Genomic DNA, 67,681 nt, shown 5'->3' on the forward strand with positions numbered 1-67,681 from the left:
GCATAGCTGTGATAGTTTATTTTGTTGTTCTTTATAATCTGTGCCAGTGGGAGCATGTAAATGTTAAACAGAAGGGGTCCCAAGATGGAACCTTGGGGAACTCCACATGTGATACTTGTCTGCTCAGATGTGAAGTTACCTATTGATACAAAGTATTTCCTGTTTTCTACGTATGTTTTGAACCAGTTTAGTACAGTTCCTGAAAGACCTGCCCAGTTCTCCAGTCGTTTGAGTAATATGTTGTGGTCAACTGTATCAAATGCTGCACTGAGATCCAGTAAAACTAGCATCCAACATAACATCGAAAAGGCACTTGTGTAATAAAGACAGTGCCATCATCGTTGCAGCAGATAAGGGTAGGTGCACAGTTTTGTTAAACCATACTGAGTATCATGAGAAACTTTTGCCACTGCGTAGTGACAACAATAGTTGAACCCCTGAAGCAAGACCAGGTGGTGGCTACAAGAAAAGGGTGATACATTGTCTGGAGCAGGTACAGGACAATGCTACTGACCAGAACTCATACCAGATTAAACCCAGGAGGCGCTATGCAAGGTCAATATGATTTACCTAAGATTCATAAACACCTGTGTACCAACTTTGTTAAAATACATGCAGTATTTGTGTATTGGTGTTCTTGGTTCTGCAACTGAACACAGTTCACTTTACTTACTTAGCACTATACCATAACAACAGTTGCCTCTATGTGCTTTATATTGTATGGTCTTTACTAGAGATGGACCGATCCAATATTACATATCGGTATCGGTCCGATACTGACCTAAATGACTGGATCGGATATCAGAAAGAAATAAAAAATGTAATCCGATCCATTAAATATCAAAAAAGCACCTCACAAAACTGGCAACACGGCGTAACTCGGCTCATAACCGTAGCACATCGCAGCAGTGTGCTCACGTGATAGAGCGGCTGTGTGTATTTGGAGCTTCGCTACCAAACCAGCATTTCATCTCCGAGGAAGTTATCCCAGAGAGAAGTAAAGCAAGTGTGTAAGTTCATCTCTGAATGTTTGTAAAGCATTCCCACGTTAAGCTTAACAACCGATATATGGAGCGACTGCCTCTCTCTCCCTCTCCTGCTGCTACTTCAATCATGAAACTGATCAATGATCAGCTGGTCGTCTCTCTTCTTTGTTTTTGGCCCACGTTGCACCAGAAAGAGGAAACCAGCGGCTGAACAACAGCAGCGCGTTTAAGCTTGATCAGCTGTTGTTAGAATGTATTTAATATTACTTTCTACACCAGGAGCTTTTTCTACGCAGCTGACGACTGGTAACTGTGCAGGGGCGGATCTAGCAAAGTTTAGCCAGGGGGGCCGATAGGGCATTAACAGGGAAAAGGGGGCACAAAGACATACTTTTCTTTCTTATTCTCATTTAAAATGTCGAGCTTTTAATAAATAATTATCCGAATCTCACACCCAAAGTTTTAATTTGATGTAAAATGTATAGAAGTCCGTTACTGTATATAGTAACTGTTAAGTCTAATATACCCTAGTAAGCTATACTACTTTTTCCTTTGGGAAGATACTATCTGTGCAGTCTGCAGTTCTGTTGAAGAAAGATGTTGAATCTATTTAATTATTCTTGAAAAATAATTTATTTCTCTGCATTTTTTTTTTCTCCACTGCATCAAATTAAGGTTGATTACATCGATTAAGCATCATGAGGTGGAGGGTGGGCGGTGGTTCCCTTTTTTTTTTTTTGCTGGGAGTTTGCAACCCTATTAGTTAGGTTGCTTAATATTTCTGCTAAGTACTCTTTAAAATACCAGAATAGGGAGGATGGAGCAGGTTTAAGTTTATTAGATTGATCAGTTTTGCTGAACTATGAAATATTTTGTTGTATTTATTACATACAGGTATAACAGAATAGCTTTAGTGTTGTTGTTTATTTAAACTTGAGTATGAACTTATACAAAAAGCAGCAAGATATTAAAAAAAACAGTTTTATTGATTAAAAAAACACTATATCGGATTCATGTCGGTATTGGCAGATATCAAAATTTATGATATCGGTATCGGACATAAAAAAATCTCTAGTCTTTACCCTACAAAGAGAAAAGGGAGACCTGAGTAAAAATCCAATCTGAGTGAGTACTACAATTTACAGAATCACACATACTCAGTGGACAAGCATCAAATAAACCACAGAGGATACAAAAGATGACAGGCTAGTTTCTCAGCCTTAGCCTTCTTAGTTTCTTTCTTTAATCTTGCCATCGTTACTGGGGAATATTAATTTCCATGTATTATATGTTGGGGAAACTAAACAACCTCTGGCTAAGGGGATGGCACGACACAGAAGAGCTTCCTCATCAGGCCAGAACTCTGCAGTTTATGTACACCAACAGGCCAGTGGACACTCTTTCAGTGGTGAAGATGTGCAATTCCTGGACAAGGAGGAACGCTGGTTTGAGCGCGGAGTCAAAAAGGCCATTTATGTGGAAAGGGAGTAAACATCTCTGAACTAAAGGTACATCTTTCATCATCTCACAATTTTGTGATTGCAGCCATTCCCCAACTCTCTGTGATTGGTACTCTAGGTTATTGATCAATGGTCGTGACAATTTAGCCCAACAGCAGTAATGAGATGAACTCATGCCACATTGTTAGTTTTGGTCATTATCCAAATGAGATATTCTAACATTGAGGAAACCTGCAGTCAGCCTGCGCTGAAGTCACTCGGATGAGTAACGAAACATTTCTCCTAATGCAAAGAAAATGTGCTTTCTGGCATCACTAAATAGAAAACACACTCAAAGCCTGGACCTCAATATTATTGAATGTGTGTGGGATTATCTTGACAAAGAATGGAACAAAAAACAGCCAACATCAAAGGAGAGTTTTAAAATGTTCTTCAAGAAGCCTGGAGAAGTATACCTGACAACTTCAAAAAATTACAAGAACACTGTCTTGTCTCAGAGAGTTCAGGTTATGTTGAAGAACAAAGGTGGTCATACCAAATACTGACTTTCAAGCTTGTTAGAATTACATACGCATGGGGCGATCGTGGCTCAAGAGTTGGGAGTTTGCCTTGTAATCGGGAGGTTGCCGGTTCGAGCCCCGGCTCCGACAGTCTCGGTCGTTGTGTCCTTGGGCGAGACACTACTTGGTGGTGGTCAGAGGCCTCTGTCAGTGCGCCCCAGGGCAGCTGTGGCTACAACGTAGCTTACCATCACCAGTGTGAATGACTGGATGTGTAAAGCGCTGTACAAATACAGGCCATTTACATAAACTGTGTTCTTGCCTTACATAGCCTGTAGCCTACTGTATTCCCATGTATGTTTACACATTTCAAGAAATTGCTGCACTTGTTTCCAAGTTTCCTAACAAAGTATAAAACCTTTTGCATTGTTCTGTAGTTGTAGTCAAGTCATTTGACATGACCCAACATCGGACACTGATTCTGTCAAGGCCAATAGGCAGGATGAACTCAAGCACAGGACTCTGGAGATCAAAGTTGAGTCCATTTGGATATATATCTAAAATAACAAGGCGCAAAAAGGGAAAATAGTGCTCCAGGCGTCCAAAGAGACTATTTTATTATTCTCTTAACATGCATGAGTGACCTGTTTAGGGTTAGGTGTCTACCTGGAGAAATTTCAGCTCCATAAACTTTATAGTATGTACAGGAAATATAAAGAAGAAATGTGAGGAGGAAGATGCGCAGGAGAGAATGTGAGACAAAAAGACATGATGGAAAAAAAAGTCGAGGTAAGAGTAACATGAAGGGAAGGTGACAAAGGAGAAAATAAAGAGGGGCATGAAAAGACTCAACCGAACAAGAGAAAAGATTCCAGAACATCAGCTCGCCTCCATTCCTCAGCTTCCTCACTCTCTCCGTTATCAGATGAGTCTCGCCTACCCTGTCATGGCTGACTGATCGAGGCAGCCCATCACAATTGCCACCAGCCCGCTTCCATGATGTAAATAACCTCCCTGCTGGTTCAAGGTGGTACGTCACTCCAGCTCCATTAGTGTATTTTATTATCACATGAAAGGGGGATAGAAGTGGGGGTCTGTAAGGAGGACATAGAGTAGAACTGGGGGTGTTGGGGTATGGGTAAGGAGAGAGGATGTCTACCACACTGAGAATGAGGCAGGAAAAATGGAGATGACCAAGAGCGATTAGGAAAGATAGAGGAAGAGTGAGAGAGAAATAATGCCGAATGACAGAGAGAAGCAATCTAAAGGAGACAGATGGGCTTGAAAACAGAAAAGGAGGGACGCGGCTGACATGGGAAGGTGTGTCCATCTGTATGTGTGTGCGTGCTGGCCTTGACTGCGTTGTCACTGTGACAGTGAATAATGGGAAAGCATGGCTTCCTCCAGACGTGATCAAATATTTTTACATCAGTCTTCACTTACCAATAAAATCTATCTCACAGATTTTTTTGGTTAAATCAGCTGCTGAACCACCAGGTATATATTTATGTATCTAAAACATTAAAGGCTTTTACAGCTTCCACTTCCACTAAGATAACCAAACGTGTGGATTTCATATGTTTTGCAGCTGCGTTGTTACATTGCTTGTCTAAATTATAATGTACCTCCTCCACATATATTCTTGTATTTGATATGATAATGATCATTTGTTGTCAGTGTGTATACGGTTCAGAGAACACTGGCTCACCCCCTGCTCGTATTTTTCCTGAAAAGCTTCAACAAGGCCAGTCTGTGAAATAAAGGCAATGAAACAAGGTTGGAGCACAGCGATAATGCAGCTGATAGCGTCACTCATGCTTCACCTCTCTGTCACTGTCTCACTTGCCCCATAATCTGGTCCCCATCCTTCCCCACCACCAGAACCTCCTCTGAATTTCAAAGGGAAAAAAATTGCCTTCAGTGGTCAGATCTATCTGATCCTATCGCTTTTCTCACTGGCTTTAATGTAAGCAGATTCTCAATCAGCCAGGATGAATCCAATCAAGGAGAAGGGGGGAGGCGCAACAATCTAGGCTACTTTTTTCCAGTGACTGCTGCAGGCCAGGAGATTAGAGGACAGAAGGAGCGAGGGGAGGGGGGTTAAAAGACAGAGTTCCTATGTGGAAGAAGAAGGCTTTCATTCAGGGACACAACACTAAATCACACACATTCATCACCTTCACCTCCATTTATCTAACCTCCTTTTGACCCCTTTTTAGATATGGAAATGCTAATTTCCTATTTCTATTTCTACCACATGGACACCAACTAGAATGGGAAGAGGCACAGTCTTCGCCAAATCAACATAACTACTGGTTGATTTATCCTCAAACTTTCCTCCCTCCTTCCCTCCGCCACCGACGCCCGGTGACGGCTCTCCTTCCTCTCATCTCTCATTTCTAAAGCTTAACTTCATTGTCTCAAGCCCCTCTCTGCTTTCATCTTAAGACAAAGATTTATGTAAATCTTTGGGCCAGCGTTAATGCGGAGCGCCGTGTGTGAAATAGCATCCCTAAATCGTGGCATTGTTGTTGAAAATGACAAGGCAGGCCCGTTAATCCTACAATGCGATCATCCAAATGTGTCATAATGCTGTGTGTAGGCAGGCAAATCTGAATATCAAAAAGACACAGTGCACCTCTTATACTGCGCCTTCAGGACTTGCAGCGCTAACTCCCTCTTTTTCCTTCTCTGCCATTTTTTCTTCAAGAAGTCACCCTGCCGATCACTTTCCTAGCATTCAGAACAGAACAAGGACTCAAATATATAAGATGTTACAGAGCATAAATCCTCATCACATTTAGCTGGTTTTCCCACATATGGAGATTTGATTCAGTCAGATAATGACACACTATCTGGGTAATCACCTAAGTGGCTGTGATTGTGAGCTGAAATAAATCGATAGCTTCTCCTTTGTCACTAAGATTTATTTATTTCAGAGACAGCGATGTAAGGCTTTGTGTCGGAACAATGCACAGATACAATAAGAAACAAATGACTGCAGCAACACGCTGAGTCAAGTCACTGCACGTATAAAGCACGTAGCTAACAATTAGCTAACTTCTCTTCCTAGGTTTGCAACGTGAAGATGAGGCAGCGGTGCTTCTTCCTCTTATTTGTGAATCTGGGAAAAGTCTCGAGGGCAGAAACTGACAGTGAAAGTGTGGCACAGATAGCCGTGTTTTTGGAAAGAGCCGTGAAATAGGCACGACAACCGATTGGACAAGGGATGAGGCCGCTGAATGATAATGTTAATAATTAGCAGACACATTGAGAGAATCCTCCTCGATTGGCTATTAAACCTCTGCCATAAGTAAGCAGATGGCCCCAGGTTCTCTGCCCCTTTCCTCGCACCTTCTCATCTGACCCTTCTTTTTCAGTCTCCGCCACACCTCTCTACTTCCATGCTTCATTCCTCTGCCATCCAATCAGGGAGGAGCCCTCGGGGGGATTTTGTCAGGGAGAATAGCACCGTTGATCTTAAAGGCTTAAGACCCTACTGTACCTGTCAACAGTGTGGCTTTGGTGCTGACGACCAGCAGCTTAAGTCATTTGAAGTTGCTTTTTTATAACGAGAAGGGAGGAGGCGCTGCGTGTGCTGACAGCCAGTCAGGGTCTTGAAATAATTCCATCCCTCGGAATAACCAGAGGTGTCTGTCTGCCTTAATCCCCCCCCACTGCTCACACACTTTTAGGTAGTTCTAAAAGCAGGTTAAGGGGTTGATAATAGCAGAGAGGGGAGCAGCCTGGTCTGTAGTTTTGTAGTCCAGCAGAACACTCGTTAACTCAAATTAAAACAATAGTGTATCCCAGTTGTTAGGATTTGTGATAACATAATATCCTCTTAACATTCACCAGACCCATCTAGGGCTAGAGTTAAGGCTTGGTTAAGATCCTCCACATTTATTTATTGTATTTTCATTGTAAATGGAAAAAACTGTCAAATTAGAATAAATGTAACATTTTCTACTTTGTGTTCCTATGTGGCTACATCAAAGCCAAATGTAACCATGCCAATGACCTGCTAGATGTTAAGAGAGCCGATATACTACGATGCAAGGAACAATTGAAAAACAGTAAACATGTGTGTGTGTGTGTGTGTGTGTGTGTGTGTGTTAGTCACATTTTGTCAAAAAAGTTTCTGCTTTTCTTTCCGACCAGATGTTCCAGAGACAAACTATTCACATCAAACACAGATATCTCCGTAATCTCCACTCGATCATCTTCGATTAATTTTATGTCAATTAAACCATTAATTAAATCACGATTGTTCAATGTTTGCTTGGGAGGCCTTGGAATTTAGGCATTATTTTGCCTGCAATGCATGCCTGTGTTAAAATGAATGATTAGATTTTTAATCTCTTTCCTCAGCAAGCCTTCACTCCTTCCTTTTCTCCGTTTCTTCCCCTCTTATTGGGTCTCATTACTTTGCTTTCACTGTCTTTCTCTTGGCTGGGATAATCCCCCCTGTAGGGGACTTCAAAGTGCAGGCCGGCCAGGGAAAAGCCTTAATTACCCATTTGCCTTGAAACTCAAGCCAAATCACAACTCGCTTGGGTCTGTCCAACGCCGCATTCCTACCTCCCTCGGTCTAATTGTGGGTCTGGATTTCTTTTTCACCCTCTTCTCTGCTGTGGAATTGGAAAGAAGAAATTAAATCAAAATAAGAGGGAAAATGTAAAAATTTTGAAGCAGGTGATGAGAGAATTAATGACCTCATTTTAGGGACTGATTTTCCCCGTGTGTTGCCTTTCTAAGAAGACGGAGAGGCTGATGCACACATGTATTATCTTAGCAGCTATCGTGTAGATTTTTGTATTTTCATTGTAAACGCTGCCACTCACAGTCGCAGGAGTGCAGGGCTTTGAGAGACGGAAACAACAAAACGATCTCCTCTTGTCTGGTTTGCGCTTCTTTTATTAGAAAAACAACACTTCCTCTGTGTCTTTGAATGCAATTTAATTACTCTGACTTGTCATTTGTTCACTGTTATATCTGAAACATATTGAGCCTCTGTGATTGATTACAGGGTTCAACATTTTAAGAGGTAGCAGTGCCACCTCTTGTGTGGCAGCAAGAGAAAATATGGTTATTGTCAAATTCGATGAATAAACTGGATGTTATATTTTCACTGAAGGTGTACTTGTAGTAATTAAAATGGGGATTGAAGTATGCTCCCACGTTCAGTGATTCTGTTTATATTATCATATTATCAATAAGGTATATATTTTGTCCACTTTCTTGATAAATAAATGTAGTGCTTAAAATGTTGTATGTATGTATAGTTTATCTGTGAAGGCCTGTGTGTACTGTTTCCACTGTAGTTTTAACTACAGATGCAAAAAATTACACTTGACAACAAAACCAGACAAAATCACAATATACGATTTTTACTTATTGATTATCTTGGTCCAAAAAAATAAATCAGAGCGCCTCTGCTTTCAGTTGGTGTGTGTGTGTGTGTGTGTGTGTGTGTGTGTTTTGTCAAATTAAACTGAAAAGAGACTGAAATGAGATGAGAGTCTATAACTGTACAGTTATTTATGATATCATCATTTTTCATTATTTACATAATTTTCAGTTCATTTTTAAATATGTTATTATTCATTTAAAATACTATTTTATATGCTGTGTTCGTCCAGTGTAACCATGTCGACAGAGTAATAAAGTACATTGTTTAACACTTGATTAAATTAGGTAAAATATTAAAGTTATTTATGAGTTGCACTGACATTATTTTTTATCATGTTGTATAATTACATTTTAAATATTCAATAATGACTCCGTGTGGAAAATAGCAAACAAACAAACTTTGATGAGTTGACTGGTTTCAGTGGTCTTGATTAAAAAAGCAGAAGCAGACAGAGGAAGTCTGAAAGTCACGTTTACTGTAATCAGCCAATGGCATCCACAGGCCGGACCTCAGCGATGTAACAGCAGCCTTTGAGTTTGTGTATTTAAATAAAGGAACTTTGAAAACAGCATTACAACCCTACTCCAAATAAGCCCCTCCCCTCTGCTTTCAAACATTATTACATACCAACAGTGACAGCGTCTCACTTCATTCTGCGTTGTATTTTCAGAACTATATTTATCAGTGTGTTTCAGCACAAACATGTGGAAAGCTGCCAGTATGGCATTTTTGATTGATTGTGAATACAGGAAATGTGTGCTATCACATCCAAGCGTTTGCTTTAGCGCTGTGCTCGCTGGCTGTGTTCCTGGGATTGTGGTTTCTGTGGTCCACTGCTGCAGTGCTAATTGTGCGTAGTTGTAATTTACACTCAATGTTTTCAGAGCTTTAGTAAATTAGTTAAGAATGCATGAGAGGCTGATGACTTCATTGTGTTGTTCTGTTGGTGTTTTTGTTATTTGTTTGACTTTTTCCTGTGGTCACTTTGTGTTTAACCAGCTCAAAGAACAAACTGAGACAAACAACCAAAGGATAAAGAAACGTAACAGCTTGTATTTGTGCTCTGTTCTCATGCCGAGAAATATCAACGTGGGAGGCGTGTGCCTGAAAACTGACATGGAGGTCACAAAGGTCAAACAGAACAGCCACGTCCACCCTCTTCCCCAAAACACAGGGAATTCACTGCCAGTGCCAGTTAGAAATCACAAAAAGTCAAAGAAAATGAAAAACAGCGTCATCATAAAAAACTATGTACAACCAATGGAGCAGTAAACAAAACATCAGTGTGTGTTTTTGTCGCAAAAAGGCTGCTTAACAACCTTTATTTGATCCCATTCTGTACAACATGATTCATTACAACAGTACAAATTCATCAGGTTCTGTTTGTCCCACACAGCGAGAGGAGAAACAGGCTGTGACAGCCCGTCGTTGGATTGGGATGTGTCATTAAACGAACCGGCCCCTCTGCATCCCCATATAAGATCAACACATCTTGAGGTACTCACAGTACCCTATTCACAAAGGATGCACATAGTCTACAAGGTTTTTTTTTTCAGTTTGTTTTTTTTAAAAGACAAGCTCCGTAGGAATGACAGCAAGTGCCTACACATGTATTTCAAACCATCCATGAAGAATACTCCGTTCCAGAAGAAGAAAAATAGATACAAGTCAGGATTCTCAGTGTGTTTTTTCCTGAAAAAAATGGGACCCACCCTCCACCCTCACCACCCTACTGTCAAATCCAAGTGTGTTACAGCTCAGTATTTTTTTAATTCATTTATTTTATAATTTTTTAATTTAATTACACCCAAGGCAGAATAAAAGTTACTAAAATTGAAGACTTTTACAATTACAGTGACAAAAACAGTTTAAGAGACCCACAATTTAAACTGGACTGTAACGTAAAAAGAATAAAAAAAACAACCTTTTTATAGTCTTGTAAAATGCCCAGGCATTCTCCAATATTACAAATACTGGTATACTTTTACAGTAAACAACAAAAATGTAATATATATTCATATATATTTATATACTAAAACCCCATCACCAAAAGAAAAAAGAACACAAGAAAGGAAAAACAATGTACACGTTGCCACTTTGGCATTCAGAGAAAGTTTCAAAGCAAACCTGAAAGAAATGTTTCAAACTCACATACACACACATATTATTTTTACCCTTGTATCAATACTGTAAACTTATTTTAAGACAGAGTGCACTAAATTCTGATCTTCTTAGTTACTGCTTTTCCTGATTTTTGTCCAGTCTCTTCCCTAACTCTTTGTGTGGCTTTTTGTCCTCTTCTTGACTTTTCTGTTGAGGGACAGACTCGTTTCATATAACTCTCTATATAGGTTTGTGCCTTTATATGTACATATGAATACATATATACACACACAGACACATTGATGTTGTGCTGGGTACTCGTCATTGTAAACTCAGCATTGTTACGTTTGTATTAATTTAGATTTTTCTGTTTAACGGTCACATTACACAGTAAAGTTGATACGTTTTAGCTTTCGTTTAATTTGTTACTTCATAACAAATGTTGCATTTGTCAAAGATAATAAATAGGAAGGTCATTGGTCAAGGCACACTCATGTCAATTTGAACGGCAGTACAAAAACTGTCCCAAATAAATTATTATTATTCTTAATTTACAGTGCCAACATTGGGAAAGACAAGCCTAGCAACCTTGGGCACTTTAGTACCAGGTGATCCCAAGCTCCAGGCCCTTTAGTACATTTCTGTACGTGTGCGTCTGTTGTTCAGAGCTGCGAGTTCGTACACTGACAAAAGTGCCATTATGAAGGTGAAAAGGGCTTAAAGAAAACTGATTCATGGTTTTTAAAATAACAACAGGACATGAGGCAAACTGATAAATTAATTTTATTATTTCAGCACTCAACTAACAATCAATAATTTAAATTTCTAGAGAGGTGGCTTCATCAATCAAACTGTACAAGCACTAGAATGCAATAAGTCCAAATTTACTACTAATGCAAGTTCAACAAATTGTCATGTATTTTAGCACAAAATGCATAGGGACCTGGCTATTATTATTATTTTTATTATTTTAGAAATAAAACTTTGAGGTCTTAACATCCACTAGGTTGCCAGTGACCTGTTTAGGCTTCACGTGCACTGTCTCTATGTAATTTTTGCTTATGCAAATCTAAATGTAAATTTCTTAATGACCCTTCCATCACAAGATTGCCATCCATGTGTGCCAAATACATACAGATTCCATACAACGTGGAAGAATTGAACCTAATCATAAGATTAAAGAGGACACTTGTGAGCTGGTGGATGTTAAGGCTAAAACTTTAGCCACGTGAGGGGTAAAACTGTCTCTAACGATTACAACCTATGATGAAATAAATGCTTTGCAAGTTGTTTGCCACGGGGCAACACAGGAGTGAACAGGTAAATAAAGGAAAGTAGTACAGTTTACCCTGAGATGTCCCTGTGTTCTCTCGGTCTCATTGTTCTATTTCTTGCTACGCATACTCGTCATGGCTTCGTGCTCTCTCCTAATAAATAACACAGATCATATGGCTTCATGCAAAAGAGTGCATGGGTGTATGAATGTAGATGAGATGGTATTAACACAAAACAAAGGGAAAGATGTTGTAGCGTTGTCGGAGCTCGGCACTATGTACCAGTCAGCAGCTGCCTTACCTATCATCAGCTTCTTGCGGCTGGTTAGGGTGTTTTCATGAGGAGACGGGTTTACGAACCTTGGGATCCTCTTTCATTTTACATTTATCGTCAAATATGACACTCGGTGCTATATATCCAATTATATTGACATGTTTTACAGTCAGTTCATGCTACAATGCCAAAGGATTGTTGTTCGCGTATCACATAAAATAGACTAATTCTAGCATTCTCAGTTAACACCACTTTCAAATTGAAGATTGATTCAGCTTTTCAAGAAATTACACATTTAGTTTAATATACAATTTCCTACAAGAAGTGGCCAAAAAAAAAGAGAGAAAATGGATTTGTGTCCTCTAAGGAACTCTCAGGATATCACGTGGGTTTAAAAAAAAACAGTAATGAAAAGAAAACAATAAAAAAAATTCTAATAAAAATGTACCTGCACATGCCAAAATACAAAATCCAATAAATACAGAAATTATTGCACAGTTAAAGGCTCCATATATTTTATAACTCAACTGACGGATTGTTTAAAAACGAATGCCACATAAGGCAGTTTAGACAGCTTCAGTTGATCTCTGTTTTCACGCTTTTTTTTTCTCAGTTGGCAGTTTATTTAATCAAAGACACAATTAAAATTAACCCAAAATTAATATCTTATAAAAAAAGTATCCAGCTACCCCTTTTTGTTATTTTGAAGTCAAAGAGTATGGAAACAGGGAATTAGCTTTAGGCCCTCTCTGTTTGTTCAAGTTTGACCTCACTGGTCATCAAATGTTCTCCATGCCACTTTTTCATATGTTTCTCCAGGGTGCTGTACACGCTAAAGGGCATTTGGCAAATGTCACAGCGATAGACCTCCTTACCAAGCTGGCCATGTGTCTTCATGTGGCGTGTGAGCTTGGAGCTCTGGGCACAGGCATAGTTGCACAGCTCACACTTGTAGGGCCTTTCACCAGTGTGACTACGCCGATGCACCGTCAGGTTGCTACAGTTCTTGAACACCTTACCACAGTACTCGCAGGTGTCGCACCTCCTGCTGTCCTTGGAACTAGGTCGACCTGGACCAGGGCCACCACCTAGATGAGGTGTGCTGCCCCCACTGGCGGTGCCGCTGCGGCCAGACAAACCCCCATCTAGTAAGTCACCTGGAGGGGTTGAGAAGCGCAGGCTGCCATTCTCTGAAGAGTGCTCAGAGGAGGTGGCAAAGGGCGATTGTCTGGAGTCACTGAAGCCTAGAAAAGGGTCTTTGATGAAGTGGCGTGAGGCAGCATAGCCAACCAACCACTGGGAGTACACATTCTCAGAAGGAATGTGGGGTACAGGGGGAATGTCCAAGTCCTTTTCTATCTTGATCCTCTTATTTGATGAGTTGGACAGGGTTGGGCTGGTAATGGGGGTGGGCTTACGGGGGAACAGACCTGAGAAAGAATCACCGGAGCCACAGTTCCGGCCATTAATGGTTGTCCTCTCCTGTTGGTGGTCATCTATTTCCCCAGCCACTGAATCCTCATCTCCAGTATCCCGTTGGCCATCCAGGGCTCTCTTAGAGAAGGGCATCCGTTTACGATTGTCAACTATCAAATTATTGTACTGCTGTATAGAATTGAGCCCCCCACCTTCCACTATCTTCTCAAGGCCAAGGGACGACTTCTCCTCTGACAGAGGTTTAGAACCATTCTCCCTGTTCCGGTAGAACTCAGACTCCATGCTGAAATTTGATTCTGGTCGACTCTCATTCTCAAGCTCCTCTTCCTCTTCCTCCTCTTCTTCCTCCTCGTTGCCTTCCCCCTGGAAATCAGCATCACGGTTTTTCATGCCCTCACCTGGCACGTCACTGGTGCCTGGTTCTGGGGAGCTCGTGGTGGATAAGCCATCATCTGAACGCCCCGTCAGGGATCCAGCCTTGTGCATGTGGGTCTTCATGTGGCGCTTCAGCTTGCTTGCCTGAGAGCAAGCGTGGTCACACAACTGGCACTTGTATGGTTTTTCTCCAGTATGGCTGCGCCGATGTACCACCAAGTTGCTCTGAAACTTGAAGGTTTTACCACAGAACTCACAGGACTTGATCTTGTTCTGCGTCTGGGGAGGGGTGGTGCTGTTTGGGGGCATTGGTGGCAATGGAGGAGTGCTCAGAAATGGCGATTTTGGCCCAGGCTGGAAGGGATTAGGGTTTAGTAGTCGATGCATAGGGTTAGGCCTGTTGGGTGATAATGGTGGTGTGGTGCTGTTAGTGTTCCCTGCTAACTCTCGTAACCGCCTGGAGAAGTCCATAGACTGGGACTCCATGGCCATAGGTGTTAGCCGCATCACCCTTTCAAAGGCACTGGGGTGCTGGGAGATGAGGCCCATTTCCTCTGCACTAAGGCGTTCCAGGCGATGGGGGTCCAGGTGATGGCGGGGAGGTGGAGTGACAAATGGAGGCGTACTGGGGAGACGATTCTCTACAAAGCCTGGAGGAGGTTCACGGAGCAGGGGTGCTGTCATCCTCAGTAGGTGGAAAGGGTTGTTATCCCCTAGAAAGTTGGTGAGGGGGGACTGTGGGATGGAGTCGTTGCCAATGGGTGGAGGCATAGTGAGGCGTGGGGTGAGGGTTGCGCTGGAGGGGCTGGACTCCAGGTAAATGCGAATGCCGTGGGTGTTCTGGGCATGCTGCAGCAGGAACCAGGCGCTGGGAAAGGGTTGCTTACAGGTGGTACATGTATAGCTTGAGGGCTCATCTCTTCCACCTGCAACAGACACAGAAACAATAAATTAAATATGTGAGCACAGATTCTTTTCTGTGAGATAGGCTACATTAATGTGACCTCATTCATGATTTTAATTGATTTTAACAATAACTTTTTAAAAACGTGTCCGCGTTGTGTAAAATTTTCTTGGCTGGAAGGCAGTGAGGTGCTGGAGTGTTTTATATTCTGCTTCGGACTGCTACTAGCTGCAAAGACTATGGGTACTCAGCTTGTCACATGAATTCTAATACTAATCATGTTTTGACAAGTGCATTTCCACAGTCACATTAGATCAGCACACACTCAATCCATGTACCAAGAGGTGCTCCCTTAGTCCAGGGACTCTCTCACTAACAACTGCTATTACAGTGTACTATATGTGGCTGCTGTGTGTTTGATAGATAAACCGTTATGTGTGTAAGCAGGCTAGATGATTTTCTCCAAGGATGACAGAAATAAATTGGCTAAAGTCATATTAGTTAGGACAAGAATACTCATAGACAGAAAAATAAAATCATGTGTTTATCTGAATAAACTAATCTAAATCCTCAGTGTTTTATAACGTGGAGCAGAAAACACTACGTTGTGATTTCCTGTAACACTGAGCAGTCCAAGATTTGTTAAACCCTATTTAGGGCTGAACCTTATGTATTGACTGTGTAGCTGGGCAACAACCAAGAGGCAGCGATAGCTGATGATAACACTTTTTCTTAAAATAATTTTATAATAATCATAGTTAATAAATGGTAAATTGATAAAGTAGGTGAAGTTGTATAATTCATTACTTATATTTATTATAAGTGTTAGCAGAATGACAAATCTGTCAGTCATGCAGCAGAAATTAAGTGAAAAAAATAATGACAGAAAACCACAAAAAAGAAACACACACGTTAAAATCAGCAGATTTTCAGAAGAAACCTTGTTTTTTAATTTTTTAACAGATTTGAGTTTCAAATATTAAAGAACCACTGATGTGCCATATAACTAAATCCAAACAGCAAACCTTACACACCAGTATAAACACACACAGAGATAATGGTAATTATACGCTTGTTCTTGTATTCAGTGAAGTGTTGACCTAGTACACTCATTTCAGATACTGGGCAAAACATATGCTGCTCTAATTGTTGCCCTGTTAGCCTTATTTGTGTGTGTGTGTGTGTGTGTGTGTGTGTGTGTGTGTGTGTGTGTGTGTGTGTGTGTGTGTGTGTGTATACATGGCCATGACTCTTTTTGGCAGCCAAAGACACACGCACTAAATCACACAGACGCACACACACATGTATATAAATACTGGTTCTAATGTAGATGTGTTTTTATCAGACGTCACAGAGAAGCTAATATTTTTTCATTTCACATTTCTCCAGTATAAATACAGTTTTCTCTATTTGCCTGTTTAAAAATATATATTTTAGGAATGTATGAAATGTATTATTAGTCTACATTTTTAAAATTTCTGTGAAACACACACAATATTTAATCTTTTTTTTTTATAAAAATCTACAGAAAGAAAATAATGCTTTGTTAGAATTCATCAATTTAATCATTAATTTATTCATTTATATTAAAGAAAAATACTGCTCACCATCTCTTGCTTGCAAAAGATTGTGTGTGTGCATGTGTGTGTGTGTGCGTTAAGTGGCTAGAGGTGGAACAGCTGTTTAGCTCCACAGTCCTGTATAGCCTTTTGACTTAATTATAGCAGACCGCACACACACACACACACAGACACACACACAATAAAAATAACAGCTCCCCGTGTCTCAGCTTTTGTTGGCAAGTTTCTCTCACAGACACACACACATGCACACACACAGACACACACACATGCTGTTTTAGTGCTGAATCTTAAGTGAATCTTAAGACCCTTAACACTCAAAAAAAACCCACCTCCAACCCCACCGTCTCTGTTAGCTTGACCCCCTTCTCTTCTGCTGACAGAAGTCATTGGAATGTGTGTGTGTCTGTGCGTGTGTGTGTGCGTGAGCAAACGAAACAGGGAGCGAGTAATAGAGAACGCGCCATTTCACTCTGGCCGCAGTGGAGGGAGCGGGTCATGGTTTTTGCTTGGGGGAAGTGTGTGTGTGTGTGTGTGTGTGTGTGTGTGTGTGTGTGTGTGCGTGTGTGTGTGTGTGTGTGTGTGTGTGTGTGTGTGCGTGTGTGTGTGTGTGTGTGTGTGTGTGTGTGTGCGCGCGCCCTCCCAGGGGAAAGGAGTCTAACGCAGATGGCAAATAAAGTATGCAGCCTGAGGCGAGAGCACATTATGCTAATTCTAATGTCAGCTGTACTTTAATATACGACTCTATTTAATCACCCCATTATTTCCTATTTCCATATGAAAAAACAGAACGAGCGAGGGAGAGCGAGGGAGCTGCTCATCACTTTATTTGGTAGAATGCAGAGGGCCGTGCTTTATGGAGGGGATGAGAAAACACACTCCCCTCCTCAGCATCTGCACAGATACACTGTGCCTGTGTGTTTGTGTCGAACGCGCACACGCGGCTTGAGTTACGACCCACTGTACGTCTGTTTACAGTAAGTGTGGGCCGCGTGCTTCAGTAAAGGTTATAGTAGTTCATTTTGAGCACCTAGTTTTGTCCTTTATAGAATAGATTATTTTCCATGACAGATAAACTTTAACTTAGCTGAATTATGTTGCCATGTAAAAAAATAACGTTTGCTTACTTTGCTGTTATTTAACTCGACTTTGCTGGTTTTACGTCTCACTGTTCAGTGTCCATCTGCCAAGACAACACTACCTTAATGTGCTCCTGCTGTTCAAATGCCCTCTTCAGCTGCCAGACAAAAGCAAAAACTGTGTGAAAATCCTCTGACTGCTCTCACCGCAGAGATGCGGGGCAACAGCAGCACTGACACATCACAGGACAAAATAGCATCTTTTGTGGCTTAAATAGACTTCCAGATCGAGAGGGTGTGTTTGCTCTGTGATGTGACGAGAACGAGGGATGTTAGTGTTTCCTGTCTGAACTGGCTTTATTTTAGTGATTTGAAATGATTCATGATGAAATAATTACAGCTGCAGTTTGGTATCCAGGCTCCCAGCCTGTCTCTGCAGATATGCTACAAATAAAATTGGGGAGTGATCCCAAATATCCCCCCTGGAAATGATGCAACTCATCGTTCATCAGATTGGACGAGTGATGGTGCAGTTTGAGTCGCCTGCTGAGCTAACTTGCAGCTTTGCTTTATTTGTGATCAGATGTTTAATCACGCGATGTAGGCCAATGTGCCATTTTCTTTCAAAAATGACCAAATGAGGTCAAAAGCAGGAAAGTGTACTATTACATCAGAGCCACTGTTGGCCATTGGCCTTACTGTGCACTAGTGGCAGCTGCATCAAATATGTGACTTGTTTGTTGAAATAAATGAACAATAAACCTTAATGTAAGTTTTAAAATCGACAGATAACAATAGCTCATATATATGCTCTGGGATCACTTCATGTTTCGATCACAGGAAACAGAAATAATTATCTTTAAATGTGTAAACCTCAGAGGTGCTGACAAAACTAAGCAACTTAAACTCTCCATTCAAACCCATCCGTCCATAAACTCTAAGACGAAAGACGCTGTGTAGTCTGGCTCTCTGCCTGTGTTTAGTTTGGCTCACACACACACACACACACACACCTTCAGTATGTATAATGTCACATTATTAGACACAACCCTACGGACACCAAATATCATCGACCCAGTGTGATGAGCAGTAAGGAAGATGAATTTTAATATGATTTATTTCCTCTCAAACAAATACGCAGCGATCGGGTCGTCTGGACTGGAAGGATTCTCCCAGTTGAAACCAGTGATAATGGTGTCTGGTTTGTGTGTGTGTGTGTCCAGCGGCACATATGCAGCAGCCACGTTTTAAGTAATCTCTCTTCTTCATTTCTCTTCCCGGGTTCACTTTCACACAGTATAAAACTCTCATTACTGTCAGATTCCAATTTTCACTATGATTCAATTTGCCGTAATTACTGTTGCTGCCGCTAATAAAAAAAAGGGAAGAGTGGGAATGTCTAGAAAAGCAAAGGTGCAAAGGTCAACTGGCAGTTAGCAGCATTCATTTTCATCTCAGTGTATTCATCTGGGGCGGCTAATGGCCCAATTTTCTCCTCCTCGGTCCTCAATAAATATCGCTGGAATTACAGGTTAAATAGCCAAATTAAATCACAGCTATTACAGTTGAAGGAGGGAGGAAGAGATGTACAATTAAAGCAGACGCACGGATCAACACAAATGTGTGCGATAAATGCAGTGAGTGTCAGCCGAGGCTGTGAGGATTATTGTGTCCTACAAAGATCCTTTTCCTTTATGGCGACACAGAGTCAGACTCGTCTTTCCAGTGTTTTCTATCCTCTCAAGCTGCAGCTATTCCTTTGCTTTTCTTATATAGAGAAAAATATCAAATGAATTTTACTACAACTGCAGTTAAATGTCAGCAATACCAGCTCCAGTCACCCCGCAACTTTATAAGATCAAAGTAAAATTCCTGGATCGGAGCAAATTCCCGCTCCACCCACCCCTGCTTCTCCTAAATTATTTTTATCCTCAGTGGGGTTACATTTCTATCCCCACCCTCTGATTTTTACACTGCAGCACAAACAATACTCAAATCAGAAATTGACTTTAAATTGAATTTCAAATTGAATTTCCGAGCTCACGAGGGCAGACTCGGAGATCACGTTCTGACTTTGCACTGTGCCGTCAAGCATCGCTGTTTCAATGTATGTAGAAACGCAAAGGATTCAGAGCCTGACAGAAAAGTCCTGGAAACATTCCTTATGAGTCTAAACTGCGCGTTGGATAATCTACATCACTCACAAAATGAGATCTGTAGCTTCTAACTTCAGCTTATTGAGCTGCAGTTATGCACCGAGGCTTCTGTCTCACAGCTCACAGGTAGAAACGTCGCTGAAGGTTCCTGAAGAAATTTTATACACACAGTTTGTTGACTTTGCAAGTGATTGAGCAGCCACGCTCAGTGTGAAAAGAGTTTCCCCATCCTCGACTTAATTCACTGCACCACTCAAAGTTGGAGCCTGTGGGCCACGATGCTGTAAAACACATTTCAGAGCTCAAAGTCCAAAAGATTCTGTCCACAGATTTGCAGATGAGGGTGAAAGAGATGATGTTCTGCAGCAAAGCAGAAACAATCAATGCACGCTGTTTCTTTATTCTTTTATTGTGAAAGACCAAATCTAGCCTTTGATGTTCTTGCAAACTGCACCCTGTATATATGGCTTTATAAGTATTTACACACACTGAGTGACTGAAATAACCCGCGGCAGGTTTCACAAAGGTAGAGTAGACTGGTATGCAGCGTCAGGCCAGTCTTCATTTTGCTCATAGATAAAACTAATGCAAATTAGGCAGCTTTACAAAAATAAAGATAAAGTAATTTTAGGCCTAAAAGTTTCCACTCCACTTCACTTCATGCTAACTCAAACACCTAATGTTATTCGTTGCAATAGCAATTTCTGCAATACTCTAAAAAGAAGAACAAAGAAGGCTGATCTGAGGGGAAAAGCTCCCTTCATAAAGTGTGATTCATCATCTTTAGCTAGTTTACTTAAACCATCATCAGGAAAAAACACCGTTTGTTCCATTATAAAGATATCGTCCTCCCGATGTCTTCTTTGCCATCATGTTTGAACGTTCAACACCTAAACATGGGTTTATTCGAGCCACACGCTGCTCAGCAGCAGAAAATGTGCCATTTCAATAAAGGTCCAGACATTTTGATTTCTCTTAAAAGCTTTCCGTTTACGTGTTAACAGGAACAAAATAACACATCGACCAAATCCAACCACGAACTCTGACCCGACAGTTTAGAACAACCTGGTTGATTTTAACTTCACGAGGTTAAGCAGCCGTTTAACACGTTTGTTTTACCTTTGTGAGGCTTTTCCACACCAAAAAGCACGAAAGCTGTGACGAGTCGGGAGCGCAGGGACTCTGTGTGTACATCTGTGTGTGCATGTTCTCCTCTTGGCCTTTTGTCCCACTTGTAAAAAGTTTCCTGACATTTTTTTGCATACTTAAGCTGCGTTATTATTCTTCCATGGTGCCCCCTGACCTCACACACAGAGCTCTCCTCCTGCACGGCCGATTCACTATCATAGCATGGCAGCAAAGCAAATCAGGCACCGTGTTTGTCCACTCTTACACGTGTGGACACTCTACATACCTCACTGTCACAGTAGAGGACACTTTTTTCTCTAAACAAGTGTTTATTTGGTGTGTGTGTCTCCAGCCAATGGGATCGTTTCAAGTTCATCTGGTGCAGAGTTAAAGTGTTCTGCTAGTTTTCAATGACGTGTGCAGAGTGCAGCTTTTTTACGCCGTCCACCATGTGTCCATAACTACAATCACAACAACACCACAGCAGCAGCTGTAATCAAATCACTTTAGCTGTGCAAATATGAGGACCTGTTCTTTTCTCCAGCATCAACCTTTAGTGATTTGTTGGACTGACTCACCTGGTGGCTAAAGACCCAAAGTCTAAGCTCTTCCTGCTGTCAGCCTACACGCTCAGCCGGGTGATTTGATTTGTCCAAAGTGAAACACTAAATGGAAAGTTTAGTGCTTGGTTTGGATTTTGTGCTAATTTCATAATAAGTGATAGCCTTAGTTCATGAACTGGTGATAAAAACGTCATTTTCTTTGGAGACTCTCAGAAACTATTTTCTCAGCTTATTTGTACGAGCTGCTTATAACCAACTGTTTTCAGTAACAACACTTTGGCTACGTCCTCACGTACACGGGTGTTTTTGAAAACTGAGATTTTCCGTTTCCGTTTTTTTTTTAATCCCGTCCACACGTGCAGTTTTGGAAAAATATCTCCGTCCACATGTAAACGCTAAAAACAAAATGTTGGCCAATCAGAAGCCTGGGAGGGAACGGCTAAACAGGGTTTTGTACCCTCACAAAACCTGAAGTACTTCTGAAAAGTTTGTGTTTTTCTGGAAAAGCAGCTAATTTCGTGTTACTTTTCAAATGTTAATAACAAAAGACAGTATTTGGCTGTCTCAGGAACTTAGGAATAAATCAAATGCATACAGGGTACATACATTAAATTTTTTAAAAATTTAATTTATTTAAAACCGACGTTGTGAGAACGTCTGTGAAGTTCACTCTGACTCCAGTAACTGTGTGTATATGTGTGTAAAAACTGCCGATAGATTAACAGCAACAACATTTTCTCTTCTTCTATTGTAGAAATGAATCTCATGTAAACAATAACACACCTTTGACATTACGTGAGTAAATCTCTGTTTTCCTCGTCCACACGTAAACGTAAAAACAGAGTTTTTAAAATCGCAGTTTTCAGTGATCGACAACGCCATGTACGTGTGGACGAAAGGCCCAAACGTAAAAGTGACACGTATGTATATTTGAAGAGGCAAACCATGACTTTTACTGTATCACTGTTTCAAAGACTGTACTCAGCTCTCAATAGCTGGGTTGTTTTTCCCAAATACTACATGAGATTACTGCAGTCACTGCTGTCAGTAGCTGGAGGAGCCGTGTTTTGCTTAAAAAGCAACACCTCAAAAGTCCAACCTGACAGTTGGAACAAAGTGCATCGACATCCAGAATCAACATTATTTAGACACTGCTGCTCTCTGTTCCCTCACTCTGTCTCAGCATGTGCTGAACTTTAGCATTACCCCATCTTCTCTGCACGTTATCCAGCCAACAAAGGATTATGGTTGTGCAAGGTGTGCGCACACAAATGTGTATACAAGCCGTGCACTCATGACAAATCAAGGAGGGGGCTTTGACATTCTTGGGATGTTAAAGGAAGGCTTAGCTCATCACAGCCAAATTAGAATGCATTTAGCTCATTAGGGAAGTGGAGCAGCAGTGAGAGAAAGAAGAGGACAAAGACGAGATGCTCCGTCCCTCTCGCCACATGACAAGTGGTCCTGTAGTCAAAATGAGGGGGTGAGATGCAATCCAAAACAAACTGCTGCAGCAAGCTGTGTGTGTGTGTGTCCCTGTCTCTGTGCCCTGTTAACAAATTAGAGGGATTACCAGAGGAGAGTGCCAGAGCATACCAGCTAATCCCACACACTGGCCCGCACCACTGCACCTGGGGAGCGCGCATGAAGCTGTGTGTGTGTGTGTGAGGAAGAAGCTGTCACCAATAGACTCTACACAAGGCTTCATCCTGCCCAAACACAGCCTCTGAAGCCTGTGGGGGGTGCGCCTAATCCTGGACACACTCATATGCACATGGCATGGAGGAGCACCTGATACCTGTCACTCTTTCAGCGTGTGGACTTTGTGTTTACAGTTGAAAGTAAGCCGGGACCTTACAGGAGCAAGGATGATCTGGCAAGTGGGAGGTGCACTTAGATACGTGGTTAACTGATAGAGTACAGATGTGGCACATAAAAGGTAAATCCACCCCAACTCTCCAGGACAACAGCTGATCCGTCCGTGTCTGTGCTGCTTCTGCTAAACGGAGAAACAAGAACAAACATGTTTGCATTACTTAAAAAAATGCCCAGCGCTCAGGATCGTGGAGAGTCTGGGTTTTGTCTGTGGAGGTGAAGTCATCGACATCTTGTCAGGTGAAGACTTGGTTTGGTTTCTGTAGCCACAATAAAGAAACGCTGCCACGAGCTTGATTCCACTAAGACGGCAGTCCAACACATTTTTGGAACCCCTCTCCATCTCCTCTATGTCTCCCTGTCACCTGTCCCGTCCAAATCCCTCCCCACCCATCCTCCACCTCCTCTTGCACACTGCCAAGTGGGAGTCTCCTGGAACACACAACACACACATATGCTTGCAGCTCCGTCCAAGACTATGATGTAGCGGCGCACCTCCTGTTTGAATAAGACATATTACAGCTTTGCCTGACACCAGCAAGAGAAGAATTTCTCTCTCTGTTGTTCTGGTGCCTTTCTCCCTCATTTCATCACAAACCAGGTTCATGACTTTAACACTGTTCCTGGTGATCAGCTTCACCTTTTCACCCACCACAGCGTGGTAATCTTTAGCAGCTATTTAAACGTCTTCTCCCCTAAAACAGACATATTTGACTTGACCAACTTAATCTGTGGACGCAGAAGCAGAAGTACAATAGGGGGTTAATGGTGGAGGAGTGTAGACTGGGCTTTGAATGTTTTGGTCAGACTCCACTTGTTTATACAGAAACAGCAGTGAGAAGTAGGAGCAGGAAGGAAAGTGGGGCAGGTCGAGAGCAGATCCAGACCAGAAGGGGGTTAGGGGAGGACATGGATGGAGGGATGATGAGACAGGTCTGTGCTGGAGGCCCTTATAAGGGCTACATGACTGGAGAGCTCCTGAAAGGCTGCGTTGTTAACGCTCAAGTATATACCTGCAGGCAGGGGGGCCCATTATATAATGTAGCAGAGTCATACTGATTCATAGCATGCAGTGATTTCAATTTCATCCACCAAGTGAGCACAGAGCCTTCCAGGATACACTTACACCTGCTGGTGGCATGCTCCGAGTGAAATCTTATAACGGAAAAAAGGCTAAAAGGCCAAAATGCGCGTAAGTGAGCTGAAACATAACAACTTTAGTTTGTGGCTGAGATGCCCCCGAGTGGTGACTGGGTGGATCGTAACAGTTTCACATGTCTGTATTCAAAGCACATGAAAACTAGTTTAACTGCAGCTTAGAAAATCGAACAATCACCACGTGACTTACACAGAACCAGTTACGACAGACAGTAAACTGGTCGGCCATCTGTGAACAGCTGACATGGTGTGACTGGTTGTTACCATCAACACTGGTTAAGTGCTAAAGTACAGCAGCTTGTTAGCTCAAGTGTTTTGTAGGAGGAATGCACGACAGCCAAACATGTATTTTAGTAGTTAGTCTTGTACCAAAGCCAGGCCGCATTTACTTTGTTTTTCGTTGCAGGTTAGCATGAAGAGAAGTTTGAACATCAGCTAACTTACAGAAGGAAAAGGAAACTGAGGAAAACTATCACTCAGTGACAAAGATCATCATTACCTTAGAAACTGAATGATTCCTCCTGCCATTCCCAACGCCCACTGACTTTAGCCCCACGTTAACAAACCTTTCATTCATACTAACTCAGACCCTGTTATTCATCCTTCAGTTGGAAGACGATGTGAATCCTGTAGGTGTATGTCTGCATCTATATGTGAGGTTTGTATCAAAGCCCGAGCAGCTGTTTTCTCTCTTACAGACACTATACAGGACAGAGAATCAGAAAACTGCGTGGTTAGAGTTGGTTGGTGTGAGCCATCCTCATTAGACTGAAGTACGGACCATTTCGTTCAAGGCTGCTGGTTCTGCTCTGCTGCGAGTGTTTTTGTGCATGTGAGGGCTTTATCTTGGTTTTGCTAGCACGATCGCATCAGGACTCACTCGGCACATTTCCCACGCCATTGAAGCTCCTCGTTGCAGCCAGTTTAGGAAGTCCACACAGGTTAAGGCCACCTGTCACACGTTATCCACTGACCACCCACAGCTGAAAAAATCCCTCAGACACTGCAGTTTTTGTCAGTGGGGGTCAAATAGCATTTAGATGCCATAGTAGTGTGCTGTGGGGCAGGGGTAGCAAATGCATGGACAAGCCCTTTGACGATTAGACGGGGTGTGAGGGAACACCTGCCAAATTACAATGATCTCACATGCCTTTAATTTGCCAAACATTAAGTGGAGAAAAAGGGGGAATTTAAGGATCCTGCAGGATCACAAACACAGGAGTGCATATGAAGGTGATCCTAAAATTAACGATCCCAGTAACTCCGTGCACGAGAGAGATTTAAGTAACAAGGTGGGCTTTTATTTTGAAGTGCCAGTGCAGAAGGGCCAGAGAGAAACGCTGAAGAAAAGATCTGCCTGTTTCTCATCAGAGGGCTGCTGCCAGTTATTGGCCTACAGCCAGCATTGTTTACTTGGCCGGCCCCCTCAGCCTCGCTCTAAACACCAAATTATCCCAACAATTGGCAATTTTAGTCGAACCCACAGGTAAGAAAGGCCGCTCCTACGGGGGAGATGCTCACATGTGCTCTTGCTGCCTAAATAACAACAAATATTTATGAATGCATTACTCGCGTTCCTGTGAAACGGGACGCGGGCTGTTTTCTCCAAAGAAAAACTCCACGTTATTGATTTATTTACAGATTTATTTATTTTTTAAGGAGCATGAGAGATGGCAGCAGCCGAGATTCTCTCCTCCAGCCCTCTTTTTGTTATCTGTGATGTTGCTCAGAGAAATCAATAGAACAACTGTAGCTAGCAAGCTTTGTTTATCCTTTCCTCTAAGTGAATAATTCAGGGGTGTCAGCAGGGGTGAGGCAAAGCTTTGATACAAACGAAAGGGTTTGCTGTTTCTGGGAGGGGGAACTCTAACTCTCTCTTTGTCCCCCCAAAAGTCTGGAGGAGATGAGACACTGAGAGCAGCTAAAGGGTCCAAAGACTGCGAGAGACCACCGCTCTGATTCTGCAGCACTAGAACGTCCCTCACACAAAATAAGTGAGTGTGAGCACTGAAGGCTGAAAAACTGGACGGTGTAAGAACAACACAACAAAGGAGAACGTGTTACTGTGGCAGAGGAGCTGCACTAACTGGTTTTAAGGGTTTTACAGGATTTTAAAAAACACAAAGGGAGAAAAGAAAACGCTCTAAAGCTTCTGTTGTGAACTTTCTTTGGCAGTTTTAAACGAGTGATGCAAAAGTGATGCTAGAAGCTTGAGCTGGTTTATATTTGGGGAATTTTAGGCATACTGGTCAAACTGGCTGCAGCTGAGGAGGAAGAGCAGTTGGAAGGTTGTTGGTTTGATGCCTGCCCACATGACAAACGTCCTCTGTGGTTCATCCGTCAGTGTGAGTGAGTGAATGAAGCATGTTGTACAAAGGGCCAAACAGCCCGTTTAGCATTTTAGCCTCACAGCTCTTCTGTCTCTGTTTGGAAACACAAGTGCAAATTCATTTAAAGGAGTAGATCCAGGTTTAGGTCACCAGAAGATCTCAGCCTGAACCTCAAGCTGTAGTTGTAGCTTTTAAGAAATACTTCACCTATCCACAAATGCATTTTTCCATATTTCCAAAGTAGGTCAGGGTTACCCCCTAACCTCAGAGAGTTACAGGAAAATGCAGCAGCCACACAACAGAACAGCAGCTCTTTAGTTTCTGTCATAAAACACAGGAAAGGTTTAAATTGCTTGGATTATGTGTCCTACCTCCTCATGTAAAGCCAAGGCAGTAAGTATGTGAAACCGGAGAGATTTAAAGCCTTCTAAACAAGGGGATCATCATGTATTTGTCAGGCTATGTCACCCTCAGCTCTGCACACACACACACCTACATGCACACACAATGAGGCAGCAAACATTTCCAGCAAAGTGGCTAAACCTCAGCGTCCCACCTTCGCCACGGATGCACAAAAGTCCTCGCTCGCTTGTAATTGAGGTTTAAATCTTTTGCTAACATCCTTCCATCCCTCACTCTTCACCAAACATGGACTGCACCAACACAGGGCCCCTAATCCTTCCCAGTTTAACCAAGTGAGAAATTAGCTTTTGTTAAGTGGTGATTTGGCCAGTGTTAAATGCCGACAGGCTATTGTAGAGAAGAGGGGCGGTCATGAGTCTCCCTCAAACTCAGCAAAACACTTGGATAATCCCATCGTGTCCGTGCGGCTGGACTGGGAATGCTGCTGCCTGCTAGTGAGCAGTGACAGTGCTGGCAAATTATTTTTAGTCGAGAGCTACGCCTCTCCCTGTTTGGTGTAAAAAGGTTTGAAGCATCACTGGGCTGCTGTATATGTTACCTGTCTTTGAGGTGTTGTGTCTGCTTTGCAGCGTGCACATGCTTCCCCGATCCTCCAAAGCCCTCTTGTGCTACCATCCGACTTCACAAAATCAAATCTTGGATGCAGAGTTGCAGCAAAAACCAGCAGTGTCAACGTGACACAGGTGGAGATTTAGATCCTCAAAGCTGGTGAGATAAAGTAGGTTGTTGTGGTGGTGCAGACAAGACAAAGCACGGTGCTGTCTGTGAGACACAGCAGAGACATCCCTTGGTCTCAGTCCGAGCAAAGTTGAGCAGTTAATTCAGAGAAGTCTGGGATTACGGGTGTTATGACAAAGCTGGGAGGCATATCCAAACACCAAATATGAATAATAATAAAGTTCTGTTAGACTAAACTGACGCTGACTAGCTTGCTAGTTTCCTATGACCAGCGTCAGCCCAGATGACTCTACACGTTTCAGGCAGGCATATGCTTTACAAATGCAAAAATGCGTCTTTGCTTCACCTTTGTTGCTGCAAATTAGATGCAAAAATCCAGTGTCTCATGCTAACGACAAGTTCTTTTATTTATTTCAGCCCAAGTGGAGTTTCCTGTACAAAGTGCGCTTGTGTGGAACACTTTCCAGATACCAGAAATAGAGCTTGACAAATAGGTGAGTGTGGAATTCTAGTGCTATTCTTTCTATTTTTACACTGCAGGGATGCACTTCCTCTCTACAAGTGCATGAATCCCAGCACACTTATCCCACTTTGCTGTATTTAAATTTTAATTACGGCTCCAGCATTGAAGTGATTCTCGTATATTTCAGGCTTGCAAAATTTGAAAGCATTGTCTGCATATTTCGATGTTGCAAAGGCTAAATATATTTTATGGTACTGAACACATAGCATTGAACATGCAAAGAAAACACAAGCATCCACGTGACATTAATATGTTTCACACTGCTGTGAACTCTTTATGAACCTGGCAGTTTTATCTGCGAGCCCTCTGCAGTGCGCCCTCGTGCACTCATGACTAAAGACTGGTCCTTTACCAGCACTGTGACAGTTTCTTAACACAGATCAGTCACAATGTTGGAAAATTACAGATAAATAATTGTGACCGGTGTCACTGAACCTTCCTACACTTCAACTTAACACAAAGTTGATACTGACAGCAAAATTACTGCTGCTGTAATAATACGATAATAATCGGCTGCGTTTGACACGACTACAGAGGTTATGTGTTTATAAAATTGCACACACACAGACACACACACACACACACACACACATTGCAACGACAGAGAATGCCACTGTATCCCTTCCTTGAGGGGCTCGGTGCTCAAATGTCATCAGTCAGTGAACGCACACGCACGTATAGCTTTGCGTCCCATCATTGTCACCTCCACAAAGCCTTCCAGTCCACCTCCTTCTTTCTCGTCTCTCTATTCACGTCTCTTCACAGACTACCTGTCTGACAACAGCTCAGGCACACAACAGGAAACAAAATGATACCAAGTGCTTTATCGCCACCCGATCTGATCTGCCATTGTCAAAGAGGCCAACACGCCATAAGAGAGACTCTCCCATTAACTGAGGGCTTATTCACTGAGAAACCAAGACTTTGCACAGACGATCGGTTCTGTGTAAAGTGATCCTCACAGCTCTGACGACACGTGCAGTGACTGGTCAGCATGTCCTCACCTGTTACCTGCCACAGTTTTCACAGTAACCTCCTATATTTAAAAGTGAAGTACTGTTATTATGTGATAATATTATGAGTAACTGTATGGTTGTATGTCATTGTGAACATGGAATGAGAGCCCTCACTGTCCACTATAGGAGCATGACTGTGGCCTTCAGCCTTGTGTGAATTGATCTTGTGTCACTCGCACACTGTCAGAGCTGTGACGCACCAAGAGGACATTTCACATATTTGTGTTTTTCAGAAGACCACATGATTTCGGATTTCAGGACTTGTGCGCTCAATAAAAAACCTAAACAGTGTTTGACATGGAGACTCCTAAAAAGTCAAATCATTTTTAGTAAAGCATCCAGCCTGCGGGTCGACACTAACAGGGTCCGGCTTTAATTTGTTGTTGTGTTCGAAGGAATAATGGAAAACAAAACGTTTCTCTTCTTGCAGTTTTGCTTGATTTTTGAAGCAGAACATGATGCTTACATTAAAAGCTCAATATGAAAAGCAAAGATGCAAAAAAAATAAATGAATGCCTGAAATGGAGCAGGAAGAAACTGTAACTGTGAGGTTTGTTGAACCTGAGCAGGTCTGTGGGGAATTCAAATAAGCCAAGAAAGCTTCTAAAATCAGCCTTCGTTCACTTATGAAGATGCTGCTTTACACAGCTGCATTTCTGCAGCTATGAAACAAGCCAAAGAAAAGAGCTGACATCACATCTGTGTCGTCGTTAGACAGACCCGGTCACCCAGAAAAGCTGAGGCCGTGCTGTGGCTTTATTACAGGTAGAGTTTTATCACAATTATATTTACAGATAAAATGAGAAACTGCAAATCAAATTACATCACATATAAAAAAGCATCAAGTCCTGATCAAACCCAGCACAGTCTGAGGAGTCTGCTGTTTGAAATGTAGAACCCAGAGTAAACAATAGACTCACAAATGGCTGCCTGCCAGGCTCTGTGTGCGTGTGTGTGTGTGTGCGCGTGTGTGTGTGTGCGTGTGTGTGTGTGTGTGTGTGTGTGTGTGTGTGTGTGTGTGTGTGTGTGTGTGTGTGTGTGTGTGTGTTGTACAGTAGTAGGAGAGGATTTTACTGGAAAGCTCTTTTCACTAAGATTAAAAAAAAGAAAAAAGTTATAAGCGGAAAGAGAAATGGTGCCCGAAAAGCAAACCGCACCAATCTGCCGTCTATTCTGCTTTGATAAAGCCCCAAACACAGCCGAACGCTCCACCTTCATCATCTCCACATCCCTTCAGCCTCACTTACACACAGATACAGAGCGCCTCCTCCACCAATCTCATCACAGGCGCCAGGACATCAATTTTTGCAAGTCGCCCAAAATTACCATGCATGAATGCAAAAAAGGCTGATCAGGAGTAATTAACATGGCTTCATATGCAAATTTTATTAATGCAGAACTACAAAGTCATTATGCAAATGAAGGTTTTGCCGAGCCTCTTGACAAATACTCCAGCCATCTCAGCCGGGATGGATGACAAGTCTGCTCGCTCGGTTTAGACTGCAGGGATGCCTGTGTGTTTAAGTCTAGTTAGCGGATTACCACTGGTTAGTGCTGGTGGCTACCTGTGTGTGTGTGTGTGTGTGTGTGTGTGTGTGTGTGTGTGTGTGTGTGTGTGTGTGTGTGTGTGTGTGTGTGTGTGTGTATAAACTGTGTGATTAGGGAAGTGGCTAATGGCTAGCAGCAGAGTAATGAACCTGAGATCCAGGGAATGGGGGGTGGGTGGGGGTATGAATATGCATGATGCATACTGGCTTTGATGATTAAAGAAAATTTTAATATTTAAATGAGTGCATGCAAAGTGATTAACAGCAGAGCGAGGCGACATGGCAAAACTCGCAAAAAGGGATTTTGAGCAGGCAGAGACGTACGAGGTGCTCCGTTAACGATAAATATGCTCTTTCTTCCTCCGTCTGCAGGTCTGTCCGTCTCACACAGTGTCCACCAGAGTTTCTTTACAAGAAGTGGATTTGATGCTTCAAAGAGAAACACGAGCAAGCTTAAGGTTCAGCAGGGCCCATGCAGGCTTCAGTTCCTTAAACGCGGTGAGTCCGGCTGCACGCTGCTTCATCTGGATTCTTATTGGTCTGTTGTCCAAAACGGGACAAATTCAGTGAGACTCAGAGCGCCGGCACGACTCGGTCATCGTTGGCTCTTTTAGTGTTTTCACGCTGCTTTCGTGTCCATTACGGCCACTTTGAGGTAGCAGCACTGTTTACACCCAACCAGCTGTCAGTCAAAATAAGGAAAATGTAATGTTTAAAAAGGATTTTAACATCATTCACGATGATACTAACGTTTGAATATGACGAGCATCCCCACACTACAGCATGTTCACTGCACAGCTTTGAATCCCACTGAGACCCATAATGATGTCACTCAGAGCTTGTTGGATAGCATGAATTGTGGGTGTTTGGAGGGTTTTAGCACCGTATGAGTTCCCTGTTAGCATGCAGCATCCAAAGGTCAGTGAGCTATGAGTACGGCTAGCTGCTTGACAGTCGCATTGGTTTGTCTATTAATGTTAAACAGAGTGTGTTGTTTGACGTGTGTGTGCCAGTGTTGATGCTATTTCCAAATTTATGCAGGGACAAAAAAAATATGAAGAAGTTTATCATGAAACTTCCACCCGTCTTGTGTGGATGTTTCAGGGTGGAAGCTTTAAGTGAAACTGACTGTTGTGTGACCCGTCCACAGCGGACCTCCTCACCCACTCACACTCACAGCCCGGCTACAATCTTCTATCATGGAAATGAGTCATAATCAGTGATGGCCGGCACTGTGTGACTCATTAAACGCACTTTCTTTACTTCTTCAGTTGTGTGATTCCACACCTCTCTGAGCCTATTAGAGATGCTTCAGGCCTGTGCGATGTGAAAACAGCCGCATTTACGTACACAAACCAGAACTAGCCAAAGCACACACACACACACACACACACACACACACACACACACACACACACACACACACAGTGGGCAGGAGAGGCAGAACGAGAGTGAGGGAGAGAGCGAGCAGCACAAACCAGAGTGATTACCACTTCAAAAAGGCCGTCGCTCCATCCGAGAGGCCTCCCAGCTTTATTGAAACAATGTGAAAAAACAAGAGCAGCAGGGACCGCAATGCCTCTAAAGTACAGGCTGCTATATCAAACACACACACACACACACACACACACACACACACACACACTGCACCGTGGCTCTTTGTTAAGTCTTTGTACAGTTTCATTTGGAAGATAAATAAGCATATGGTAAATATTTTAGGGACATGCCACTGTGCTCAGTCATTATTTATTGAAGGTGTGTGTGTGTGTGTGTGTGTGTGTGTGTGTGTGTGTGTGTGTGTGTGTGTGTGTGTGTGTGTGTCCATGTGAAGAATATTTATATGAGATTCAAACACAGACAAACACTCCTAAAATGTGTTTTTTCAATATGTGAAAAATTGCACATCCCCATTGGAAACAAAGTGCATTAATTATTCTGTTTTCTTAATCTGTGTGTGTGTGTGTGTGTGTGTGTGTGTGTGTGTGTGTGTGTCCACTCCAACTGGACTTGGTTAAATGTCTGAATTAAGCTCGAGCTAACGAGGCTTCTGGCCCGGCGCTGTCGGGTGCTAAACACTCGTCAGTGATAAGTGTACGCAGCATGGCGGCTGAGCGCCTCATAGTAAAAATGACTTCTGTCAGTGCAGCACCTCTGTGAAGCCGCCAAGAGACCTCACGCCTGGTCACCTGGGAAAGCCTGGAGGGCTTTGGACGTCAGGGTTGCAAGTTAAAATCCTAAAGCCTCCTGCAAGCCGAGGTATCCTGTCAGCGTGCACCTGCTTACACAGCGCTGACAAAAGGTTGGTTCAGCTGTTCGAATGCATCTCTGCTGACGTACGAAAACTCGGCCCGGTTAGTTATCTAATGCCTTTGTTAGAACGCTGGGCTTATTGTGGTTTGGGGTGTTTGTGCTTGATGTTTTTGAATATTCACTCCTTGTGAGGAAGGTTTAGATGATGCTTCCTCCGAGCTGTGTCTGTTTGTCTGTCTGGAAGGAAGCCGTGTGTGACGAGAGCAGAGAGAGCAAAAAGTACGCTTTCAAATTTCTCTGCATGATGGTTTTACGTCACCATCACAGCACATCCAGTCTTTAACTGCAAGGCATGATGGTGATTCTCCTCATGGTTATAAAATCAGACAGGATGAAGCTTCAGGCTGAAGTAACGTAGAAATCTACATGAACTCAAAAATGAGAGAAGATTTGTGTCATTTAAGCAAAAACAAAAACGATTTTTTTTATTCTTTAAATCGGAGGAACGGCTTTTTTCTAAGTCTGAGTGAGTTTCAGCTACAGACAGAGGAGAGATGGGTGTGACCGGAAAACTCTTATTCATTCACATCGTGGTAAAAACCAACTGCACGTTTTCCTTTTGATCAGCCTTTCCAAACTGAATCAGGAGGTTTTTAAACAGGGCTTCTTGTGGGGAAAAAACAATAGCTGAAACAGAACAACACTGTGTATACAAACTAAAGCCGCTGTTCGTAATCCTTCAGCACAATAGCAGCGACGTGTTTCACAGCCTGAATGGAAAAGCTAGGTGCTCTGTTATTTCTCTGCACGCTGCTACCTGACAGACGGAGAGAGGAAAAGGAAAAACCCAGCAGCTCTCGCACAGCACAAACACTTCTTCTAATTTAGGGGTTAAAAGAAACTTGGCATGATGCTCATACACGTGTGCACACGTGTGCGTGTTCCATTTCACATGGAGGACAAATGAAAGTGTAAAAGCTTAACAATAAACGAGTAGTTTGACCTGCTGGGAGCCAATTACAAAGAAGTGTCGTCCGTCATGTCCCCGATCGCTTTCCCCATCTCTCTCGCCTCCCTCCCTGTGCTTCTGTCCCTCCCTCTTTCACCAGGTAATGAAAGGTGCTAAAAACATACGCTGAAGAAAAAGCCGCCCTGAGTTACAAAGAGAAAATTCCACCTGCCGCATTTCAATCCCCCAGTAATGACGAGAGGGGCTGAGAGCGCGCTCTCCAAATTAAACTCCAGCTTGATTAATAAATTGTTCTGTCTCCTGCTCGTGTTAATAAGGTGCTCGTTGGACATATTTCATGTGGAAACACCGTGGGTAATTTTCAAACATAAAATGTTATTGGAGCAATATAGTTTACAGTTGCTGCAGTGCACGTCCAATTGAGTCGCTAATACGTTTTTGCTTTTAATGTGAAAATTATTGCAGTTTCTGCTATAAAAAATATTGTGCAATTATATTTTCCAGTCTTCCAACGCAGCGCACGTGGGGTTGATTTCATGGGAGGATGGCAGTTCGATACATTGCACACATTTAAACACAGGGTGGATATATATTTATGCACATAAATGTAATAATGCCGAGCCATGGCCAGTGCCACTCAATTAGCAGACATGCCTGAGCACAGCTCTGCACACGCTCGGGGACTGCGCTCCAGCTTTTTGCACCCCACAATTCAGACAGTTGCATTAAATGCAAAGCTGGAGCGTCGCTCCACGAGCTTCACGAGTGCAGGCAGCTGTGCTGTCCACAGCAGCAATGCACAGCTGCCCGGCAGAGCTGTAACAGCCTGGTAAAATATTGATGAAGTTCAGGCCCAGACACAGTGTTTACAATGCAGGCGAAACCGCCGTCCCGCTCACTGAGAGGCTCACCTGTGAGCCTCCTCACCTGGCTTCCAAATGTCATAACCGTGTTACACATACATGACGTGATGTCAGTGGCGTTATAGCAAACAGCCCAACCCTGTGTGATAGTGACACGTCCTCTGACATCGTTCATGTGCTGATGTCTAATCTACCACTTGTGACGACATTTCTTAATCAAGTTCATTTCAAAATAAAAATAAAATAAAATCATTTCCAAGCTTTCAGAGCTGTTTCAGTCAGGTGAGCCGGCACTAAAACCTCCCTAAACGTTGCATTTGTATTTGTCTTCTGTTTTAGCTCCGTTCATGAAGCGTTTAAGCTGATTCCACTAATCAGCTCGCTTCATATGTAGGTCTACATATAGGTGGTGAGATTATTGAGGAATGTGTAGGTTCACAGGAAATCAGTCTTTCATTATTTATTCATTCTGAATAATGCATGAAGACAGTAGCGATGCTAACCATGCTGCCTGTGCTAACAGACTGTTGGTCTGCAGGCCGAGCCTGCGATCCTCAAACTGACCTCTAGAAGAGCACCACAGGGTTATTGTCACAGGCTTCTTTACGAGTGTCTTGACTGGTTTGAGCGATAACTGCTGGTCCCACACACGCACACACACACACACACACACAGATGCTAAACTGCCTCTTTACTTCGCTGAATGGGGATGAAACTAGCCTCGTTTTAATCCCTCTTCCTGTCTTTTCCCACTTTTTCTTCTCCTCTCGTGCTGTTTTTTTCTGCCTGTGCTTATTTGAATTTTAATGAGCTTTTCACCTTTTTAAGCAGATGGCTTAGACTGGATTTCTCCATGAAAGTCGGGGTGAGTCTCTCTGTCATGTTTTGCTCAATTTGTTTCAACCGAGTCCTTGAGGGGGTTTAGAGATTTGCCTCCCTAATTTGCCTGTCTCACCCCTCTTCCTCGTCTGTCCCTCTGCTGTCCATGTCCTCTAATAAAATGAACGCCTCTCTTCCTCTGCTGAACGAGAGGACGCCATCACACAAACTAAAACTAAAACAGGGATATATTTAGACTGATGAAAAAACTGCTGGTTTGTTACTACCTAAAGGTTTTTCTTTGGAATTAAATAGTTCAGCATTTCGGGAAAACTAATCATTACCTATAACACATCTGGATAACAATGACAGTTTATTCCAGGTTCTGGCAGGCCACAAACTCAAGCTTATCCCAGCAGCTGATTTCAGTGCCAGACCACATCAGCTGATAAATGAAAAGCTGTTGTCAGAGGGGCCTCGTGTCCATGTGTGTGCATTGTGAACACGAGCTGATTCAGATGAAATGAGCTTGAACTTTCTGAGTCGGAGGGACCAGCCTGGGACGAACCTGCTCACACCTCCAAAGGTCACAGATGCTACATATGCGACAAAGAAGAAGCAAAAGTTGTGGTTGGTTTTTGTGGGAGGATTTGAGCTTTTCCCCTTTCTTAAAGAAACCAAACCTCAACCTGAATCTGGCAACATGCTGACGAGTCTGCACAGCAACGTTGTTCAGCAGAAAGTGAACATACGGTGCTCTCAAAAATGCTCCATTCCTGATGGTTTCTCTTTTTGCACATTAGTTTCACTTAAATTCTGTTTAAATCATCCAAAAATGTTCATGTTAGCCAAAGAAAACCTGAGTTTTTAAACTGTGCTTTCAATTATTCATGAAAATGATCTATTTACACCTACCTGGCCTGCCCTTATGTGAAAAAGCAACAAACGCAGCTGAAGCTGAACTGACTTCATGAATTTAATTAGACATAAAAGTGACATTTGTGTATTTGTGCTCAGAAAGAAGAGGCTTTAGTGTGTTTCCCTGCGTACGTCACGTCTACCTGATAGCATGTTTTCCTGCTTCGGGCAAATTCCTTTGGTTGGTGTCTTCTCTCCTCTCTCACCTCGTTCCCCTCTTCCTCCCACCTCTTCCTCCTCTGGTGTCACCTGGATGCCGACCTCTACTGGCTCCAACACCTTTCTTAGCTCCACCCTCTGCGCGTAGTGATGAAGGCTCTGCAGAGTTGGACTGTCTCCTTGTCCTCCTCCTCCTCGGTCGTTCATCTTGTCATAACAGCCGTTGGCCAGCAGCGGTGTTTGGCACTGCTTCTTCTTGTGCTCAATGAAGAGGAGTATGTCGCCCAACGGGAAAGTCATCTGGCACTGGCCGCAAGTGAGCAGGTCGTGGTCAGAGTGGAGGCCAGGCGGCAGCGTGTGAGCCAAGCTGGGGTCCAAAGGATGGGGACGTAGGCCAAGTGGATTGGAGGGCAGGGTGAGTGGGTTGGAGGGTAGGGATTCGGAGAGCAAAGCGCCATCTGGATGCTCCACCTCCGCTGCACGAGAAACAAAACAGAGGAGACACGTCAGAGTTAACCTGGGTGTATGTTCGCTCATCGCCTGCTGAAATCTATACATGACGCAAACGTGTAATTAGGTTACCACGTGTCTGAGCGACACACTTAAAGAGCTGCTCGTACAGCGCTGCGGTGACGACAACACAGAACGATCAGAGTCGTGACCAACGACCTGTTAGACCAGGCGGCACTCACTTAACATAAGGCTTAATGTGTGGTGGCTCCGACACAACAGTGCAGCTTCATACGTGTGCAGTCACGCCTCCATCACGCTTCGAAGCTTTTTCAAGACATCTAAAAGTCCAAGAAGGTGAATTTTCAGCCACCATCTCAAACACACCACAAACTATATATTTTAGAATTGTTCAATCTCAAACACAAAGTACACAATATACACCGCATACTGCTGCAGTGCACACACACTTTTATTTAGCCTCGCACCTGTGAGGAAGGAAGGAAAATGGGAATTCAGCAAAATTGTAAGTGAGAAGCTCTACACTAACTAGATCGAACCCCGGGTTGTGTCCACGTCTTTGCATGTATGAGAGTTCAGTTGAAACTCGTCATTTCTGAGAATGTGCTTGTTTAGTATGTGGTTATGACCCAAAGTGGGTCGCCGTACACGTTAGGAGTTATTACATGGTCTCAATTAAGACACACGTATTAGTCGTAAGCAGGGTTTTTTCAGTGTTTGTGAGTGAGCAGATGGGCTTTGGGCAGGGTTCTGAACGTTGCTGTGAAACAGCAGTAGGACAGCACATGTGTGGTGTTTGCAGAGGCCAACAGCTTCACCAGCGAGCGAGCTTTGTAAGTGAGGGCTGTCTCCAAAAGGAGCGAGAAGGTCTGAACGAGGCTGGAGGAACAACTGACCCTCTGAGGTAAAACGGGAATGCTGACGATGACGAAGAGCAAACGCATCACCATCACCTCTCTCTGTCTCTAATACAAGATGATGGATTAGCAGCAGGCTGGCCGTTTGTCTCAGCCTCCACATTAGAAATGCGAACAGATTTGGGATGTCAAACGTGGATGAAGGCTCCAGATGGAACACCCCACCCCTCTACGCCACCGTATACCTGTTTTAGGTCTGCTGTTAAACATTCAAAGACCATATTGTACTTGTATCGCATACAACACAGTACAAACATTCATCTGCACTGCAGTGTATGTGCTGCACTCATTATATGTTAGAGGATATCAGTCTGTGTGTGTGTGTGTGTGTGTGTGTGTGCGTGTGTGTGTGTGTGTGCGTGTGTGTGCGTGTGTGTGTGTGTGTGTGCGTGTGTGTGTGTGTGTGTGTGTGTGCGTGTGTGTGTGTGTGTGTGTGTGTGTGTGTGCGTGTGGCCTGCAGGCTGCAGCCATCTGTCCTGTACAGTGGTAGCATGTTTCCCAGTACTAAACATTAGAGAGAATAAAACCAGTGAGCTGACCTGGAACAAATCCAATCTACATGTACGGTGACCCCCCCCCCCCCCACCAATGCAAATCTCACCTCACATTAGAATTATGACTGATAGGGTTTTTTAAAGAGCTGGTCTAAAGTCTGCATCAGTTTAACGAGGCTTGGGTGAGTCGGGTAAGAGCGATACGTAGATATGACAGGCAGCATATCAATACTATAACATAGCAGAAGGTTTGACCAGAGAGTTTTGTGTTAGCTGTGCGCTGAATAGATGAATTTATTTCATTGTTCTTCTGCTAAATGTCAGCTGTGCGTTAACAAGACCCTAACCTACACAAATCACCAGCGACCCGACGGATCTGGAGAAGGATTTGGGAATTCGGTGTTTGTAGGTTCTCTTAGTTTTGAATTCAGAGCAAATGTTTTCCCTCAGCAGGTGATCATCTCTGGGGTTGGTTCCCTCCGTCTCACCACCTTTCACCACACGTGTGCTGTAAATCCATGGAAATCTCTCACACGTATCCTTCACACAAACGGGAGCACATTGCTGGCCACATGCCCATCAAATATTTGTTTCCGCCTCTCCTCGAGAGCTGTTTTCATGATTTTACTTTTATCTGCCGCCACACTTAGGCTGATGGGAAAAGCACCAAAATTGCTCCCAGAACCAGAAAGATTCTGCCAGTTGAGACCAGTGATAATGGTGTGCGCGCGGGTCTCGACTTAAATGATCAAAACTCGACTTGGCTTCTGTGTTTTTTACCATTACCGCGTACACACACACACACTCTCTCTCTTAAATCAAGATATAATGTTTGTGGCTGAGACTGCACATCACACTCACACAGAGTAACACACTCCCTCACGGCACGCACTCAAAGCTGACGGCGGCTCGCTTACACGTCGACTGATAAACTGTTTATTTACCCGCACCGTCACTGTGTACTGTTACACACGTGTACACGCTGCTGCACGCACACTTTATTTATCTAAAATTATGAGCTTTTTATTGTTTTGCAAGAACGACTTTTCTTTGCGAAGAGCCGAGGCTGGTCCTGGACGTGACTCGTACGTGACGGACCGTAGATGTCGGTGATAGCAGACGAGTGAAGACTCAAAGTGATGAAAATAATCTGCCACCGCAGAGACTGTCAACATTAAGATGTGCCCTCAGAACACTTTCGTCTAAACAGGAAGTGGCTTTCCGTACAAAGTCAGTGTTGAGATACAGTTTTTAAAACTTCACAGTCGCGTTTGGGACGTATATTTATTGTACGTGGCGACTAAAAGTTGTTTCATTTATTTGTAGATAATCCAGCTTCTTGTTCTTTTTATAAAAAATACATTTTCAACATTTATTGCAACATTTTAAACTCGATACTTCTGCTGTAAACATGTCGCTTTGTTTGCAGGTGTTAAAGGAAGCAACCGGTATCACGTCCCCCCCGGTTTCAATCTTCACTCACTTCCTGTCACCTCTCTTCTTCTACCTATGAGACTGAAAATGCCTCAGAAATGTTTGGCTTTAGTTTCCTTTTAGCTGAAACTTCAAAGAATCATTTTCAGTGTTTAGGCGATTAAAATATGCGAGGACGCAGTTTTACTCACAACCTGTTTTCAAAGTCAGTCGAGTTTGAAATAAACATCAATTTAAGGTAATTCAAAGTAACTCCTGTGTGCTGGGTGAGGTTTGGGTGACCATGTCGAGCCAATCAGGAGCGCGCTGCTGCCAAACGCACAAAGGATTGTAATGGTGTATTTGAGTCCACCGCCACAGCAGCGACAGCGAGTTACAGAGAGATGCGAGCAGAGCCACCTGCCCAGGAGGTGCTGCAGCGGAAAACAAGTGCTACTCACAAACACGCAGAGCAGCTGTGTCACTGGCTCATCTGCCGAAGAGCATAACTGAGTGTGAGGTGGACTTCAACATCCAGCTTTCACCTCTGTCAGGTGAAGACAGTGACTAATGCTTTTTGTTTGTTTGTTTAATTCTTTTTTTTTTTTGCAACATGCAAAAAAGGCTCATTTTCAGAATCAGCACATGCAGTCATTTTAATACTACAATTATTCTTTTACTCATTTAAATTTAAATGTTCCAAATAGACCAAAATACACAGAAATAAAAACAATCAAATAAACTTATATTTGCAGATTTCTAATGAAAAACGAAATATTATGAAATGTGTTTTAAAACAAAGTGCACGTTTGTCTGCAGAGCAAGAACACACAGGACAAAAATACATGCAGAAATATTTACACACAGGAATTTACTACAACTTTAAAATGTGGCTCCAGTCATATGCAATGACACACACACACACACACACACACACACACACATGAAATGTGTCAGTCACTCATTGCTGTGAATCGACATGTATGCTCTAAATAAGAAGTGCCACAGAGAGACAGACAGTCGAGTGTGCAGCTGTTGACAGTTAAGAGAGGTGAATGTGGTCTTTCAGCGCTGATGTCATCTGATTAACACACACACACACACACACACACACACACACACACACACACACACTCAGAGCACATTTCCACTTCTCTCATTGGCAGAGCACTGTGGCTCTGACAGCCTGAGAGCTCCCCCTAGCAGGAAGAGGCGCAGAAACAGAGAGAAGACAGACAGCTTACAAAGGTATGCAGGATATGTTGGAGTGTGTGTGTGTGTGTGTGTGTGTGTGTGTGTGTGTGTGTGTGTGTGTGTGTGTGTGTGTGTGTGTGTGTGTGTGTGTGTGTGTGTTATGTAGTGGTGTGAAACTGCGTGCACGTTAAATGAGTTCAGGCATGCTTTGGGGCAAACTTGCTGCATTCATCCGCTCACACACTCCACCTTTAAGGTTACATTTATATTTGTTCACATAAATGTTTAAATGTTTTCTAATTTCCAGCAACAATAAAAAGCTCTTAAATCATAATTTACAGGGAAGGAAAATTGTGGGAAATTTAAGGAAACACACATTTTATTTTTAACCACTAAAAAATGTGGTTGATGGTTTAAAACCCGGCAGCTGCGTAAATTACGTCTCTTTAGAAAAAACACACCACATCACCACGGACATTATTTATGTCAGTTTACAGTCGCCGTGGAAATAACATGATGAAATGTTTTTTTTTGTTTGTTGTTGTTGTTTACCCTTTAAGTCGGGAGACGTTTCTGAAAATAATGAGCATTAAACTATTTGGATTTTCATTACGTATCGTTCACAAACGTGACCCTGAATGAGCCACAGTGAAGCAGTGCATTTTCATTTGTGCTATTTGAACCACACCTCACCCAGAGAACGCTTAAAAGAAGGAGATGTTGACTTCTTTCTTCCCCTCTCTCTAACAAAGACATAGCCCCAGCAGGGTGCGTGGCTATTTGACAAGCCGAAAGGAAACATGCATCTCAAGTGGGCAAGTGCAATTTACACACAGCCCTCTGTGCGTGTGTGTGTGTGTGTGTGTGTGTGTGTGTGTGTGTGTGTGTGTGTGTGTGTGTGTGTGTGTGTGTGTGTGTGTGAGAGAGAGACTACAATGGCAGCTCTCGTCCTGTTTGTGTCTTTTCATGCTTAAATCAGCCTCTCAGAGCAAAGCCAGGCTTATTTGGAGTGAATGAGAAGCAGGAGGCACCTTCAGGTGTAAACTGTCTGCTGCTGCTACAAGAAAAAAAAATGCCCCCAAATCTGTGAGACAAACACAACAATATAAAGTCCTACTGATGAAGCTCCTGCCCCTGAGGGAATAGTTGCACCAAATTCCGCTCTGGGTGGCTTCTTGTTTGATCTTACTGTTATAGGGAAGCGCTGGGTTTGGTGCATATTTAGTGTAGATGTAGACGATAAACATGCAAGTGGTTCTTCCGTGTTCAGTGAGGGCAATGATCAGCTGATCAGCTCCAAACTGTGATCGCTTGTTGATTTAATCAACTGAAAAAAGGAAAGAATTTTTAAAACTGTGTGAATGATCTGCGATCAGAATCAGGAAGATTTGCAGGAAACTGGGAGCGTCGGAATGCACTTTGTGACGCCAAAGTGCACAAAATCTACCTCGGTGTTCCTGGCTCTTCCTGCATATATACTAAGAAGCAACTCTTCTTCTAAAGTGCACAGCTATTGTGTTGTGGTGTGTGTCGTGTTGCAAAATCCAAATTATAAATCCACGGCACGGAGAGCCAGGTCAGAGGGATTTTATCACCTGACAGCTCCGGAAGAATTCTTTGAAAATTTTGGCACGAGTGGAGGATTCACTCACGTGTGTTCATATGCATATGTGTGTGTGTCTGTTGACGTCTACGCTCACATAAATAAATGCATGTGTGTGTGTAAATCATAAATTACAGGATGTGCAGAAGCATGTTTCGTTGCTCATTTATTAACCTCCACCTTCATATTTCTTGTCTATCCGTCTGCTCTGAGCAGCAAAGGCTGATATCACAATGAGCCCCATTAGAAACTGGGCCTGCACCAGTGCTACCTCTGTCTGCTGCTAATGTGAGGGCACATTTTTAATCTAACTCAGTGACTTCAGGTGTTGGTCTCTGTTTGGGCCGACACCACGATGGCCTCGCAGCAAACAGATGCCTGTGTGGCCTCAAACCCCTGCATGCACTCAGGCTGAGAGCTAAATGTTACACACACTGAGGTGAACACTGATACACTGTAGTGTAAGTTGATCTGATCTGGCAGCCTTCACACAAGAGAAGTCTCCCCAAATAACCTGCAGCCGGAGCACAGAGGTGAGTAAAGTACCAAACATACAGATCGTAAAAAATAAAAAGAAATAAAACCACTGTGAAGATTTACTGTTGGTCTTCGTTTAAGTCCATCAACAAAACTGATCTGAGGCCAGAAAATATTATTTGACGCTGAGAAGTTTAGTGGCAAAGTGATGCTGTCATTGGAAATTAATTTGAGTAATTAAGACGTTAAATGTGTCGCATAAGTTTGTTTAAAAATAAATCAATAATAAGCTAAGAGGTGTTGGAAATTAACCTTCTGTGGAATTATCTCCGAGACGCCGTCACTCACTGTGTTCCGCTTTAACGCGCCGTGAGGGAAACCCTGAAACCCTTTTTCTTTCTTTCTTTTTTGCAGACCGATTAAATAATCCAAACCTGGCATTAATATTACAGCCACGGGAGGAATGAGCTTTGCATGCGTGCGGCAGAAAACAGCATGAGAGCGATGGGCCAATTAAACAGACGAACAGGACGGACTGGAAACTATAACGTGCAAAATTCAGAAGACGGCGATAAAAGAAAAGAGACGTGAAACGGAGCCGCTTTAAAATGTGCGCGAGGAAATAAAATTACGATTTTTTTTTTTTGACAACCCTGTTTGTTGAAAACGTGTAAAGTTCTCCGACGCTTCAGCGTGAAGGATCCACGCTGTCTTCATGAAAAAGAAATTAGCAGAATTAGCTCGAACGCATTTTTTCTAACATGAGGTGCGTTGTTTGTTTTTTTAACCTTTGTTTAATGTGTTCCGGGGAGCGCGTGAAGCTGAAAAACATTACAAATAAAGTGTAATTATCCGCGCAGTGATCACGCTGCTCGCCCCTCGTTTCAAACAAGAGGTGGAAGAATAAAGTTTGAAAAAAGTACAATTTCTCCACGAGCGATTTTTACAGTAAAAGTCCGACGCGGCTGTGGACGTTTTTTTACTCTAAATTCACTGTAATTATTTATAGAGAGTAAAAATCAAATAAACGCAAAATAAAGCGTTTATCTGATTTTGTCCGTAAACTGGGAGAGAGGAGAGGATGGCCTCGGGGAAGCAAACTTTCTGTTCCAGCTCTGAAAATATTCATTTTATCACCTGGAAAAAGTACTTCAATAAATCAGCTCCTCTGCACAGTCACGCGTGAAAAACTGAACGTGTCAACACTTACGCGTTATTTCTCTCTGGGACAGGTGCTGCGGATTCCCCTGCTTGCGTCGGGACATCGCCCTGGCATTTACACTGGCATCGCCCGGAGAGCGGCGCTGGAAGGGTCGGCTCTCCTTCTCCTCCTCCTCTTCCCGCTCCGGCTCCTATAACCGACCAATCCGCCCACAAACAGCCTGCTTGTCGGCCCCCCGAGCTGACCACTAGACGCTGGGCCGAATCTCGCCCTGGAGGTGATCTCTTCAGCGGGCAGTGGCTCCTGCGTTCCGCGGTGGCCGGCCGTGGCGCAGCGCCGGGCGCTCGTGCGGAGTTTGGTGCCAATGTGTCTGTGCGCCTCCTTTCTTCGATCTGAGGTGAGGGAGGGGGTCGCTGTTCTCTCCGTCGCTTTTACACCATCTGTCAGCGGCGAGCCGAGAGAGGAGCGGAGAGTGAAGGATGGAGAGACGGAAGGGGGCGAGAGGTCACCTCCTGATGGTCAGTGTCTACCTGTGTCCACTATCCGGCCACGCCGGACACTGCCCGCTCCTGCGCGGTGGAGTGCGTAAAAAAGGAATCCAGTTTTCTTCCCGGCACTTCTCGAAATGTGGCCAAGTGGCTGGCACTTCTACTGCACTGACAGCAGCGGCCGGGCGGGTGAGACTTTAACTGTTCGAGTCAAAGCGAAGCCACTGTGTTTGCTCTCTGTGAGTCCCGCATCCCCTGGACTGTGCGTGCGGCTCTGAGCGGCTCTGTGTGGCTCTCTGGCTTCTACGATGGGAGAAAACTCAAGTTCAAGTGCGGACGTGACGTTCAGTCTGCGGTGAGAAGGGAAAGTGGAGACTGAAGAGCACTGGGGGCGACTAGTGGTAGCTTTCACACACACACACACACACACACACACACACACACACACACACACACACACACACACACACACACACACACACACACACACACGGGTCTGTGGTGCGCACGGCAGCAGTGGTCAGAGTCGCTCAGGTAATCTCCGCCAATAAAGCCTCACTGCCGCATTTATTTCTGTTAAAGAGTGACCCGAGGGGCTTCAGTGCCGGCTGTCCACATGATGCTGGACTCTTTGCGCTCACATTTAAAATCCACGCACTTCCATAATGTCTCAACGTTACGCTACTTCACTTTGTCGGATCCACTTGTCCTAAATTCACATTTTTATTTGACCAAATTTGGTGACAAGTGCATAAGGTGACTTTTACCGCATCAGAGGCCTTCCTGCTAACTGTACAGCTCTTCTCTCCTTTCAACGTGCACGTGTGCAAAAACAAAAGTACTCCTTAAATATTTTCTGATGCGCACCCTTCCTCAGCAGACCGCCTGAAATGTCATTTCACATTTATTTCACTCCGACTTGGAGTCAGATCAGTGCGTCGCTGTGGCCTAAATTTACCCACAAACGTATCGATCACACGCACATGTTTGACGCGTTTTTCATTCACATCCAAATTAGTTAATAATAACCCGCGTGGGTAGCTTCTAGTTTGTAAATACACGCCTCATTCTGTCGGAACTGTTTGATGGCATTACAGCATTAATCAGTTATGTAAGCGATATGAACGTGGGGATTTAATTCAGGCGCTCAGAACGAGACTTTTAAAAATTGGGCAGGTTTGTGACCTCACGGTGACTTCAGTGCCAAACTGGAGGAAAGAAACAATGATGGTGAGGATTTAAGAGGATTTCAAGTGAACAATAGTTTGATGTCATTTGATAATTTAGAGAAGAATTTATAGAAACTGATTATTATCTTGTTGTTGTTATTTAAAAAAATACAGTTAGATGAAAAGTGTGTGTGTGTGTGTTTTAGTTTCCAGGCTGATGACAGATAAACGGTTTGCTGCAGCACCCACTGTTAAACAGAGAGGTAGGCTGTGATTTCCACACGTCGTCGGTGGGAGAGGATACGAGGATACGAAAGTAAAATTTGGAGAAACCTGGAGGTGAATGTGTGTAAACGGTGTCAGTCTTCCTGAGGAAACACCACCTGACAAAAACTATCAGTGTTATTATTATTGTTGTAGTTTTAAAGCTGAGGCCATTCAGCTGAGAATCCTTCATCCTGCAAACACATCCCCCCAACTTGGGTCTCAGTCTCTCCTAAGCCTCACAGTAGGAATGGTCGTGGCGAAGGCCTCGGGGTTCCTTTTATTCCTCCCTCCTCGCCTGTAGCCTGTAGCTCGTTCCCGGGCCAGGTGTTGTCAGTACCACATATTTCAGCGAGAATGCCTCTCCCCATCTATTTGGACTTTTTCCCTCGTCTGTCCCTCTTCTTCTCTTTCTCAAATATATCTTCACGGGGCTCATCTCGACTGCGGCTCGGGCTGTCTCCCAACCAGCCTCTGCTTATTTCACCAGTATACTGTAGGAGGACATAAACAGATTTCCCATGCTCATTTACGAGAAAAAGAAGAAGATGGCAGGTTTGTCCAAATGTCTTTGTCGCACACACAACAGAACACCCACTTTCATTTGGGAGGGATACGTGCAGCACTTTGTCACAATAACAGGCGACAGAGAGCATTATGTTGAAATGTAAATCATTGTCAGTTTTAAGGCACCACTCGGTGCCAGCGCCTTTTTTTTTTTTTAAATGAAGATGTGTGCTTAAAGCTGCTTTAAGCACCTCGTACATGTAGGAGCAGAAAAGAAGAAGACGCCGTCTGCATTGTCGCTCAAATTCAGTCCACACGTGCACACAAACTTCAGAGATGCCTTTGGTTCTCAGGTTTCTGCTCGGAAAAGCCTGCGAGTAATAAATCTGCTCTAATTGCAGGTTTAAGAAGCCGTGTTGACTTTTTAGGCCATTTTTTGTCATCATCAAAAGCAGTGAAATACTCACTGTTTTGGAATCATGAGCACCTTCAGCATGAAGTGACACTCCAGGCCAACATCACGATCTAGATGTGCCTCCTTGTCCTTGCAACCTGATTGGCTCATTAGTCAGATGGGCGACAGGTGCATCGTTCCACTTTCTTATTGGACATTTTTGGAAAGCGATTTCTCACTTAAAGGCCATCAGTGTGAGTTATGGCGAATGGCTCCTGGCATCCTGCTTTTGCCCTTCCTTCATTTGCATATATATATGAGGCTGTTTGTTTTTATGTTAATGCTAAATAAGCCCCCACCCCACCCCCATCCTCTCAACCGCTCCTCCTATCGCCCATCACCTCGGTTGGGTGGTTAAATTTTAATTAGAGGGACATGGAGATGTCCTTTAGAGTTTTAAGATCACTTTGCCAACAACTGTTCGCTGCTAATATTGATGTTGATCTGTTCAGATGCTGGCTGGCAGATAAAGCAGAGAGAAACAATGTGAGATCGAACATGGAGAGCTCACTGAGAGAAGCCAATCAGAAGCTTCTATACTAAAGCTAGATACGCCCAGTAAATGCTGTTTTTTTATCATGGAGTTATAAGCACAATAAGCACACACTTCTATGAGATTTGGTAAAAAGCTCCAATGAAGCCTTTAAAAAGAACAATCACACAAAGATTTCACTTCTCGGTGACCTGTTTAGGTGATCGTTAGTTTGGTCTCTTTATATTCCTTTTTTAAATTTAGAAACCTTTTGAATCTCCACGTGGAGAACTGTAAAGTGAAATGTTCATGTCTCTAACATCTTCTAGCTTTTGACGTTGTGCTTGTGCAGCCTAACCCTGAGCCTGAACTACTTCTACATGTTACAAGAGGTTAAATTCTACATTTATTTATTGTTGATTTGAGACAGATCAATGCTAAAGACACACATTAACTGCACTTCATATTTATAACATCCAGTGTATCAAAGAGCAGCTGACCTATCCAGTGTTAACAGCAGCTTTTTCCATTTTTTAAAATCCATTCGTTGGTGATGAAAAGCAGATTAGAAGTGCTGGTGATGAGCTCCGCTCTCGCTCCCTCACAGCTCAGCACGATGACCCTTTGAGCTCAGACCAGCAATGCAACACCACCCTCTATTGGTTATCCACTGCCACATGCAAACCACAAGCCCCTCTGTGGCACTGGGAATGTGTTCCTGTGTGCGTGTGCAGACAGCAGACTCTTTTGTTCTTGCTGTCTGAGCCTGTTTGAAAGTGTTATTGAACATGTGTTCTGTGGCTCTGCCTTCATATATATTGCACTATACCTACTTGGATTCACGCCCTCTTTGGGTGTTGCCTTGGTTTATTCTAACGGTGCTGAGCGAGCCTCGTTATTATTGCTTCAGAATGGAGTGCTAAGTGAATAAAGCTCGACTCTGATCGTCTCTGCATGGGCTGAGGAGCGAGTGTTTGAGGGCTCGCGGAGGAGCGCTAAAGGCCTTAAGCACAATTACCAATATCAAAGTTGAAATTATTCCGTTTAAAGAGAAAATGCTAATGATGGATTTATTTAGAGCAAGTTAGCGCCGCTGAACTCTCATTACGAGTGCGCACGTTTTCACACAAACGTGCGCACTCACACTTCAAGACCTATTTTCTCTCTTTTATTCTTCCCTCCTCTCTTTTCAGAGAGGTTTATTTTCAGAATCATTAATTCCAGCACAATTATGGCAGTGGTTAATGTATATGTTTGTCATTATTCATTCTCATATAATGAGGCGGCAAGAGAGGAAACAAGAAAAAGGATGTGCTCTCAGCCCGACATGTTCTGTCCTAATAGGTTTGCCTTCAATTAGAATCTATTTGAGTGGACCAGCCCACTTAGGCTGTATACACTGAGTCAAACCTGGAGCTATACACACACAATGTTACACTAAACAGATTATTTTGGGGGTGAAACAATGAATTAACCAAATCCAAGTCCTACGCCTAACCATAGATGGCCGGGTGGTGTGCTGATGGATGAGGCTGAACTGGCGAATTTCATCACAGAAACATCTCAGAAAAAGAAACGACTGTCATAACTGTTATTTTAAATATGAGCTCCGAGTTTCATAATGTGCACATATAACTGACAGAAATGTGTTTAATCTGTGTCTTTGTTTCTCCAGTCATCCAAATACTTTGCTCTCTGCATCAGCCTCAAACAGCTTCTAAAACAGCAGTTCAGCCAAATCTCTTCAAGCAGAAAGAAAGTGTGCATTTTCAGGGACTTTGGTGGTTTTAATAACTTTTTGGGGCAACAGAATGTCAAACGGTAAATTCTCAGAAGTAGGGGTTCAATAAAAGTCTGTTTCTATCTCTACATGAACAATTACTTAACCTTACGATAACTATGTGCACCGCAGCCCAGTCTTTATGGGCCCGAAGCCTTAAAATGACATGCTCTCTGGTCTCTTATAGGTGGATGTAAAGGGTATAAAGTGGAAGGAAGTCATACACACACTATAAAGTCAAAGCACCATCTTGCTCTTGGCTTTTGATGTTAGCAGCAGTGAAGCAACAGCTAACAGTAACACAAGTCTGTCATTTGTGAAGCTCAAATGTGCATGTAAATCGTGGCCGAGCCCTCCGGCGGAGAACACTGTGTTGTATATTGAGGCTAATTGAGATCTAAAGCAGGCTGTCCACCTAGACCACTTCAGGACCTCTGAAACCAAAGCCATTCAGCCGCTTTTCACCAGCCACCATTCACCAGCTGTTGGACCAAACGTGATTGTTTGTCTGCAGAAAAATGGCTAAATCAGGTTTGTTTGGCAGCCAGTTGACAGGCCTACTTCCACAAGAGTCTCTAGAGAAAGATGGGAGACAAAGCAAACAAATGAGTGAGGGAATGCACACACAGACACACACACACACAAACCTTGGCATCTGATAGAGGCTCCCTGCATTGCCAAAGCTTTGTATTCACCACAATTAGCTCCATTCTCAGACGTTTCTCCTATACCCAGCACTGCTGAGCCAAGTCCCTGCTTTTGTGTTGGAGAACCTCTCGTGTCCTTTTCCTTCTCCAGTGCTGACATGACTTTTGCCTGTGTGACCCACACTCTGCCCTGATGTGGACAAAAAAGAACAATGCGTTGAACATTGAAAGCCAAACCACGCAGGTCTTCTTCCATTTTTAAAAAGACAGTGAAAACAGGCCGTCATAGTGTGAGGCTAGCTCAGCATATAAAGATGCAGAATCTGTGACAGACTGAAACAAGGAAAGCAGCACAGGTTTAGCGCTTGCAGCCCAAACACTGCAGGACTTTGGAGTTCAGTTAGAAAACATAATAAGATGTAATGACTCAAGTTTGTCAGGGTGAAAACGTGCAGATATACACAGCAGTCAGTCTTCTTCAGCATCAAGTCAGGGTGTGAGATACTGACGAGTGAAGGATCAATACTGAAGAGAAGCAGTTGTCCAAATGTTAGACAACTCACACACACAAATACACAATGGTAACTGTGTAACTGTGTGAGTCCACGTACATGAAGCCAAAGTTCAGCTCTTATCAGGTTGAACTGTGGCTGACTCCTGTGTCAGCCCGAGCGGAGCCGGTGCATCACGACGATGCGTTAGAGAAAGACAAAGACATCTTCGTTTAGAAGTAACCGAGTCCTGAAGTACTGGCTTTAAAACAAAACCACAAGCTTGCACACAAACAATAAGCTCAGGACAAGATGAAGGTCATGCTGACCATCTCCAACAAAAGACACTGTGAGGAAGAGTTTGCCAGATTAAAGATTTCCACTTTGAAAAACGTTGAAAAGCCATCTAGAAATGTGGATCATTATTTCTAAATGTGGCTGAAAAGTTTAATAATAACAGGATGTGTTAGCTTTTTTAAAACGTGGCCTTACAAAGTGAATTATAATTTGAATACAATCCACAAATTAAAGCATATTCCAGCATGCAGCACATGTACATACATATACAAGCTCCTCACATGCATGCCTGTACACAAACACTCGTGTGATCAACAGTCAAATGGTGAGCGCATACCCAGAAAAAAACAACTGTGTTAAATAAAAGTTTACCACCATAAAGAAGAGTTTCAGAAGATTTATTTGAATGACCCACAAACTCACTACAAACCTGTGGTTGGCCGTAGTTCAGGTCGGAAGCCTGGTTGCTATTTTCTGAAGCACTCAAAGGCAGGGTGCCGAGCACTGAGTGGTGCATGAGTAAAAATGTGAGTTACAGTATGTAGATGGGAAAATGGTCATGAGTGATTTTGCAAAAGAGCATCAACACGATGCATTATTGGGCTGTTCATTTCTCAGGTGTACGTTGATAATACAGAGACACATGCGGCTGCTGAGTTTGAAAGCTGAACTGGGGACATTCAAACCTGTCAGAATGCTGAACTGCTCTGTGTAAAATGATCAAAACGGAAACATTTATGGAATGAAGTCCGATTTTTGTGCTTTCCAGATTAGAAGCGGCAACAAGGACCAGAGTTCGTGGAGCCAACACTGCATGGCTTGAGCTGGAAGAAGGAAAAATATCACCTTTAACATCATTTTGGAAAATTGTCATAAGTTACACTTCTGGTGCACACCTCAGATGCAAGGCTCATCTTGGCTGTAGCTACATGGCAGAATCAAACAGAGTCTTTGTACTTTTGTTTTTAACAGCTTTTGGGAAGCATCAGTGTCACACATCTAACTGTTACATGGTTACAGGCTGCACGGCTGTTGCAACGTAGCAACAACAATATCTTTTTGCTTCTGTGTTCGGCAAGCCAGCTTATGAAATGCAACAATGTGATTGTGCCTGGCTGCTATTGTAACACATTAACACACAGACGTCGCCGTCCTGGGTTTGAACCTGTAGTCCGACTACACGTTCCTGCAGCTGTTGGAAATGACATAAAATGATTAGATGTCTGATTTTTAAGATTCACTTCAATAGTGCACTGTAATAACATCCTTACATGTTCTACCTCGAATAAGAAGTAAGACTCAAAGTGTTTGTGTAGTGTTAAAGCATGTACAAATATAAGACTGAAAAAGACAATGTTACGGTGCAGTATTGAAAATTAAGTAAAAAACTACAAACGAAGTATCTTTGTCGGATAAGACGTAAAAACGTTTGCCGTGAGGCTCGCACGAATTAATGTGAGCTTGAAGAGATTCTTAACTTGTCTGATATGAAAATGCTACAAACAGAAAATGTGACCAAAATTGAGAAAATGTGCTTCCTAATATCAAAGTGATCATTCTTTGCCTTCATATGGACCAACCCTACTAATCTCTTAGCGTCTCTGTGTACTGTATCCTGCTGCTGAGCCTCTCTCAGGTCATTCGGCTGGTTTTTCAGTGTATTTTTCTCTTTATTACCTGTTTGCATTTTTTTCTTTGGTTTTGCATGAACCTCATAAAATCAGAGTGTGGTAAAAAGAGGCCGAGGTGCACAGTGTGCAGAGGTCGACAGTTACTACAGACCTCCAAACTTCATGGCCTTCAGATGAGCTCAACAACAGTGTGCAGAGATAATAGAATGGGTTTCCATGGTCAGCAGCCAAGCGTTGGATGCAGTGGTGTAAAGTACACCACACGGACTCTAGAGCCGTGGAGACCGGCTCTCTCACGCTTCTCTGTCTGGAAATCTGTCGTACGAGTCTGGGCTTGGAAGTTGCCCGGACAGCGGTGCTTGTCTGACTGCGCTGTGCAGTCAAGTGTAACATTTGACGAAGGGGGAATTATGGTGTGGGGTTGGTTTTCAGGAGTTGGACTCGGCCACATCAAGGTCCATAATGACATGGATGAGCGAATTTGATGTGGAAGAATCTGACTGGCCTGCACAGTGCTGACCTCTAGCCCACAGAGCACCTTACAGAGATTACAAGCCCAACCTTCTCATCAGTGTCTGAGCACACAAACGCTCTCCTGGAATGGTCAGAAATTCCCATAAACACTACAAATCTTTGTAGAAATTTTCCCGGAACAGTTGAATCCACCTCCAAAGGGAGGGTGACAGTATACTAAACCCTTTGGATTAACAAAGAGAAGTCAGTCGAGTTCAAATGCACGTGAAGACAGATGAGCAAATACTTTTACTTTTAGTTCATAAATATTGTACCTTTTTTAAAATTAATTATCATCAACACAATCTGCAGCATTAAAGCAATTTATACAATGATGAATCAATAATTATTGTACAATCACATCAGCTGTGATTCTACATAAGTACATTTTTATTTAATTTATGTGTATTTTGATATAAAAATGCTTTGTTACATAGAAATAGACTCCTGTGTAAAGGGTCTATACATACACACATATAGATATATAGTATTAAGCATTGAAATAATTATATAATGATAGATACACTTACTTCGAGTCTTTCTGTGGCCCAGCTTGTGTGCCACTCGGCTAAATCGGTTTGTTTTTTCTGTAATTGTTGCAGATGTTTTATTAGGATTAAACTCTGACTAAATAGACAATATTGCCCACAGAGCTCTATTGTAACGGTGCATCTGTTAAAGCTTTGCTGAAAAAAGATGCCTGGTGAATATGATGTTTCTTTATGTCCTTGCCGGTCTCTCTGTTGGAGCTCGGCTTGGTTTGCTGTCCTCCACTGCCCTCTCCTGTTCTGTCCTCTCATTGGACGCGTGCCGTCTCCAGGCTCTTCAGCTCGTCTGCTTTTCAGCTTCTGTTTCTTAACCTTCAGGATAAAATGGTCAATTTTGTTTGTTTTGTTTTTTCACCAGTTGTTTGATAAACTCTGGATTAAATGTATGAATACTGAGTTCATTTACCTCCTTTTACTTTCTTGTCCTTACTTCTGTTTTCCTCCCTGTCCCATCCTTCTCTTCTCCTCTTCAGATACTTGGGCAGAAGAGCCCACAGTGCCAAAAACCATCATGTCACACCCCCTCCGTCCACCTGAGCAACCGAGGCCACAGCTGCAGTGATCATTGACGTGGTCAGAGGAAGCACGCATGCACACACACACACACACACACACACACACACACAGGCAAAGGGAGCTGGAGTGGCAGGTCTGGAGGATTCTGGGTCAGACCTGGGAGGTCTGATGAAGATAAGGTGGGACACCAATACTGGGCCTCTTCACCGCTCACTGGTCAGCACACTGCTGTGCCTGGCCGTGTGTGCATGTGAGGGGATCAGGTCTGATCTGTGCTGATTTTGTCGACTCTCTGTCCCCTCAGCAGCATCTCCTGACAGGCCGTCACACCATAACCAGGACAAAGACCAGAGAGGGGGAAAGAGCAGAACAAAGGAAGAGAGAAATCACTGCGAGCACCTGTGTGGCCTGCTAATAAACTCATAGCAGAAATACTACATTTTCTTATGCATAGCATCATTTAAAATGTAGTCAGTTATAGTCAATGTAACATTTTCATTCATATTCTAAATTCTGCCTTTAAGGATGCCATTTATATCCTGAAGAAAACTCTATTTTTCCCATTAGTATTTTCTAGACAGTATAGACATATTGGAGTTCTAAACCCTTAATGTCAAAGCTTTGGGATAAAACTGGAGATGGCACGATACCACCTTTTTATGTCCAACAGCATAAATTTGGATATCTGCCAATACCGATATAAATCTGATAGAATCTATTTTTATAATCAATAAAGCTGTTTTTTAACATCTTGCTGCTTTTTGTAAAAGTTCGTACTCAAATTAAAAAAGACAAAACACCAAAACTATTCTGTTACACTTGTATGCAAAAAATATACAGCACCCAAAATATGTCACAGTTCAGCAATACTGATGTTTTTATTGAAATTAAATCCAAGTATTTAAAGTAATATTCAAAAGTAATTTAAAATGCAATTTTATGCAGATTTAATTGGTTCTGAAAAAGAAGTGCAATATCAGTGTTGGGGAGATAGCTTGTACTGGAAGGACTGTAAGGTGCTAGTTCAGGTTTGCAGCTACCACTCCCTGGAGTGTCAGCCAGAACACTGCTCAAGGCCCGGATGAATGTTCAGAAGGGAGACAATGAAGACACCGAGGATAGTGCAGACTCTTGTATTGACTTCACACAGTTGAAGGTAACAGGGATTGTCAGAGGAGCAGATATTGCATACAGGTTTTGGTGCGTGGGCATGTGTGTGTGTGTGTGTGTGTGTGTGTGTGTGTGTGTGTGTGTGTGTGTGTGGTCTCTGAAAGGAACAGAAAGAAAATACTACATTACTAAAGTGTTCACAACAATATCTCCAGAGTACATCAACATAAACACAGGCGGGAAATAAACTAACATCCCCTTTAATACCATAGGCCATATATTACCCACGACTCACGCATAGACCCACTGAGAGAGCTAACCAGGTACACAGCCATACCCAACCACACGGCAGGAAAGTTAGCTTAGCTTAGCTTAGCTTAGCACCCGCTAGCGGCACAGACAGAAACATAGTCATTTCCCCCCTAACCTTGGTTACAGTCCCAAACACATCTTATTATCACATCCTCACACATCACCAACTTACGTTGCTCATTAACGCACACTTCTCAAGGAATAACCAATTCTCTGCCGGTAATCTGGAGCAGAAAAGCTCAGGTGCTTTGCCCACGTTTCTCCCTGGACATAGTCTCTCATACAAAGCGGTGGGGTGACCTCTACTGGCCACTCTAAAAACTACAGGTGAACTAACAACTGAACAGAATAAAACCATAACTACGGGGCCTTTTGTACAGCCGCCCCCAAATGTATGAAGTACATTTGCTCACAACAAAAGGCAATTTTACAAACAAAGTCACGGTGATTGTCCTTTGTCTTCGTCCGGGAGGGCAGGCAGCACCACCAGCCTCGCCACAGGTCGGGTGAAGGTCCGGTCCTTCACCTTGATGTCAGCAGACCTGATGTGCCCGTCGGGACTGGGGTGGACTTTGGAGATGCAGCCCACGAGCCAGGAAGCACGAGGCAGCTGAGGATCTACGGTCATCACCACCAAACCTTCTGTGACATCTGCGGGGGATGACCGCCATTTCTGCTGAAGCTGCAGGCTTGGAAGGTACAGCCGGACGAATCGAGACCAGAAGTGGTCAGCCAGCACCTGGGAGTGCTTCCACCTCCGGCGACTCAGGAGCTCTTCTCTGGGATAAGCCACTTGAGGAAGTGCTCCGTCAGGCCGCCCCATCAGAAAGCAGTTGGGGGTCACTGGATCAGGATCACTGATGTCAGACAGGACATAACCTAGTGGTTTGGAGTTCAAGATGCCCTCCACCTCCACAAGGACCGTGTGGAGGACCTCTTCTTGAAGGGGTTGGGATCCTACTGTAGTGTAGAGTGCCGTCTTGACAGACCTAATCTCCTGCTCCCACACTCCCCCGAAATGAGGAGCCGCTGGTGGATTGAAGTGGAAGACGATCTTATGGGGAGCCAGGAGCTTCTGCAGGTCAGAGGTCATGGCTGCAAAAGCTGCTTGGAGTTCCCTTTCTCCCCCACGGAAGTTGGTCCCTTGGTCTGAGTACAGCTCAGCTGGAGTTCCTCTCCTGGCAATGAAGCGTCGAAGTGCCATTAGGAAGGCATCTGTATCGATGGAGGTTAGGACATCAAGGTGGACCGCTCTGATAGTTAGGCACTTAAAGATGATGCCCCACCTCTTCTCCACACGGCGCCCGATTTTGACCACAAAGGGTCCAAAACAGTCCACGCCTGTCGAATAAAAGGCAGGTTTGTAAAGGCGGAGGCGCGCAACTGGCAGGTCCGCCATCTTGGGAACAGTTGGTCGGGCTCTCCATCTGCGGAACTCAAAACAGGTCCTTTGAAAACGCCTAACTGCTTCCCGGCCTCTCAGGATCCAATGAGTGCGCCGAATCTCCGCGAAGACCCTCTCTGGCCCTGGATGGCGCAGGCGACTGTCGACGTCCTGGATGAACAGGCGGGTGACTGGATGTGTCGGATCCAAAACTAAAGGATGGGAGCTGGTAAATGCGAGATCTTCAGAGCAGCGAAGACGTCCACCTACACGGATGACCTCATTCTCGTGGTCGAACTCAGGGGATAGTGCGAGGAGACGACTGCTGCGACTGATGGATTTCCCCTGCTTAAGAAGTCGATACTCCTCAGGGAAGCTCTCCTGTTGAGCTTCTCTCAGGACGTTCATCTCTGCTCGAACATAGTCATAAGCCGATGAAGTTCCACCGCCTTTGGCCGCCCCATGCAACTGCGTAATAGCAGCTTCCAGCAGCTGTGTCCAGGTGTCATATTTGCTGAAGTTCGAGGTGGCGGGGTCGAAGGTGGTAGAAAATCCACAAAAGGTCTCTTTACGGAGCTCAGATGGGCCTGGAGGCTCAGCCAGGGTGCCACTTGGCTCTGGAGGCCACTGTTCTGGACCTAGGAGCAGGAAAGGAGGCCCTTGACTCCATCTATTGGGTCTGGTCAGCTCAGGAAGGGACTTCCCACGGGTTATATCATCTGCGGGGTTCTGGGCTGAATCCACATAGCGCCAGGTGTGCGAGTGAGTTAATTCCTGGATCTCAGCCACGCGGGTGCCGACGAAGACCTTGAAGTGGCATGACTGGGACCTCAACCAGGTGAGTACAGTTGTGGAGTCAGACCACAGCACTATCCTCTTTATGTCCAGAGTGAGCTCATTTCTAAGGAGACGGGAAAGATGAGCTCCGGAGAGGGCACCACACAGCTCAAGTCTAGGCATGGAGAGAATGCGTTTAGGGGCAACACGGGAGCAAGCCATCAGGAAGGCTAGATGTGAGCTGCCATCACCTGTCACTGTTCTCATGTAGGCCACTGCGCCATAAGCCTGCTCTGACGCATCACAGAATATGTGAATCTCTCTCTCACTAACTGACTCCGTGATGTGCTTTGGGAGATACGGGCGAGGAAGCAGGACTTGTGCAAGGAACGGCAATTCCTCTTCCCAGGTTTTCCACTGCTGGAGTAGTTCTGGCGGAAGCTGCGGGTCATCCCATCCCCTCTGTTGATCCCAAAGGCGCCTCACCAGCATCTTGGCTCGGGTGGTGTACGGTAGGATAAAGCCAAGTGGGTCGTATTGGCTTGCGAGAACCTTATAAATATTCCGCATAGTGGGGGCGCCATAACTGATTTTGCGGTGTCTGTAACCCAAGGTGTCCGTGGGGAAGTGCCAGCTAAGGCCCAGAGTTGGCTCAGAGGTGTCTGATTTGTCTTGAGTGAGCCAAAGTTCTGCACTTGTGGATCTGAGGTCTTCAGGTAGGTGGCCAATGGTGCTGGGTTCATTACTGGCCCACTGGCGAAGGACAAATCCAGCAGAAGACAGGAGGGCTCTTAGCCTGTCCACTAGGTCCCGGGCTTCTTCAGGGGTCGGCACGCTCTGGAGAAGGTTATCAACATAGAAGCACTGTCCCACAGAGTGACGTAGCGGATCATCTCCTTCTGTGTGGTCCCTGGCGTGGCGCTGCAGAGCAAAGGTTGCACAGCATGGGCTGCAGGTTGTACCGAAGGGGAGGACCTGCCATTCATAAATGGCCACCGGTTCCTCGGGGTGCAGATCCCGCCACACAAACCGCAGGAGGGAACGATCCTCGGGAAGAAGGCAAATCTGGTGGAACATACCTTTAATGTCACCACTAATGGCTACGGCATGCTCTCGAAAGCGAAGGAGGACACCAAGGAGCGATGAGCTCAGGGTAGGCCCAGGTAGAAGATGTTCGTTGAGGGCTTGGCTTTGGAACTGGAACGAACAGTTAAACACAAGGCGATCTTTGCCATTGTGGCTAACAAGGTGGTGAGGGATGTACCATGACTCATCTGCTTGAGCAACCTCAGAGGGGGACACCTTAACCACCGAACCGGCCTGGACCAACTTCTCTATCTCCGCCCGGTAGATCTTAGCTCGTTCTGGATCTTTCTGGAGCCTTCTCTCCACACTTCTCAAACTGGGAACGACAGCGTTAGGGCTAGCTTTAAGGTGTGGCATGTTCTCGCGGCGAAGGAGGGGGGTGGCATAGCGTTGGATGCCCTCGACATCTACACGAACTGTCTTCTGCTCTAGCAGGCTAACTGCATAGTTATCTTCTCTTGAACGGGTAACCACCTTGCCTTCTGGCACCGGGACAACATCTACCTGCCATAACTTCTCTACATGTTTGAGTAGCTCACTCACCTGGGGAGGAAGGGCGGTCGTGAAGAGGCACTTGTGTGGCAACGAAGAGGAACCTATAAGGCTGGAGGGACCCTGTAGTGTCCACCCTAACCTGGTGCGCATAGCAGCAGGACCACCCGGTGGACCAAGACGGACAGCTTCAGTTGGAGTGATGAGCTGTGGGTGGTCACTGCCAATAAGAAGGAGAGGTTTGACCTTCTTGAAGGACTGGAGAGGCAGGCCTCGGAGGTGTCTGTACTTCCGCTGCAAGGACTCCACTGGGTAGCTGTGCTCGGCTAGGTCAATACGGGTGGCGGTGAAGGCGTTGCGGACTTTGTACTTCAGCTTAGGTTTGCCACCAGGGGAGATCTCAAATGAGACACATGATCCATGCAGAGTTTGCACATCTTGCCTGATAGTGCGCAATGGAAGTGTCTCTGGGATGCCTTGAAGGTCAAGCTTCTGGGCAGCGGTGGGTAGCAGCATAGTCCTCTCTGACCCATCATCCAAAACTGCGTGAGTGCTCAAAGTCTTGCCATTATGGTGAAGGATGACTGGGACAACCTTTAACAGGACTTGGCCGCTCTCTGTAGGACGATCGAGGTACAGGATGCCCGTAGGATTCTCACCTTCTCGTGGGGGAGCAGACACTGGGCCATGTGGCTTCAAGGACTTCGAATTCACGTCGTGAAGGACCTGTAGATGACGACCCTGACACAGGCTGCAGGGTTTCTTGAGGGTACACTGTGCTGCCTGATGGGAGCGTGCGCAACGCCAGCACCTCTTGTTAGTCTTTATCCAGTCTGTGAGCTGTTCGCGACTCAGCTTGATGACCTCCTGACACTGATTCAGGTGATGGGCACGGTTATCGCAAAAGGCGCAGTAGGGTTGCTGCCTAGCTTTGTTTGGAGTGGTACCTAGTGACCTGGGTGAGCTCTCTGCACTGTGAAGAACCGCAACAGAGCGTCTGCTTGGTCTGACATCAGGCTTCTCTCTGGTGATCGCTGGAGTGGGCAAGCCGTCATAGTCCTGACACCAGGATTCGTACTTTAACCAGGTAGCCAGGTCATCCAGGGTGTAAGCCTGACCAGAATGGTTGTACATGCACCGACGGAAATCAGCTCTTTGCTCTGAAGGAAGGAGTCGAGCCACATGGGAGCCACACTGGAGTTCGACCTCCCCATCAGGGCCTAAAGTCTTCAGCATGCCCACGAGCGACTGGATGTGGAGAGAGAATCGCTCAAATGCGGCTGCATCTCCTCGGCGGATGTCAGGTGAGTCCATGACAGCAGCAATTCTTCTCAGGGCAAGCTGGTGGGGCTGCCCAAGCCTGTCGTTAAGAGCGTTCATAGTGTCACTGAAGGGCGTGGCAGAATGGAGGTAAGCGTCCGCTATCAACTTTGCTTCCTCCAGGTGTAGGTGATCTAACAAGACTTGGTACCTGAAGAGCTCTGAACTCTCCGGGGGCAATAAGTTCTCTAGCGCCATCTTTAGACGAGCAAATTCCCCAGGATCACAGCGTGAGAGCTTGGGAATGCTTGGACGAGGCCCCCTGTAGGTCAAGAAAGGAGTAGATGAGGACGGGGGTGGAGCTGGCAGTGGTTGCAATGGAGGGGGGTGTGCTCTCGGAGGCGGCGCTGGAGGGTAGGTGATCCTTGGCTGAGGAGAAGTGAACCCTGGCCTAGATTCATGTGGGGGGATGATCTGACTCTCCTGTGCAACAATAGACTCCCTCTTCAGATCCTGGAGCTCTTTCATCATCGTATCGATGCGGTCCGCCACTGGACCCTGGCTGGAGACAGACTCCTCCTTGAACAGGAGGAGGTGGTGGAGGCCAGTCCTCTTCCTCTTCAGCAGGGGGTGGCTGGAGATGAACAGCAGGGGCTCTGGGCGGTGGACTGAGCTGCAGACTCTCTGCACGGTCCAGCAGCTGCAGCAAACTAGCATGAAGGGCCTGGAAATTAGCCAGCCCGGCTCTCATCTCGTCATGCGACTGCTGGAACAGGAACCTTTCACGCTGTATATCTTCTAACTCTGCTCTCAATGGTGTGACATGGCCATGTGAGCTGTCATCAGAGGGATCAGATGGAGGATGGTGGAAAGAACGGTTGTCGCCTCCTGTCTCACTTTCCTCCGGGTAACCTGCACCAAGCCCGGGGAAGTCAGTCTCATAAGCTTCATTGCGGAGGGGACGACGTACATTAAGCCGTGGGTGCGCACCAAGAGCTGAGAAGTTCTGAATATCATCCATCTTGTTAGGGTAGAAGCAGCTTACATCTGGCTCGAAGGACCATTAATGTTGGGGAGATAGCTTGTACTGGAAGGACTGTAAGGTGCTTGTTCAGGTTTGCAGCTACCACTCCCTGGAGTGTCGGCCAGAACACTGCTCAAGGCCCGGATGAATGTTCAGAAGGGAGACAATGAAGACACCGAGGATAGTGCAGACTCTTGTATTGACTTCACACAGTTGAAGGTAACAGGGATTGTCAGAGGAGCAGGTATTGCATACAGGTTTTGGTGCGTGGGCATGTGTGTGTGTGTGTGTGTGTGTGTGTGTGTGTGTGTGTGTGTGTGTGTGTGTGTGTGGTCTGTTGCTCATCAACGCACACTTCTCAAGGAATAACCAATTCTCTGCCGGTAATCTGGAGCAGAAAAGCTCAGGTGCTTTGCCCACGTTTCTCCCTGGACATAGTCTCTCATACAAAGCGGTGGGGTGACCTCTACTGGCCACTCTAAAAACTACAGGTGAACTAACAACTGAACAGAATAAAACCATAACTACGGGGCCTTTTGTACACCAAGGCAAGCATGCTTTCAGTGACAATGGCCAATTGTGCTACAAGATGGCAGCATTGGATTTATGATGGTTGAAAACAAGCAAGAAGCTTAATGACACGGTGCCTTAAACGGAGAGAGATCACTTTGACTTTGTTGTTTTAATTGTCTATTTTTAGATTTTACTGGGCAAGCGCTGCTTGCCTTGCTTGTCCTGAAGGGAACAAAACTGTGACAGAGGTACTGTGAGACCACAATTTTAAGAGTTTTGATTTGAAAATGATCTGTTCAGGGTTTTTTAAATCAACAATTCACAGTAACAGTTGTCTCAATGTGCTTTATGTATTATAAGGTAAACAACACAGAGAGCATAAAAGATGGCTGTAACCTATGGGTCTTAAGGGTGCCTTAAACTTGGATTCTTTGTAACAGCCATGACCAGGCAAACCTGGCAGCCGCAAAATGACTTTCGGTTGTATCAAAGTGTATGAAAAACTTCCCTTAGCTTCTTTTCGCTGTCACTTCTGCAAACACTTTATTGATAAGCTTATAGGTTCTGTTGTTACATTCAGGTGATATAGAATTTATTCTAAAAATTATAGTAATTCTACGTGGAATAAATTGGGATTATTAGCCAATGAATGTGCAGTTTCTCTTATCACAGATGGTTTCTTTATACTGTCTATGATTAAGATCTGACAATAGTAGAAAGAGGAACCAATCAGATGATCCCTCTGAGGAAGCACTTGGCTCTGATGGGAAGACTGAAGATGCTTGTGGTCAAAATGTAACCTAATGCTCACCCTACCTCTAAGGGGTGATATAGCATGGAGGTGGGTGTGTGGTGCTGTGAAATGTTTTGCTATTTTGGGGAAACTAATAATAGTAGAAGAAAACGATTTCTACTCGACCCAGAGGTAGAGCAAAGCGGAGAGAGTCTAAGGAGCTTGGAAAGAAAAGCGTCTGGATTTCTTTAGGTTGCTTGGAGACGTTTCACCTCTCATCCGAGAAGCTTCTTCAGTTCTAGGGTCAAATGGTGGAAAGTCCCAGATTCAAACCCAGTGGGAGTTTCCCCCCAAAGACCCCCTTGCGTGGGTTCCCTCCGGGTACTCTGGCTTCTTCCCACCGTCCAAAGACATGCAGCTTGTGGGGATAGGTTAATTGGATAATCCAAATTGTCACTAGGTGTGAATGTGCGAATGAATGTGAGTGCGAATGGTTGTCTGTCCCTGTGTGTTGGCCCTGCGACAGACTGGCGACCTGTCCAGGGTGTACCCTGCCTCTTGCCCTATGACAGCTGGGATGGGCTCCAGCGGCCCCCGCGACCCTGAAAAGGATAAGCGGAAGCGAATGGATGGATGGATGGACCCCCTGATGATCCTCCACCTAATCACATGAGCCAAGGTGTGGAAACGGGTGTAGGTCACAATCAGCCAGGGTTTCGGGTGAGCTCATTGTGAAATCCTGGCCCCACCCTATCATGTGATTTCCCGAGGTCAGATGGCCCAGGATGTGAGTGGGCATTAAGGCGTCTGGGAAGGATCTCAAAACTGGATTATAGATGGCAGACAGACACTTACAGGAGCCAGTTAGTGTGGGCAGAGCACAGGGACAGTTCAGGGGTTGACCCAGAAGAGGAGGAGAAGCTGAGATGAGAAATCCTCCAGGCTCAGCATCAGCTGTTAAGTTAGGTGCTGGAAGTTGACATAGCTTGGGTACTTGGATGCTGAGTTGCTGGTTTGCAAACCAGATAATCACGATGAGATTTGACTGCTTGGTTGTAAGTTTGTGGACCAGGCAGCCATGACAAGGCTTGGTTACTGGTCCTTAGTGTAGCCTCATGAAGCATGGAATTATTACCCAATGGAGGACTCTGAAACACGCTGGTGTTAACACAAGATGCACCTTTTGCTAGGTTTACCGAAACACCATGAAATGCAAAACTCCACAAAGCAAGAGGAAAAACAGAATCCAGAGTTTAAGGTCGATGCTGAGACAAACACTGAGTGGAAGACTGTATGCATACAAGAGGGCAGTTATGAGAAGTGAAAGCACCTAGGAAACAAGAACAGCTGAAACCAATCAAGAATAGTGAGACAACGGATGGAAAACAAATACAAGGCGCAACAGACAACAGTGTATAAAAAGCAAAAGACAAAAAGGCACTGCAGACGCTATATTAAACTGACACAATAGACTTGGGGTAGAAACAGAACCCAGATTACAAAAGTAATCAGAACGAAAGATTAAAAAGCCAATAAATAACCTAAAATACAAACATTACAAAAATGAGAACCTTGGGAACCATTTCCAGACACAGTGACAAAAATATTTACAATTTTTCATTAATGGTATTCTACTGAATGCTCGAGTAAATGCTGGCAGTTTCCATTATTTAAATATTTTTTGTGTATTACTGAATCAAATAGAGAATAAAAACAATTGATTGTAGTCTATGGATGTCACATGCATGTATGCTTCCTATTGCATACATACAGTCAGCATGTATGTTTATGTACACATACATGCAAACAGAGTACATGAAGCAGAGTGGAGTGCTCCTGGCTGTGATCATCAGCAGGACAGCAGATCTTTCGATCTCTCAATGTAAGCATTAACTACACAGACAAAACAATGTCTGGATGTCCTCCACTACAAACTTACCTTGTTAAAGCTATTGGGGGGTCAAGTAAGTGACCAATCTACACATCAGGTGACTAAGTAGAGCATCTATCCACACCTTAGGTCAGTTAAGACATCTTTATCCATGTGTGTGTTGGGGAAGCGGACAATGGCAGAGCTGAATAAGATATAACAAGAGAAGAACGACAACAGCAGGCAGGCCGTAGCCCACAGACAGACAAGTGGAAGAGCTGATGGTAACTGACAGAAATGTAAATTTTATACACACACACACACACACACACACACACACACACATACACAGTGACGGTGACTCCACTCCTGAATATACAGGGTGGGCCATTCATATGGATACACAGCAGTAAAATCCTGTTTGTGGCACATTAGTATATGTGAGGGGGCAAACTCCTCAAGATGGGTGGTGACCATGGTGGCCATTTAGAAGTCGGCCATCTTGGATACAACTTTGGTTTTTTCAATAGGAAGAGGGCCATGTGGCACATCAAACTTATTGGTAATGTCACAAGAAAAACAATGGTGTGCTTGGTTTCAACGTAACTTTATTCTTTCATGAGTTATTTACAAGTTTCTGACCACTTATAAAATGTGTTCAATGTGCTGCCCATTGTGTTGGACTGTCAATGCAACCCTCTTCTCCCACTCTTCACACACTGATAGCAACACTGCAGGAGAAATGCCAGCACAGGCATCCAGTATCCGTAGTTTCAGGTGCTGCACATCTCGTATCTTCACACCATAGACAATTGCCTTCAGATGACCCCAAAGATAAAAGTCTAAGGGGGTCAGATCGGGAGACCTTGGGGGCCATTCAACTGGCCCACGACGACCAATCCACTTTCCAGGAAACTGTTCATCTAGGAATGCTCGGACCTGCACCCATAATGTGGTGGTGCACCATCTTACTGGAAAAACTCAGGGAACGTGCCAGCTTCAGTGCACAAAGAAGGAAACACATCATCATGTAGCAATTTCAAATATGCAGTGGCCTTGAGGTTTCCATTGATGAAGAATGGACCCACTATCGTTGTACCCCATATACCACACCAAACCATCACTTTTGTTGTGCCAACAGTCTTGGAGGGATCCATCCAATGTGGGTTAGTGTCAGACCAATAGTGGTGGTTTTGTTTGTTAACTTCACCGTTCACATAAAAGTTTGCCTCATCACTGAACAAAATCTGCTGCGTGAACTGAGGGTCCTGTTCCAAGTTTTGTTTTGCCCATTCTGCAAATTCTGTGCGCCGATCTGGGTCATCCTCGTTGAGATGCTGCAGTAGCTGGAGTTTGTAAGGGTTCCATTTGTGAGTAGCTAATATCCGCCGAAGGGATGTTAACCTCTTCGACATGTCAATGGCTGTGAACAAGGAGAAACTTGTAAATAACTCACGAAAGAATAAAGTTACGTTGAAACCAAGCACACCATTGTTTTTCTTGTGACATTACCACTAAATTTGATGTGTCACATGGCCCTCTTCCTATTGAAAAAACAAAAGTTGAATCCAAGATGGCCGACTTCTAAATGGCCACCATGGTCACCACCAGAGATGGGCAGTAACGCGTTACTTGTAACGCGCTACTGTAATCTGATTACTTTTTTCGAGTAACGAGTAAAGTAAAGGATTACTATTGCAAAAACGGTAATTAGATTACCGTTACTTTCCCGTAGGAACGCTGCGTTACTGCGTTACTAAAACCGTGATTTTTTGCGAGAATGTCTCACGACAGTGACGTAAGCGAGTGCAACGTTAGTGACAACAGCTGTGTGCAGATCAACAATGGATCACATATCGATTGTGGGAGAGAGTATGAGCGTGCAGCGTGGAAGTACTGACCTTACTTTGAGTTTGATTCTATAAAAAGTGACAAAAACATTAGCGTCCATCGTGCGTGGGAAGAAAACTTCTTTTTACAGCAAAAAACCCCTAAACTCCCAAGCAAACACCAAGTGTGCAACGACGTAATGGGAAACTCACAGAGACACTGCCATATCCTTCCACTGACCGCTGCACACCTGCACCAGGGTAAACCTCCGCCTACCGCAGTCCTGCTTTACAGGTGAAAATAGGGCAACAGGACCGCTGAGTCTTTGACTTTATTTATGTTCTGCTGTGTTTTACTTGCATCTATTTGAAAGATTGAGTGTAAACAAAAAAAATATTTTATTTTATGTGCTGGAATGTGCAGAAAATAGGTTTAAATGTTAAACTAATTTATTCAACTCAGAGAATGTTGCAGATAATTAAATTTTTGCTTGATGCATAAAGTTAAAAGATTAAAACTAATAAAACAAGTTTTAAAAAGAGACTTTTCCATTTGATTACATTTTGTATGATGGATTATGTAGAAAAAGTAGAATTGGGCTGAAAGATCTATCGCTTTATCACCTGTTCAGGTTGTAAATCGTGTTTTTAAAAAGTAACTAAGTAACTAAGTAATTAATTACTTTTGAAAATAAGTAATCAACAAAGTAACGGGATTACTTTTTTGGGGAAATAATCAGTAATTAGTTACTGATTAGTTTTTTCAAGTAACTTGACCAACACTGGTCACCACCCATCTTGAGGAGTTTGCCCCCTCACATGCCACAAACAGGACTTTAATATCACCAACCATTCCCATGTTATTACGGTGTATCCATATAAATGGCCCACCCTGTACACTTTTAAGACATTCCTGCAGTTTAACTCATTGGTGTGTGTTATCTGTGTAGCGAGCGAAAGCCACCGAGTAACCGCTAAGGGCCTCTATACTACTTGTGCAAACTTTCAGGCCCAAAGCTCTC

The 67,681-nt window shown here is 44.0% G+C and overlaps 1 protein-coding gene and 1 long non-coding RNA gene across 2 annotated transcripts; both read right to left on the minus strand.

Annotated features, from left to right (window-relative positions):
• Nucleotides 1-12,447: 12,447 nt before the first annotated feature.
• On the minus strand, nucleotides 12,448-45,359 carry bcl11ba (BCL11 transcription factor B a). Its single transcript, XM_026151449.1, has 3 exons — nucleotides 44,541-45,359; nucleotides 36,746-37,237; nucleotides 12,448-14,748 (listed from the first exon to the last, which is right to left on the minus strand). Exons 1-3 carry the CDS (start codon nucleotides 44,593-44,595, stop codon nucleotides 12,749-12,751), a joined length of 2,547 nt encoding a protein of 848 aa, XP_026007234.1. The 5' UTR covers nucleotides 44,596-45,359; the 3' UTR covers nucleotides 12,448-12,748.
• Nucleotides 45,360-53,615: 8,256 nt separating this feature from the next.
• On the minus strand, nucleotides 53,616-56,464 carry LOC113011743 (uncharacterized). Its single transcript, XR_003270609.1, has 3 exons — nucleotides 55,310-56,464; nucleotides 54,160-54,582; nucleotides 53,616-54,065 (listed from the first exon to the last, which is right to left on the minus strand). It is a non-coding gene; the product is annotated as an uncharacterized LOC113011743 (long non-coding RNA).
• Nucleotides 56,465-67,681: the final 11,217 nt, after the last annotated feature.

This window comes from Astatotilapia calliptera, chromosome 19 (assembly GCF_900246225.1).
Source record: "Astatotilapia calliptera chromosome 19, fAstCal1.2, whole genome shotgun sequence".
Classification (NCBI taxonomy): Eukaryota; Metazoa; Chordata; class Actinopteri; order Cichliformes; family Cichlidae; genus Astatotilapia; species Astatotilapia calliptera.

Bases quoted from the DNA above. Each gene is read 5' to 3' on its own strand.
- bcl11ba (XM_026151449.1), bottom strand. From the start codon at position 44,595: ATGTCCCGACGCAAGCAGGGGAATCCGCAGCACCTGTCCCAGAGAGAA. The intron at 37,238-44,540 runs GTAAGTGTTGAC...TTTCTCGTGCAG, and splicing joins GTCCCAGAGAGAAATAACGC to CGGAGGTGGAGCATCCAGAT. The intron at 14,749-36,745 runs GTAGACGTGACG...TGTCTGTTGCAG, and splicing joins GCAGGAAAACATGCTATCAG to GTGGAAGAGATGAGCCCTCA.